The 64624-nt window shown below is 41.2% G+C and overlaps 2 protein-coding genes across 2 annotated transcripts in view; both read left to right on the top strand.

Moving 5' to 3' along the window:
* The first annotated feature begins 4563 nt into the window (after nucleotides 1-4563).
* On the top strand, nucleotides 4564-31527 carry LOC121617869 (sodium-coupled neutral amino acid transporter 3-like). The gene is made up of 17 exons (XM_041953109.1): nucleotides 4564-4852; nucleotides 15019-15193; nucleotides 15438-15458; nucleotides 15655-15736; nucleotides 15822-15937; nucleotides 18243-18316; nucleotides 18872-18964; nucleotides 20135-20216; nucleotides 22750-22832; nucleotides 23750-23808; nucleotides 24182-24355; nucleotides 24519-24598; nucleotides 24680-24780; nucleotides 25747-25871; nucleotides 25962-26106; nucleotides 28290-28393; nucleotides 28534-31527. Exons 2-17 carry the CDS (start codon nucleotides 15090-15092, stop codon nucleotides 28636-28638), a joined length of 1548 nt encoding a protein of 515 aa, XP_041809043.1. The 5' UTR covers nucleotides 4564-4852; nucleotides 15019-15089; the 3' UTR covers nucleotides 28639-31527.
* A 1276-nt stretch (nucleotides 31528-32803) lies between these two features.
* Nucleotides 32804-64624, top strand: part of LOC121622683 (guanine nucleotide-binding protein G(i) subunit alpha-2) — a 40588-nt gene continuing 8767 nt past the window's right edge. The window contains exons 1-3 of the mRNA XM_041959588.1: nucleotides 32804-33400; nucleotides 60022-60064; nucleotides 62084-62225. Of these exons, the coding sequence (XP_041815522.1) occupies nucleotides 33283-33400; nucleotides 60022-60064; nucleotides 62084-62225 (303 nt within the window). The 5' untranslated portion in view covers nucleotides 32804-33282. The remainder of the gene's footprint in view (nucleotides 33401-60021; nucleotides 60065-62083; nucleotides 62226-64624) is intronic.

The following is a 64624-nucleotide window of genomic DNA, read 5'->3' as shown; positions in this document are numbered from 1 at the left end:
AGCACTCATAAAACACAAGCACGTGGCACAGTGCTGTGCTACCGACAACATCTCTGCTGTCTGTGTGTGTGAGCTTCAACAGACGGGCCACTTTAATCTGGCTTGTTTGGCTTGTTGAACCATTGTTATTTGACTGTTCATTTTGATTAGCAGACAGATAAAAGAGCGGTAACACAGGGCAGGGTGTAAATGCAATGAAATGACATTTATTGATGTTGATTTTCAATGTAATTCAATGAAAAATAAATGGAAAAAGAGAGATGTGGTCAAGATATTTTCAGGCCAGTGGCTCGACCTGGACCTGATTGTTGACCCGGTTGTCAGGCAACAACTGTCTCCAAAACCGAAACCGCTTCTTCCTCGTCTCGGCTGGATCCTTCTTCTCCTTCTTCTGGTCATTAAAAAAAAAACAAAAAAAAAAAACAAAAAAGCCAAAACAGCAAACGTCAGTACAGAAATCCAAATACAGATCTACAGTTCAACAGAAACGACTTGTCTGGTCCAGAAAAAGCTTCATCACTTCACAGCTCATGAAACTACGACTCTCAATCAAAGAATGCATCCTTACCTTTGAGAAGATGTTGCGGACGAGATGGAAGAAGCCCCCGCTCTTTCTTGCTCTGGTGTCCTCTGCACTATCTGGGCTGTTAGACACTCGCAGCTCCCCTCTCCCTGGAAGTCATCAGGTGTTATGACCTCATCCAAATCTTTGAGGGGAGCAGGGTGGATTTTGCTCTTCTGCCATCCATTGAAAAGGTGTGATTTCTTTGTCTTGATTTCAGATCCCTGCACCAGTGTCTCCTGTTTGAGATCTCCTCTGTCACTGGACACCAAACAGCTAGCAGCGGTGGTGTTGCTGGAGGACTGACCATCCTCAGACGCTTGTGTGGCCACTAACAGTCTGTCTCAGCCTCAGTGGACTGCAGTGCCCTGACAGGCTCTTCAGTCACTTGTGAGACGAGCTCTTCTGCTGCCTTGATGATGGCTGTGTTGGTGGAGGAAGGAGGCGTGCAGGAGTCCAATTTCTTCTGACGCGGCGGCGTGTCTGGAGGCTGATGCTGTCTTGGTGGTTGACAGTTCCTCTTTATCTCCAAAGTCATCAGCCTCTGTCTCCAGGTTCTCTGAATCCAGGAAGCCGAAGCAGACCTTCTCAATGGCCTCGTCGATGTTCAGAAGTGCCGCGATCATCTCTGAAGTCTCGGAGTCAGAGGTGGAGCACCAAGAAGCAGACTCCAGTGACATGCTGTCCTCTCGCATCATTTTGCAGGTTTGAAGACCCCCGATGTTCTCCCCATTTAGGATGTCATCCCAGTCCAGCAGCTCGTCGTGATCTACACCAGTTTCGTAGACAGAGCTGCAGATGGAGGAAACAGGAGAGCTGGAGATTTCCTCCATGTTCTCTGCCTGTTTTTCCCTCTTTAATCACAACCTAGTGGAGAAGCACAAACATTAGGAAACAGGTGTTAAAACCCTTTACTGAATATAGGAAGAACAAGCACGAGAGCTTCAAATTCTTGTATTTCGACTTTTAGATCTCAGTATTTCTTACAGTGCAATACATAACATACATATATACAGACCTAACTATTTGTACAGTATGTATATCATGTTTTTTGTAGATATTTCTGTGCAGTGTAATACAACTCATCACTGTTTGTATGCTTGTTTTTCTCTATTATTGCCAATTACAACATTTTTTGTGTCCATATGTTGAAGCTGGAAATGATAGTCATAATTTGTTATGGTGATTTCTATCATTATCTGTGTTTTTATATATATGTTCTAATTCATGGCTCTGAAATTGTGTTTAAATATGCTTTATGGAGATCAATTCTTAACATATTGCATTTTTATTGTTCTAGTATTTGCATTATCCCATCAGAAAAAAACATGTGAATTCTCATATATTTGACGTATTAAACAGCACATTTTAGATGTGATAAAGTCACATATGGACACATGAATTTTATCACACTGCTGCTTTAAACAACATTTTCACATGGGGTCAGATTAGAAGTAAATGTAATTTTTGGAACAATGCAGGAAATTTCACATGTGTATGTATGCTGATATTTGCATGTGTGTATTTACTTGTAATGAAATTTGCTACAAATTGTTCAAATGTAAGAAGGTGGAAAATGCTTTTCTCTGAATGTGCACATGAATTGAAAATATTCAGGTCACTGTGTGATAAAACACGGAGCTTTACTCTTGTTCTTTTATATTAAATATGCATCACATCAACTGAAGTTAGCTGGTACATTGTTTGTTCAGACATAATGGCTGTAAAGTTTTCATCTTGTCTCTGTTTAAAACTGGAGACGTGGACAGATGCTACCCGTCCTCCAGCTCACACTGAAACTCACTCACTGCTGCTGGTTCACACATTTTCCTTCATTAAAAACTCCATCATCTGCCTTTCAGATGTTTTTAAATTGTGCAAATGAATTTACAAAGTCAAACCCAACTTAGTCCTTAGCTCCCTCGACAGTGCATTTACTTACCAGTCTCTGTTGTTGCTGATGCTGTTAAGATGTGCTGGGCTAAATTCTTCTCTTGCTCTCCTTCTTCTCTCTCTTCTGATCTTTCTGTATTCAGACTTTCTCTGTCGAAATGATGTGTTTTCCAGGCAAGTGTTTGTGGTGTAATGCAGATATCTCTCTGTGCGGCTGGATTCATAAAGTCAGGATGGAACTCGGAACACTGATCTCATACTTCTAATAGAACTTGTGTGTGTGTGTGTGTGTATGTGTGTGTGTGGCCGTGTATTACTCATGTTGTGGGGACATTAGTTTATACAGTCACATTGTGGGGACTCACCTTACTTATTGGGAAAACACACAACCCCATAATGTAAATCATTCACGATTATGCTTCATGTGAGCCAGGCCAGTTCATAAACAAATACTGCACTTTCGTCCCCATATTTCCTGCCCTGCTCCTCTGTTTAATTAAAAGCATTGTTTTGTCATGCAGCATCTGTCATTACTAAAGTGATACAAACTTGATTAATCGTGACTACAGGGCAGGAAATGAAACAAGTGAAATATTTTTGATGATCTTAGAGAAAAGAAGCAGAGAACAATATAATCTGCTAACACATGAAAACTTTGCAGCATGAACACTTTTTCTACACTGTTAATGCCGTCGTTGCTTGAGTGGTGTAACACTACAAAATAATATCAGCTGTTGCAGCTTTAAACTGTTGCGGTCTCCCAGCCTGGCCCAAGCAAAGAGTGCATGCACAGCTGGTCACCAGGCCTTTAGTGTATCTGCTTATGGTACACTGTTTTGCTACAGGCATTTTCATCCAAGTACCAGGACCTGCTCACTTCATGATGATGTTTATCGTGCTGCACAAGCCCTACAAATATCAGCAACCCTCTAATGTCACATCATTCGTTTTGTCTCCGCCTGTTCATTGGAGGCAGAGTTACCCTTAAAGGTCAGAGGAATAGTGTCACTGTCTATAAATGTCAAGGTTTGTTTTTGTTGTGTTGCCACTCCAGCGCGCACTAAGCCCCTCTTCAGCTATACTGCATGGATCATGAATGCATGTTGATGGGTGCTGAACGTGTAAATGTGCAATAAGATAACTGTTTAACATTGGCGTCCTCTTACTTCACTAAGCCAGTGTGGCCTCTAGAGGTCGCTAGAAGAACCACTTATCCACTCCAGTAAGTTTAGACTATCTTCTGTTTAATGGCTTTTTGGTGAACTTGTACTGGACACTTTGAGCTATAGCGATAACACACATTGTGGATAGTTAAATGTGTGTTAAGGGTTTAAATATCTGATTTAGTCTGAGTTGCAATTGTTAGAATTTTAGTTTGAAGTATTTTATTTACATTTTTACTGCTGGTCAGTGTTTTGTATTTCACTTCATTAAGTTCTGTTCCATTCTGCTTACTTAGTGCTGGCCTTTCAGTTGGTGGACTCACATCAGCACTGTAACCATCATCAGAATAAATTCACACGTTTTTTTTCTCATATTACCAAAAGATGGATTTTGATTCAGCTTGCTGTGCAGCAGTTACAGTCAATTAGTTAAAGAATTTATGATCCGCCAGGATCACCTCCTCACCTCTATGTTTAAGTATCCAGCTCTTGTTCTCTCATGAGTGAGCGGTCTTCACATTTCATACTCTTAACAGGTGCCAAGTGTCAGGCTGCACCGTGTTGGGAGCTGCTGGATCGGATACAACAGGGAAATATACCACAGCGTCACTGGAGGGATTTGCTTATATGGTAGCCCTGTAGTGCGTGTGTGAACGGGAGGAAGGAAGGATGTCTGCAGCACTTGTAAATTGCGTAATTTCATGTTATAATTGTCTGTTTTAATTATTTTAATGCGCACAGCTTATTAGCAGATACATATGTGACCTACAGCCACTTAACAACGATACCTGCGTGATTTACGCACCATTTTCTTGCGCGCGTAACGCATTGCCAGATTGTTGTGCCATTCCATTGTGTTGCGCAATTCCTCCGTGCCCAAGACTGTGACTGTCACGTCCTGTGATTGCCTTTGCATCCCCCTCACCTAGTGGCGAAACATATCGCAGCGCAGCTATAGGGGGGGTTTGCAAAGGAGGCGGACCTAACGCGACCCCCACAGTTGAGCTCCTGAAGGTTTTACAATGCCGAGCGTTCCTCCAACGCGCATTTTATAGCTGCTGGCACAGAGCGACGGTCCGAATGTGCGTAAATACCCACGAATACAGATTTCACCACCTCCACTGAGAGACAGACAGAGAAAACACGCCAGGAGAAGGAGAATCAACAGAGAGCAGCAAATCTAGTGTCGCTCCTCAGAGGAATTAACTGGAAAGCGTCGTGAAAGGAACATTTGGTAAGAAAAAGGAAAAAAAAAATGTGCTTGCAGAGATGACATGTTTGTGTTTCACTGGTTTTACTCGAAGGTTGAGGCGCGTGAAATATAGAAACCTTGGCTGGACTATGTTGTTTTTACAGTCACATAGGAATATAGTAAAACACATCTGAATATTTGTAGCCTATATGATCACATGGCACTCGATAGAGGAACATATGGCTTTGTTTCCTATTGAGGGGGAGTGATCAATAAAGAAAGAACAGCATGTTTGGTCCTCCTGCGGTGAGCGCCAAGTCCAGATGTCATGACCATGTGGCTCAAGCAGTCACTGGCAGGTTTTTGTCCGTCTATTGTCCGTCCGGCTCATGCGGCATTTTCATTCTTTCTCCGGCGCACGCTGGAAGTTAAAAACTCTGCAAATCAACAGCTGGATAAACTCACAAGCAGATGTTGGTGAAAGTAAATGTTTCCTACTTTCAGGTGCTGTGTGGTGGTGATTTTAGCCAACAGTTGTCAAACTTAACTTATCCATAGTCTAATTTATGAAGCCAATTTCTTGGGAAAAGAGATCAGCTCTACATGAAGCATCGGCCTGCAGTTTCCTCAGCAGTACAGCTCAGTGTGCTGGTGGTGTCCAAGCCACATGGCACCGAGTCAACGTGAGGACAGTTTCCTTTTCCTCCTGCCACAAACACCATATCCGACAGAGACTACTAGTTCATCTGGTGCAGATAATTCTCTACCACACAGCGTTAACATAATCACCCTGCGTCAAGACGACTAATGGACACACCAGTCGCTTTAACCACCACCACCAGCAGCCATTTAACGCACTTTGCCTTTGTTATTGTCGGCTAAATATACCCATGTGGAGGAAGAGCGCCCTGTGTGGGACGTTAATGCTGCACATTATCACTCTCAACCGACTGAGCCTGCGTGATATTGTGTTATTATTGTGTGCCTGACAAGACAAGAACAGCTTTGAGCCTCAAGACATGGAAAGTTTCTCTTCTTCATTTTTCCTGTTTGACGCGGTGTTTATATAAAGTGTGTGTGTATATATATATATATATATATATATATATATATATATATATATATATATTCGTTCTTCAAGCAAGAACGTCAAATTTACCACCTTTTAAGTTGTGAGTAGTTGCTCATTTTCTTTCTCTTATATGACATTGAACTGAAAATCTTTGGGTTTTAGACACAATTTCAGAATGTCACACTGAACTTCAGGGAATTATTATAGCCATTCTCACAATTTTGTTGACCAAAAATGAATATATGACTCAAGAAAGTAATGGAGAGACGAATGGATGATGAAAATACGTGTTAGCTGCAGCCCTTTTTATCTTTTTCTTGATCAATACAGATAAATGCAGAGTTTGCAGTGAACTAGCACCTTAAAGTCTATACCGCAATGTTGCTGTACTGCACAATATTCTGCAGTCACTCCAGGTTTCCACAGTTCTGATAATAATGATAATAATAATAAAACAAAGTTTCATTTTGCTGAACATACTTTCCAGGATCAGGGTTCATGCTGCAGTTTTTTGGAGGCTCTGCATGTGTTAATATGTGTGAGGTTTCAAAAGCTTACACACGGTTTGGAAAGCGGTGGGTGTGGAAATGTGGGAATATTCCTGTGCAGCAGCTGCCAAGATAGTGGAAGGCAAGGCACTAAACCCGCAGCGGCTTGAATGCAAGGTGCCGAGTGGTCATCATGGAAATATGTGGTTGCACTGGTGAAAACACCTGAAATTCAAAGTGTTCGTGCAAAGTTCATCTTTAAATTATCTTCAAAAAGATTGAAAGCGCTTAACAGATTAAGGCACACATGGACCAGCCACAGAACTTGGGTCTGTATATTCAAGGCCGTGTAGGTGAGGGGGAATGTTTTTGACTTTGGCCCCCTATCTCAACACCAACACCCTATATGGGTTTTGGCGCTGGGTTCACCTCAGTGTAGAATGGGCAGATAAGCCAGGCTGCGGTCAGTGACCTCAGCGTGTTCAGTGATAAAAGTGGCTGAGAGTTTGAAGAGGAGCGGGACAGGTGTGTGGCTTGTGAGGCCGGTGTTTTATCCATGTGGGAAGCAGCCAGCTGAGGTCTTCCGTCACACAGTGGAGACATGTGAATATCTGCGTTTGAGTCAGTGTTAAGTGTCAGGCTCTCTGGAGGTTGTTATTATTATCTTTGTCATGGGGCTCATAATCTATTGGGTTGAACCTGACCATATCATGTGCTGTTGTCTATTTATATTGAAGTCATTGGAAAGTCACCGTCCTTTGTTTTTATCTCGTATTCAAATGCGTAACTTGCATCTACTGAACTTAAGTAGAGAATGTTCCACTGAGAGCATTTTTAATAAATCCGATGTCCCCTGCTGGCCCGTAGATCTGAACAGTTCCCTGTTTGGAAATTGTCCCGACAGTTTATGTTTAGTTCATCATCTTATGAGAAAGTTCAAGCTACGTTTGTGTTTATCTTATAACTCTCGGTCCGTTCAAAGAGTCTCTTATATGCTTTGTGGTTTTCTGTAGCTAAATGCATAGAAAATGGCACCAGCACTCCCATGAGTTTGTTCCCACTGGAGCGATCAGTGCCAAAATATATGCTCTCAAGTTAATATATGCTGCCGGAAACATCCGCAGAGAGTCATATGTTATTATATTTGAAGACTCACAGGAAATAAATCACAAGACACAAACTCTAGGATGTACTGAATGTCAGCAGTTAACCCATATGTACTATACTCACTATACACTTTGGCTATTTGGGGCCAACATAAACCATTTGAACATTTTACGCTCATATGTCTAACTTGTTCGCTAACTGTTAGCCCCCTTTAACATTCATTTGGAGTCGTGCTTGTGTCCGCCTGTCTCCTCTCCTTATAGCTCTGTTTTTGGGAAATATCTGGCTCTTAAGCAGCGAATGCTCCACTATGTTCACCAGCTAGTTGCTAACTTGCTAACTGCTTGCTGCGGCCGAAAACAATGCGATAAGAGCAGTGAGGGTGAACCAAAACCGCTGCAAGCCAGAAAACCAAAACAATTCGCTAAAAGACATGACAAAGAACATTTTACATGTAGTTATTTGATCCATATAGCCGCTGTAATGTGAATATTACTGTTTCAAAATGTACAGCAAATAAAGGCCTGTGATAACTACTACTACTGGGCAACTACTTGTCGTTTTGCTTTTAGCTCACATTCAGAGCTTCACATTCAACATGTTGTGCAGCCTTAGTAATCTATATGTCTGTATATCAAAATGTGGATCACTTTAAAAAATACATCTGTCATCTGAAGACAGACCTGCTTCGGTGTCAGAGCTGCCACAAATTCTCGCCTGGAGTGTAAACGACCTCCTGCTGCCAGCTGATGGTTACCAGGCTATTTCTTAGAAAAAAAGCCCTGCAGCCTGTCAACATGTACTCAATGAAAGGAAACCGTTGCCTTATGTAACTAACAAGGGCGTATTTTTAGTAAACAAGTACTGATTCAAGCACACTTTCTTTTCATGCTGCCATGTGCTCTTTCCCTTTAGCTTAATTTCAAATAAACGATGGTATTTGTAAATGTGTCGTTGTTACAATGAATCACACCTTAGCTCAGCTGTTCCTCAGAGTCTGCTTACTGTATGTCCATACTTCTGGCTATTTTATGCATGTCATGTGACATGAAAGAAACATATTTTTGTCTTTTTCTTTCCATTTCATGCAAGTCAGCTTTAACATTTTCTCCATCATATTCATTGTTGAAACTGCAGACACCAGCGTACAATTAAGCGTTTTAAGTCCCATTTTAAATTAGTAAATTTAAAGTGGCTGTGGCAAATTTTCCATTGCATACTTCCTCTCTAGTTTTATGTTCAGGGGATGGACAAAATATCTGGAACACTTACAGAATAACTACCAGCCTGCTGATCGGTGTGAAACAAACATTACAAGGGTCACAAAGGCAGGATTTATTACAGTGTCACTGTGTTACGCAGCATTGTACAGGCGTTCCTGTGTTTGTGTCCATGTCCTGTATTCCAACCATGATCCAGGATGTGCCAGTCTTCACAGTCATCTGCAGTCATCTAACGTAATGACGCTGTGCATCTACAAACTTTAAACGCGATCACCTCTTACAGCTGAAGCCTGCTCTGTAGCATTTGAAGGCATGCTCATGGTCAGCTACACGGGCTGAATTTGCTTCTGACCGTTATTTTCTAAAATATGATCGGAAGCTTTTACGCATCGGTCATTCCCTTAGCTGATCAGAAAAGAAAACAATGTGTGCGCTTGCGTCTGCTGTTAGCATTTAATGACAGGCTAATGTTAGGAGGCCAGCAAACGCCACACCTGCAGGGTGCATGTTACCTGGACTGATGATCACATAGGAGGATTATTATTTATTGCTACGCTGCTAATAATCATTTAAATAACAGCTGAGTTTAATATTCTCCGCTACAGTCCTTGTGTAAACACAGGTTGTGCTGGCCTGCGTATTAAATTATATCTTGGCTCCCTGTTTGCACTCTAGTGGTGCTGCTTCCTTTCATGATCCCTGCGACGATCCAATCGGCCTGTGTGTGAGAAGGAGGTGAGAGCCCACAGATAAATCCACGTCATTCCATGGAGAGCTTATATTTTATGAAATGTTCGTTTGACTTTCTTTATGTTGGAAATCACCTGTTTGTCATGTAACGTCTACGACATTCCAATGCATGTAAACTTTAAGACCAAGACCTTCTGCAAGGAGATGAATGACTTTTGCTTTTCACTGTAGCTGGATTTCATTAATCTAATACGTCAGTTCTTGGTCTTCTTCTTAAATTCTACTCTTAATTCTGGTGGTGTAATAGATTGCAGGGGTTTTTCAAACGTGTACTACACTGTGTACAAAGTAGAGACCCAGTTTAGCAACATTTCCAACATAAATCTTTAAATTGTAACATTCATTCACGGTGGTAATAAAGCATTTCTAGATTCAAATGAACATGAGTGGCATTCATGAAACTAATTCTTGTGATTACGTATTTTTTTTCCTTTGTCTCTAAAGCTGAGTTGATGCAGGTTAATTGTGAGTGTGTGAGTTGTGTTATGTGTCATGCTCCCTGGGTATCTGTCAGTAGGAGGTAATGCAGAAAGCTGATGTCCTTGTTAGCATAAATGTCAGTTTTTGTGTTTATTCTTTGAACATTCGCATCGGAGGATGAAGGTAATGTGATCATGCTGGCTGAAGGGTATAGAGAATTTGTGCAATTTGCCAGAATTTATATCTAACATTATTCATATCTTACTCATGTGCAATTCAAAAATTTCCACTGGGAAACTGAACACAAGGCAATTTGTTGTCGTATATAATGTACGTAGCCTCTATAGTTGATTTATTTTGTAGCTTTCTATTGTCTATTTGTTATTTTCTACCTCTCCTTTTATTCTTGCTGTTGTAACAAGTAATTTTCCCACCGAGCAGTCTTATCATCTGATCAACTTTTTGATACAGTATAATTGCTTTTAAAATTAGATATATTATTATTCCAAAAAGAGCAAAATCCTTTCTTATTGCATACATACACCGAGTAGCAACAGAGACAAATCAGTGCCCAAGAATTTTGCTGATTTCAACAACAAAAAAATTAAATTTGGTGCATTTAAATAGGCCGTAGTTCACCAGGAATTTACATTAAACAAAAGCAATCCCCTTCGCCCGCTTTGTACAGACGAGAACGTGTGATTCTGGTGCTGGCTGATATCGCGGGACATGAGCATGTGTTCCTCTGTCCCCAGCAGGCACGTGGCTGAGATGAGCTGGTGCTGCCAGGCGCTGTTGGCCGAACCTCGTGCCTGCTCCTGATACACCACCACATGGGCATCTCCTCATCTACATGTGCTTGCCCACTGCCCCCCGCTTGTCCCGTGCCGGTCCTGTTTTGTGTCCAACTGACACGAGAAGAGATAGGAATTAATTGCGGAGATTACTGCGATGGGTTGTTTTTTTTTTAAGAGTAAAATGTTTCATACAGCGAATAGCCAGACTGGAAAATCAAACAGCTAATCATTATTCACCCTCCCACCTGTTCAAACATTTCAAATGTCATGTAAGTTCAGTAACTCAGAATGGGACTTTTCACGCTCATGCCTCTTCAGGGCCGACTTGTTATGTAACAGAGCTCACTATGGGCTGCAGTAGAGTGTAGGGTGACCCTGCTGGCGCTCAGCAGGATTTGCCATAAGGTGCTTTCTCAGACAGACAGCGTCAGTATTCAGTATCAGTAAATAGCTGAGCAGTTTTTGCCCACAGGAATTTATTTCATGTGTTTTATCGCTGTAGAGACTTCATGTTACTTACTTGTTACCAAAAAAGTATAATTGTGGTCAGGTTTCCAAAAAGTTGATGCGGATGGTCTTGAATAGAACTTTAACCCTCTTTATCGTTCCAAGAAGTCAGCAGGAGAGTCACCCAGGATACAAAGGCGTGTGCAGAGAGGTAGATCAGAAGAAGCAACATCAAGTGTTATTTTTATGCATAATTCAGAAACTGAGCATCACACCAACTCCCAGTTTAATCTGAAATATCAGTATTTATATCCACAATCAAATAATGAAAGTAAGATGACCCAAACAGCCAGAAGATCTGCACCTGAACATTATTCCTTGGGTAAAACATGTTCATTACCTTCAAATAAGGAACTGTCCCCAAGCAGCACAGTAATCGCTTCATAAACCACATCTGTTGAGTCTTAACAAGCCATCTTCCTCATCCTGAGGGACATGTGGCTCAACCGTCCAGCCTGACCTTTGATTCACCAGATACAGTTACACAGCAGAAATAGTACCAGCACCATGTCTGTTTAAAGATCTCATTTTGCAAATACATACTGTAGCTACATGATCTCAGACTTGGCTTGTGCTGAGTTTCAGATCTGTCAGTTGCTTGAATGCTGCTGAAGCTCTGCGGCCTCCTCAAAGGGGGAAGGTGGAACGCTGCGCTAGATCACGAGTGTTTCTGAGTCAGATTGTGGAAAGACTCACGTGGTAGTTGTCCTGGATTTACCTGTGCTTGTGACACCTTTCATTCAGATTCAGGTTTTTATGAGACTACTGAAAAACCTGGTAATGCTTTATTTAATGGGTCTGCAAAGCGGTTTGGTTAGCAATGGTTTGACATCAGCGTTTCCTGGAAAGAACATCGATCATTGGAAACTTTAGACAAAATTCATTTTTTTGCATGTTTAGCTGAGCTATTGTGTAGTGACAAAAAAAACCACCAAACTACAAATTGCCAAATAAAATATTTGTTTCCAGAAAGCTTCTTGAGAATTACTCAGAAAATTATAGACCCTCGCACCTTTTACGTGGCGATTTTTGTGTTTTTGTGCTACAACTGTGTCCTCATCTTTTTGCCTTGGATACTCAGGAGGTCTTCTCTCCCTTCACAACATTTTTATTTGAAATATAAGGACAGCTCAAATGTAATATATTTGAGCTGTCCTCACTGAGCAGCAAACAGATGAGTCAAATGGAAACCCATTTGCACAGGAAATGCACATGAAAGCAGTTTTATCAGCAAAAAAAGAATAAGGTTCAAGTTGATTTTGCTTGTCAAACTGTTTAAAGTGTTTTTTTTTTATGTCGGTTTATCTTTGATTTCCTGTGTTGAACACACGTGCATCACAGTTCAGCTTCTTCCCACCGGTTAGTAGAATTCAGGATATTAAGAGAACACACACTGAGTTCACTAACAACTCAAAAATCTTTCCATGTCAGGGACAATTTAGCTTGTATTAGCAAACATTCACCACCATAGACAGAAATGAAGTGCAACTGACTCCACCACCGGTGATCATATGGGTGGGAAAACATCAACATCACGAGACTCCGTGATGAGCCTCCTGCTGTATTTACTGTAAATGGAGAGTCTCCGGACTCTTCTGCTGTTAATTCGCCAGTTGATTCGACTCTCCGGTGCCACAACAGGCAGATTCTTAAAATGAGTGTTTTTATTCACAGGGAGAGGAGTTGAACAGTTTCTTGATGCGATGCTACTCATTAGCCTGTTTATCGCTGATGATAGAAAACAGTGTGATAAGATTCATTTTAAAATAACATGTGCATCACATTTTTTGTTCTGTCAGTCTGTCTGGAAATGATCACTATCAAAGCCTGCTGTTGCAAAGCACAGTACTGACACTCGGAGCTTTTACGCTTGCAGCTCCGGTACGGGACTTTTTCAGGTTTAAATAAGATTGATTTTTTTGATAAAACTTTATATTAAGGTACATATATTCACCATTAACTAGTTGAATTATTAGCATGTGTATTAGGAGCATATTGCCTCTTAAGAAGTACTTTATAAGGATTAATAAAGAAGAGATATGCTCCTAATATGCATGCTGATATGCACATTAATGGTGAATATGTGCAGCTCAATATAAAATGTTGCCAGTTTTCTTATTATGGGAAATTAGTCATTCATTAAAAGGCCTCTGTACCTGATAATTGTACTTAGAGTGTTGTTTTATTCCTTCTTGTAGTTGCAGTGGAATGGTATCAATGGCTCGCTGTAGCTGTACAGTATGAATAGCAATAGCAACACTCAGCTGAGAGGACACCGTGAGCACAATTGAGCTGCTGTATAGCGGAAGCAGCTAACAACGCACCATTGTCTCTATGAGTTCACACTGTGAAAAAGAGAAGAGGATTCATGTGTGTCACTGCAGTCTAGGGAGGTAATGGCATATTATTGGTACGTCTTACTTTTTAATAATGTGAATTTGAATGTGATTAGCTATGGTGGTACACCTCCTTTCTGTCTTCATGTTTGGAGAAACCCCTGCTCATTAAGGAAAAACACTGCTGAAATGTATAATTATAGCTCACAGTAATGACTGTTTTGCAAACTGCTTTCTTGGTAATTTGGCCTGTTGTTGTGAGTGATTTAGCATTTTGTTTGATGACATTGTGCTTATATTCGTCATAAAGACCGCTGAGCAGTAACGCTGAGAATCTACAGGGTTGTGACATTGACTGCACTAAAGACAAGTGCAAACAAAAGTAACAAAAAACTCAAATAGACCTTGACCTTTGACCGCGTGGCCTGGACTTGTTTGCTTTGCTCTGTACTGAAGTTCTGGTAAAGCATAAGCATTTGCCAGCATTTAACCTCAGCCTTTGATCATTTATAGCTACGTAGCATTCATGTTGGCGTAGGTATGCATTGCAAAAGTTTCGGTGAACAGATTGAATGAGTGAATGAATGAGGTCAGGTCTCGGATGTTGGAAGTCACTGTGTCAACAGTAGAGCTGAGTCATCGCTACCCAGTTGTTGCACAGACAAATATTGAATATAACGATTCATGACGCCTATTGAAACCAGCAAAGCCACTACATTAACACAAAAACTCTCTGAAAGCAATAATTTGCAAATGGACCGTGTTTACTGACAATGGTTTTACAAAGTGTTTCCAAGCCCATGTAACATCCTTTATACATTCATGTGTTCACAAAGTGTTGAACCTCGCTCCGTCTTTGCTTGTGAATGACTGAGCCTTTCCAGGATGCTCCTTTCATACCAAATCATGATACTATCACCTGTTACCAATCAACCTGTTTACCTGTGAAATGTTCCAAACACTTGTTTTTGGATCATTCCACAACTTTTTAAGTCTTTCGTTGCTCCTGTCCCAACTTCAAATTCAGAATAAGCAGATATTTACAAAAATCATTGAAAATGATGAGAAAAAACATTAAATGTATTGACTTTGTACTGTTTTTAATTGAGTATATATCAAAAAAGATCTGTTTTATTTATGTTTTTCACAGCGTCTCAACTGTTTTGGATGTGGGTTGTAATTACAATCAGGCAAAAAAAAATGTAAATTCAATGGCATCAACAAAATAAATATGAAATATGTGACATCAGCGTTTTACAATGCAGTCCCACTCAGTTCAGACCAGCAAGAGGAGCAGAGACAAAAGCAAAAATGGCTTTTTGGTATGAAAAACCAAACTTTCTGATCTTTGGCGGACAGCATCGTATTTGAAAAGACTTGAAAAGACCACAATAAAAATCAAAATGAGAAAATGTTTTCAGGGCCTTTAAACTGCACAAGTTCAGTGACATGTTCATGGAATAGTGTATTTTACATGATTCATGTCCTTTCTCCCTCTTTTGACTCAGATATTCAGACTTCAAAGGATCATCTTCACTGAACTCACACAGGCCAAAAAGAGTCCGTTACGACTTGGACGATGGAAGCCGGTCAGTCAGAGATGAACATCTTATCCAACGGGAAGAGTCACGACCTCGGAGATGACGTGGGTGTGCCAATGAAGACGTTGCTGGAGGAGGATCAGTGAGTATTCTCCCTTTATTTCAAATGGACGAATGGCTGCCTTTTGTCACTTACATTCTGGTTAATGGCATTTTAACACAGCATGCGTCAAGCACTTTGTATACCTTTGTTATACGCGTTCGAAATCCTGGATTATTTAATGTAAATTATATGACTGAAAAGAGCTTAATTCCTGCATAATCTTCACTTTTTTTGCATGTTTACCTTGTGTTTTGCTTGCCTCAACGGGTGGATCCTAATACAGAAATGGCACTCAAACAGTCAGGTATGTCTGGGGCGATAGCTGCACATTTGTTTTTCATACGTACTGTATAAAAAACAAATATGTATGAATACAAATATGTTATTACATGTAATAATGGATTAAGCATGTGACTTTAACTACTGTCTGCAGCTGATAAGTGCTCAGCTTTCAGGGCTAGACAGACAGGTGAATGAACAGTCGTAAATTTGCCCCCTAGATTTGAGGATCCTGATGCAGGACAGGAGAATGAGGAATTTCTGCCCAGTGCAGATGGAAAGAAACCTATTCGCTTCACAGATGTAAGTGTAAAAGTTACAGACATAAAATGACTGAAAGAGCCTTATTTTGGTATTCATTGTATATTATTGTTTCTTTTCCCCTCAGTTTGAAGGAAAGACCTCTTTTGGCATGTCGGTCTTCAACCTGGGCAATGCTATTATGGGCAGTGGAATCCTGGGATTGGCTTATGCCATGGCCAACACTGGCATACTCCTCTTCTTGTAAGTAAATAAATATATTTATCAACTGATGGCCATTTACAAAACTTAAATATAAGATAGAATCTGCCCGCTGCAGCCATGGGCTGAAGTTTCCTAACATACCATACATGTCTGTGGACCTGCACCTATAGCTATACTGCTCCACTGAAGGGTGGAGTCTGTTAAATGGTTGAATGCACTTGAAAGAGACGGAAAATCATTTGTCAAAAGTCCTGCAAAGTCCTGAGACTTCCTAATGTACTTTCTGAGGGATTACCCAGGAATGGGCTCCTTCGTGGTGCGATTAAGGGCCGGGCTAGTTCTGCTGATTTAGTGCCTGTCATGACGTCCTGTAGCATATCGTGTCCCATGATTTGCCCGCCTATATTCATCCCTTTTTTCTCAGGCTCCCGTCCCCACCCTCGTTGACAAGTTCTGACCTCGGAAAGGTCGCAGTCGGAATAACTGAACCTCCAGACCCTGTGTGAGGCTTCTGCATTGCTCACAGTGGTGGAGGAAGTACTCGAAAACTTAACTTTAGTAAAAGCACGAGCGTAATCAGAAAAAGTTACTTCGAGTATTTAAAGTAAAAGTACTCCATGCAGAGAAATGTCCCCTGTGACTGAAAATTAAAATAATTGTAATAATTTAAAGGAAACCACTTGAGAGGATGGAATCATGAAATGTTTTTGAATGAAAAAATTACTAAAGAGTTATCAATGCAGATACCAATTTTCTGTCAGTTGACAAACGGATCAATCGCCGAATCGTTTCAGCTGTACTTGTATAAAGTGTCGAATCTTAGTAGAAAGTTGCATGAAAAGATATTGCAGGTATTGCAGTTTCAATATAGTAGTCAATATTAAAACATATGTTGCTTTTACGTCGTCACTTCTTATTTTCTACTTCATCTTTAGATGAATTTTCATTATATTTTATCTCACTCTATTGCTTTTTTGGTTATGGTCTGTGGTTTAAAACAGCGCCGTTCATGCATATAATGCAATCTGTTTGATCCCCAATTTCTATGGGATGGAAGGCAAGCAGCTCTTTCAACAGGAAAGCTTAATTCCTGGAAAGCAAACAAGCTTTCTAGGCACATGATCCTCATTATTCCCATATTATTTCAAGAGAAACGCTCTCATGGCCTACATATCTCTAAATCAGCACTTATATCTCTAAATTAGCAATTAGCGATGATGCAGATTTCACAGTATACTGCACTGTTGTTTTGACATATGTTTTAATCACAACATGCTCATAGGGCTTTGTTCGTACAAAGTTTTGCTCTGATGTTTGGTCCATGTTGCCTCGGTGGCACCTCTTTGTGGCCTCGGTGGGGACTATAGCCTGAGTGTCAAGAGAACGCTTGATCCACCAGCACAGATACGAACAGACGTTCTCATTCCTCGCCTGCGTGTTTTCAGTGAGACACGGTGAGAAATAGAGCCGGTGTGTAAAGCCCAGCGCCTTGCTGAATTTTTCACCAGGCCGTCAGAATCCAGAGGAGGATATTTCTTCATTTAGACAAGGTGTCACACTGCATGTGATATTTCCAAAAGATACAAAGCAGACCCGTCGAATAAATGCTTGTTCGAGATTTGAGAGAGGTTGCGCATTTTCTGGTGGAATCAGAGGACCTCCAGACGTTCTCACAGACGTGGGCCAGAGGAAAAGACTTCTGTTGTGGCTACAGTGCACAGAATTGTGGGGAAAAGGTCAGAGAAAGGTGATGGCTTTGGGATCAACCTCTGACCCATCAGAAATGCTGACCTGAGAGTCTCATTGCTCAGGGCTCTGCAGCTCTGTAGGAGGACCACTCCAGCTCAAACAAAGGGGTTGTGGGAAATGATGTTTTCCTCCATGTGCAGGAGGAATATCAACAGGAAACATTTCTATTCTGTCATAAAAATGACTTATTATTTGATGAATGCCTCGCCTTGTTTCGTGCTGAATGTTTGTTTCGACTATTGGGGCAATGTTGCAATAATACAATTAGCATTTTAAAGCAAAGAACAGCGTCAGCTTTAAAATTTCATGCAATGGCCGGACAGTGACATAGAAGAAAATCGTCTGCCTGAGCCACCGCTGCAGTTCAGTTTCTCAGGCTTAATGAAAAGGTTTTTTTCCCCTCATTAAACAAACAAGCAATTGAGTAGAATGGTGTATTTATGACGCAAGAACATGCACAATACATCACGCCTTAATGCAAATGGTTGAGCATAACGTATGTGGAAATGGCCAGAAGAGGAATCCCAGAGGGGATGTAGAACTTGGTCATAGAGGAGGTATAACATGTGACTTTCCCCTCTGTATTGTCTCGCAGGTTTCTTCTGACTGCAGTCGCAGCCTTGTCATCTTACTCCATTCATCTGCTGCTCAAATCCTCTGGCATTGTGGGTAAGCCTTTGGTCATGTGTCCACCTTTTGCAAAGAAACCGTGTAGCTTTATATCGTAGCGCACGGTTATGGTATCCAGTATAACTGCGCAACAACAGTTCTGTTACTTTTGACGCAAAATCAAGCCAAAGCGACGGAGACATCTGATACTGTTAAACTGGTTAAAGACCATTTAGTGGAAATAGAAACAATTCTTGACTTGTATGTATTAAATGCTAAAAGGGAATTATAGTCTGAGTGGTGGTAAAGTTCCCTATTACAATTTAATTGTTGTTTAGGTGCCAGACTGAAGTCGGCTGAATTTCTCTCTTGGCCTAAACTGACAATAAGAACAAAAATACATTAATTCGTTTATTCTATAATCTGGTGTGTGTGTGGCAAAGCTCACAATGGTTAGACAAGCATTAAAGGGTGAACTCGTTCTTCACCCACCCACCAGTCTCAGATGTACAATCTTTTTTATTATTTAATTTTTTGAAAGTATTGTGTTGTGTTGCTCAGAGGGACGTCTCAGCAAACACTGAGTGAACGTTATTGTTTGTAATCTGTTTACAGGAATCCGAGCTTATGAGCAGCTGGGGTACAGGGCCTTCGGCACTCCCGGAAAAATGGCCGCCGGTATCGCCATCACCCTGCAGAACATTGGAGGTGAGGTGATTCATGTGTTTCCAAATGTGTCGTCTGTGTACGAAAGCCCTGTCGCAGAAAACGTGAATTAGACACAATTAGATGATTTAGAGTTTATGTCCGCCTTATCCAAGCACACACACAGCTCCATTCACCTGAGCCACGGGTATTACTTTGGCTTTTGTTTTTGGCTATGTGTTTCGAATATGGGGATGTGCTAAGAGCAAAAATTAGGAGACCTGTTGGCACACAGCTGCGTCCCCAGCTTGGGGTTGCTTGGTATTAATAAAAGTTCCTCCCTCTCTCTGGTCAGGATGTATCGCTGGTCGTTTCTCACCACAGCTTTGTTAGACTGATGTTAAGTAAATTCAGCAGCGTGATAGGTTCAGTTTGTATGCTCAAAGATAGATTACAGGGGTTTTCAGAAAGCTTTTTCAGCTCCAAGTTAGTACAATAACTGTACATGAGTCACTGACTGGTGTTATGATTGGCTCACCAGGGCCAGTAACACACCTTTGTCAGGATTGTAGTCCAGTTCATCTTAAAAATGGTTTGATTTCTTTGTATTTTATTTAGACATTTAAATGTTAATTTGTATTTTTTTGTAAGTTTTAGGTCTGCGACTAACAATTGTTTTCATTTCTGATCAATGTGCTTGATTAATCAATGAATTGTTTGGTCTTTAAAATGTTGGAAAATAGTGAAAAATGATTCCTCAAAGCCTCAGAGGATGTGTTCATTAAATTGTTTATCTTGTCCAACAATGCAAAGCAGCATGATTCTCAATTAGAAAGCTGGAACAATATAATGTGTGTTATTTGTGCTTGAAAATGACTGAAATGATAAACAATTAGTCTATAATTTGTCGGTTATTTCGCTGTCGATGGAATGGATTAATTGTTTCAGCTCTAGTTTTTTACCCCAGCATTAAGGTATAAATGTTGTTTCAAAGCAATACAGTTCAGCTGGGGTAGCACCGTCCTTCTTATCAACCTAAGAGCTGTTGAATTGAAATATATCAAGTTTAAAATCTGCTGTTGAAATAGCACCATGTGTTAATCTTTTCAAACTGGAGAACATAGCTTTCCCCACATTGCTAAAACACCAGTTCATTGACGTCAGTGTCCTCAGTAGTAGCTTCTGCTGCGTCACTTATACAAACACATTTTTTCTCTGTCTCGCCTGCTACAGCTATGTCCAGCTACCTGTACATTGTGAAATCCGAGTTACCGCTGGTCATCCAGGCCTTCCTGAACGCAGATCCCAACTCTGAGTGAGTATAATCATTTAAGTGCTTTTGCTGTCCTGGAGCTCAGGCACTACGTGCAGCGGCCGGGGGGCCTGGAAGACTATGTGGGCAGTGAATTTTTCAGTCTGTGCCATTCATTGATTCAGTGAGTGTGGGGGTGTGATGAGAGTCGCAGCTTGTAATTGGCCGAGCAACGGGGGCCCATGGTAGGGTGTTATCTGTCAGTTATGTATACATACAACATAAACCCTCAGCACTGTCTGCAAGCAGTGTTCACGTAAGAGTCACGCCACAGACGCTCTGCTTAAGGCCACGGAGGACTGCCGATCTAAAAACAAACCTCATGCTCAAAATGGATTGCAGCCACTGCAGCAGCCGTCTCTTTAAAACATCTCAGGCCCAAAAAATTTAATGCAACATACAACACAGAGTGCATGTGTGATAAACAGTCTCTACACTAGATATCCATCTAAGCATGTGGCCTGACCTGAGTCTCTATTGTCTTGACTGCCGCCACGTGCAGCGTGTTTTTCCGCTTTCATGCCGTGCCTTTTAAAACCTCTTACATGCTAAGCCTTCCGAAGGGCGTGCTCCCCTTTATCACTGATTAATGTTGGAGTGGGATAAACCAATTCATATATCTGTGTTTGTGTGTATTTATATCGGGGTGGGAGGCTTAGCTGCAATCAAAATTGACAAATGAAGTGTTGTGACTCTCACTATCTCTATGTCACTCACACACACGCACACATGCACACACACAAGTGACAGCAGCAGGTGGTGTAACACGGGTGCCAAATTCCGAGGCCCAGCATACGGACAGGTCAGCTCGGGGCCGCCTCTCAACAGCCGAGACACACACACACTGTCCATTTCCACTCAAAGCGCCCGGCGCTGCTCGGATGCATGGCGTCAGGAGAACAGGGCGGAATGAGTGACGGGCGGGCGGGTGGGGCTGGGGGGGGGGGGGGGGGGGGGGGGTCAGATATTTGGACTTGAGACTTGACCTGGACTTGACCGCTCCATGACGACTTCATGACGACATGCTAGATTATTGATGCAGATGCAAATATTTGACACTACGGGATCCTCTAAATCTAACACTGTAAAGTAAAAAATAAAAATAAAAATAAAATGAGATAAGAATGAATTCGTCAGTGCTCTTGTCAGTGCGAGGCAGGCCTGTCTAACACTGACCTGGACTTGTCCTGTGTGAGTCGAAGGTTGACTTGGATTGGTCTCAACTGGCTTGAGATTTGACTTGGGGCTTGGACCCCACAGTAGCTGCTGGATAGCGGCCACGTTTCATCTCTCATGTGAAAGCTGATCGTCTACGATGACCTACTGACCAAACGTCCAAAGAGGACGTGACCTGTGATTCCTGTGACTTTCCCTGCTTTCAAGGGACACACACACACACACACACACACACAGAGAGAGCTGGTCTCACAGATGTATGCTGCAGCCTGTAGGCAGACAGCTGATCCCGCTGCTTGTGTCTTGTTCATAGGGTTAAGAATAACAGGCTTAGCAGCTTAAAGAGGGGCTGTAGGACACAAAGACGGTTCTATACGCAGGATTTAGGCGACAGTGGTCTTTAATGGTCCGACAGTCATTTCGATAAGCTTCCTGTTGCCGACGCTCCCAATCAGGTCTACAGCTGCTGATGTTTGAGATTTACTTTCTCTGCTCCCGGATTAAATTTGTTTCCCCGAGTCAGACACGCAAGGACAGTTTGTCTTTTCTGCTCCATTAAGCAAACTGGTTTTTGCCCACCTCAAGGACTGAATCAGGTCTCTGTTCACATGACAATAAACAAGCTGTTTAACCAAATACCGTCTATTTACCATAAACACCAGCGCAGGGACTGATTCAAAGCTGGCGAAATATGTCATTTTATCCTCGTATTACAAGACGAGGTCAGGACGACACAGAGCCTGTGAGGCACTTGGCAACAGATCTGCATCGCAGCACCAACGTGGCCACGTGTGTTAAAAACACACATGATGTGCAGGCTTCACTGGATTGAAGGGAAAGCAGGGCTGAGATTGGATGTCATTCCATCCTCATATACAACTATTTTTGGGTGGTCCAGGGTGAGTAATATGCATAGATATGGTGAAGTTGTGTTGGAACAAGCTGACATTGGTAATATTCACTGATTCGGTCAGTGCTGTGTTGTTTAGGCTCCACTATGTCTTCCTTTTCTGCAACTATGAACTGTCACATAAGTCATCAGAGTTATGTAACGGTCTATTCCGGAGCAACATAAGCAGACACGTTTTTTTCCCACCATCACTGAGGCCAGTGATGTTCGCAGCGGGTCGCTGCTGGCACATGAACGCAGCACATGAACCATTTGGACCTGATGATTTTTAACAACCTCAAACGAGTGCTCTGTGATTAAAGAAAAAGCAGCACCAACAGTTTCACTGAACGTTTTCTCACCATCTAACACTGTTTCTATTTCTGTCCCGTCTCTGCGTATTGTGTCTCTGTGCCAGTGTTTGAAATACTGAGCTCACTAAAGTAAACTCGATTCTTTTTCTCCAAACAGTCTGTGGTACTTGAATGGAAACTACCTGGTCATCATGGTCTCTGCCAGCATCATCCTGCCCCTGGCTTTAATGAAGCAGCTCGGTGAGTAGAGCTGGCACAGTTGGACATGTTTCGTGGACTATTAGTCTGCAGTAGCTGGTGTGAAGGAGACATATTATCTGTGTGTCTGACTTGACTTGACATGTGGTCAAGCAGGGGACACGTGAACTTATCCAGGAGCCTTTTTAGGAACTACACCTGCATCTATGGAAGCCCTTTTCTGCCAAGAAAAAAAGAAAAGTTAAAGTTAAAATGATCAAATATTGAGTTCCAAGCTCATTATTTTGAATTACAATGAGTGTATTTTTTTATTTTAATCATGCATAACCTTGTCTATTTTTTTCCTTTTCTGATGGAAATGGACTTCCATAAGTTCCAGTTTTTGCTCTGTGGCCATAGTTCCTGTCTCTGGCTGTTCATTTCTGAGGTCCTTTCACGTCTCTGCCACTCTGGAGCATCGTCTGTTTTTACTCAAGCTTTGCTGTGAACCCTGTTACAACTCTTAGATCCTTAAGCTCCATTAATTTGAAGTAGTTTTGTTCTTTTCCGTTGTATTTCAAAGCTGTTTACATTGAACTGCCAAATTCTTCTGCCAAAACATTTTCCATGTTTAGGATTTGTTAATGAAGATTATGTTTTCTTTTGGCTTTGAGCCAACTTAGATAATGACATTTTGATGGAGTGAGGGCTGACCTTGAAGTCAAGCAATTAGTATAGGTCTTTACTGCTGCTAGTGGGAACAGCAGGTGTCCAATTAGACGTCATTCTCCCTGAGATGATCACAGCCTCTCTTCCAGCCTGAGATTTTCATGGCTGCACAAAGTCAACGTGTTCTTTCTGGTCTCATAGTGCTGCGAGGCCGTTCTGGCGTGTTTTCTCACAGATGCCTCGCTCATAGAACAGTTGTTCAGTTCGGTTTCAGGAGCTGTAACGTTAACTCTCCTTCGCTTTCTTCGCAGGTTACCTCGGCTACACCAGTGGATTTTCTCTCAGCTGCATGGTGTTTTTCCTCAGCGCTGTAAGTTGGTCCAGCTCACTCTGTGGCACATCATCACAGTGGCTCTTCACAAGGGGGCTCATTTGCTCCGGCATGTCATCTTGGCACACACGTTACTCACTTTCCCACCTTCATCTCTTTCCCACCCTCGTCTCTATTTCCAGTGGTATGTGTCTATGTTTGATAAGGCGAATGTAAGAGCTGCTTAGACACATCAAAGGTTGAGAGTAAAACCCAAGTACTTAGAGACTGAGTCACACTAATCTGATGTGAAATGGCTTTGCTAAGCTTGGCGGTGAATATCCAGAGTCCTTGTTTACTGGCTCTGACACATCCCCTCATCATTGTGTCTTTGACTATACTCCAGCTTTTTTTTTTTTTTTTTTTTTTGCAGGTTATCTACAAGAAGTTCCAGATTACCTGCCCATTCGAGGAGTTCTCGGCCAACGGTACTGCCGCTCACCTCAGCCTGAACTCTTCAAGCCACGGCCACGAGTACAGCAATGGCTTGGTTCACGAGGATGACGACTCCCACTGCTCCACGCGCCTGTTCACCATCAACTCACAGGTAGGCGGCCGAGGTGAAGGTAGAGCCTCCTTATCTGGATTATTTTTGAACCACACATGTTGACGTGTGCAAGGGTGCTCTCCAGCCCGAGCTCTCTCTTCTTTTGGAAGGCTCGGCTGCACTGCTAATCATAGAAAGTCATGCTTTTATGTGTTCTCCACAGACTGCATACACCATTCCCATCTTGGCTTTCGCCTTTGTTTGCCACCCCGAGGTCCTCCCCATCTACACCGAGCTCCGCAAGTGAGTCACCCCTCTGCCACCTGCAATATTTGATAACGTGTCGGTGCAGAATGTGGCATTCACACAACTCTCTGATTTCAGTCCAACGAAGAAGAGGATGCAGCAGGTGTCCAACATCTCCATCTTCGTCATGTACACCATGTACTTTCTGGCTGCTCTCTTTGGCTACCTGACCTTTAAAGGTGAGAGCAGTTGTCCCTGGCACCCTTCTGGAGTTTGTGTTTACAGTATCAGCGGAAACATACAAATGTTTATGCAAAAATCAGATGGTCAGTGCAGCGGTAGATATTTCTTGCTGCTGAAGGAATAATGTAAAAGGAGTGCTGCTTTGGCTTAGAGGCAGCAGAACAGAGAGATGCTTTTTTTGGGTGGGGGGAACAAAGGTTGAATAGTTCAATGTATGCAATAAAGATTTGCATTAATGTAACGTAAATCACACCGTCTTTGTCTTGAATCGTTAAAACGTCCAAATTAAACCCATATCATAAGACCAGATAAAAGAAAGACATATTAAAAGACATTTTTATCTAGAAATGACATGAAAAAAGATTTATGTAGCACCACATTCACTCATTGTTGGTAAGTACAGGTTTATATGGATGACGTGCTTCCTCAGAATAATGTTTTTATTTTACTCTTACTTACTTACTTTTTTTACCTCCTGTGCACAGTCTCCTACTGGTTGCCATATTAGAGGAAAAATAATAATTTGGGCCAAATTGAAGAATCTACAGGGTCTGACATTGTGATAAGGGGATGCTGCTTTCTATTGCAGCTCTAATTTGTGATTTAATCAAATGAGACAACTACAGTTTTACATAAAACCTTCCCCTAGTGCAACTTTTCAAAATACCACATGTCACTATTTTCAGAGGAGAAAGTCACCCTGGGTTTTTAAAAAAATGTCTCAATCTATGATCTTAATTCACTGTATGTTGTTTAGTATATAATGATATGGAGTATTCATGTTAATATTTGTTAGTACTGACTAAAACAGAACCTGGAACAGGTTCTCTGCTCACTCTGCTCAGCTCCTCTAACTGCACATGGAGTTCAAGCGCCCACTTGTGGTGATGGGCATTATTACAGCGTGATGTTCACATGAGGAAACTTTATTCATAAGGTATTTTTTCTCTGTATATCTACAGACAATGTGGAGCCTGAACTGCTGCACACTTACAGCCGGATCGACCCTTACGACACTTTGATCCTGTGCGTGCGAGTGGCTGTCCTGACAGCTGTGACGCTGACTGTCCCCATTGTGTTGTTCCCTGTAAGTCTGTCGCTGATTTGTTCCCTCGGCGAATAAGACACCGTGGTGTTATTTCCTTATCGAATCCTGTCTGTCTGTGTCTGTCCACAGGTACGCAGGGCCATCCAGCAGATGTTGTTCCCCACCAAGTCTTTCAACTGGTTGCGTCACATTGCCATCGCTCTCATTTTGCTCACTCTCATCAACATGCTGGTGATATTTGCTCCTAACATTCTGGGCATCTTCGGCATCATTGGTTAGTACAACAGCCATCAGGTCATTAGCTCCTTCTGTTAGCCTTAACAGGGTTCTTAATAAGTCTTGAAAGTTTGGAAAATGCTTAATTTTAACTATTTTGTTGTCATGGTTAGGAGGGTGCTTGAATTGGAACATCCTTGAAAAAGTCTTGATTTTTAACATAATCAAGTAGACCAAAACTGTTTTGATATTTGAATCAAAGCTGATATGAACAGCTGATGAAATAAACACACAGACAATATACACTGATTGCTGTGGGTATGAAGGAATTCTTAGCTTTATTTTTTGCAATTGCATTTATAGTAACAGTTTAGATGTGATGATAAAGGCCTCGAGAGTTTTGGAATTTTTGGTTTAAGTTCTTGAAAAGTGATTAATTTTACTCTTAAAAAGTAGTTTAAGACAAATCATTTTAAGGAGGACTTCCCGAGATGCATCATCACCATGAAACACACAAGTATACAAGGAGCCGACATACTATCATATATGTTACCTCAATAACACTAGAAAAATAATCAAAAACAGCATGGAATGTTTCGTCCAGGCCTTGTTTATCCAGTTGTCTGGATCTTACATTCTACACATGATGTGATCATGGTTTACTTATTCTGTCCCTGTTTACAAACTGAACCCTCTTGTTGAACAGAGTCTGACTCAGGCGTTCTAGTTCCAGCCCCATTAAAAGCAAAACTAAAAAACGTGACCAGTGCATGTTTGCCCTCGGACAAACTGACAACCTCAGTCAATATTATTGTCATGCTCTGTCCTCAGACTGGCGGTCATGTTTCACAGGTTAGAGATGAAAGTCGAAAACATTTAAGTTAAAGGACCTCCGAGGGCATCTTCAAAGCAACAGATTCTGCTCTGACAAACATGTGCATGCATTTAAGTACACATGTGGGAGTATGTACAGAGCTCGCTTGAATAACACACGCATGCACGGAAACAGAAAGACAATCAGATGACGCAACATATCGAGCTGTTTGCAGCAACCTTTCTGTATTTTTAGAGCTCGCAATCTGGGAATCTGAGTTCATTTTGAGTTGAAAAACAGGTGAAAATCAAATAAAACAAGAATACAACAACCTAATAATATAATCTGCACAGCAGCCCTTCTGGAACATTACTCACAGACGACTGCATTAGGCAGCTGTTTCTGAATCAGAAGGAGGTTTATTGGCAGCATAAGAGGAATTTGCCTTCGTATTTTGGTGCATAACGGACACAGTAAACACAGTAAGAGAACAGAAAAAGGAAAAAGTGCTGCGAGGCAAGACTCTTACCTATAAAATAGAAATTTAGAGTAATAATGTGTAAAATATATATGTTTTAATATAAAAAGAGCTGTGCAGTGTTTGAATAGTGCTTGATTAAGGTTTGCGTTAATGTAACACCTCAAGGTAGAAATGGAGATTTTAATCTTCCCTTCACTTTTTATAGCCACAAGACTTTATGAACCTTCGTAGACTGTCCTCTTCATTAAATACAGACTTCAGGCTTCAGACTTCTCTTTATTCCACTAAGACACCTCAAAAAGGAACTATACAGACATAGTTATGCGTAAAAAATCTAAAAGAAACAGAAATAAAGTAAGCGACACTTGTTGCCCATTAATTGGCACATACAAAATAAAATAATACAGAAATGGACAAGTAAGTAAGTACACAAACAAACGCACAAGTGACCCAGAGTTACTGAAAAGCAGTGGTTATTATCTCACCAAAAGATTGCAAGATTATCTCTTTGATGGTCGTAGTATTCAATCATTTTTAATGGATTATGGATTATCTTTAAAATAATCTGTTTAAAATAATCTGTCTCTCATCACCAAACCAGGACAAACTAATATACAGATGGACACTGTTCAGATTGCCCTTGGCACTAAAACGTCACCATTCCAATCCCAAAAATCAATATTCTGAGGTTGACCTGAAATTGAACTCATTCTGTATCAATATCACCACAGTGATATTAGAAATGTATTTTGACTGCTATAAACCGTTACCGTAGCAGGTTAAACACAGTACGTGATGCGTGTGTGAAATATAGCTGAAAACAGATCTTTTAAAGAAATCTGTGTTAATCAGAGAAAAGAAATCAATCCTGAAAATGATCAATAAAACCTTCTATACGCTGCTGCACGCTGTGTGTGTAATCAGCCTTTTCCCTTTCTCTGTTCAGGTGCCACGTCAGCTCCCTGCCTCATCTTCATCTTCCCCGCTGTCTTTTACATCCGCATCGTTCCCAAAGACGACGAACCCATGACCTCCACTCCTAAGATACTGGTGAGGCCTTCAGTCAGTCGTTACGCTGATTTGGTGATTGTCCTGTGCGATACAGGCTTTTGTCACACTATATTCGCACAGCAGAGTTCCTGATAACTAAAGCTTCTGCGCCACTGCTGCGTTTTTGCCTTCGTCCTCAGGCTGCCTGTTTCGCCGCTTTGGGCGTCTCCTTCATGGTGATGAGCCTGAGCTTCATAATCATCGACTGGACAACAGGGGGCGGCCATGCTGCAGGAGGCCACTAGATGCTGCTTCAGGGTGTGTGAGCTTTGGAACGGGGGAAAAAAAGAACTGGTCATTTTGAGGGGGGCACTGTCGCTGCCAGTGGGAACACACTACAGGGCTGCCCAGCACAGAGCCTGGGGGTTTGTAACAGTACACAATATCAAGTATAGTATGTGGGTTGGAATCACTCTGATGTTGATCAAGTTAAATTAGCTTTTTGTAACTTATATCTGAACAAAATCCTTTCATAACAGCCTTCTATAATTAAACTTAATGTATTGCTATAGTAATGCAGTTTTTATGAATAATCAGGACTGAGCAGGGTCTTTTTTTCCCCATTACCATCTGTTAGTGCAACCATGATGGTAAAATGGTCCTTCTACAGCTGGTACTGTACAGAAAAACAAGACATGAGTGTCTGTCAGGTTGAGGACGGGAAGGCACGACGTGAATAACTCGCAAGTTATTTTTACACAAATGAACGAGACACACAAACCGTCAGATGATCTCACCCTGAACCAGCAGCACTCTGACCTGTTCGCCGCGGTGTCACATGAAAACTGCTTTAAGGCCTTAGAGCGCAGGTGGCATTTCACGTCCTGATCTGTCAGCTGCCGCAGATGTTATGCAGTGTAGCCTGTAACACGGTCGAAGCTTTCGTTCCAGGTCAGCTAACCTTCTTCAGAAACCTTTGTGCCTTTTAGCATTTGCAACAGCACACAAACATAAAGAACAGGAGCGTATATTTATTTAGCCACTATATCTATGTTTTTAATTTCAAATGAACTATATTTAACTTACTGTATATTATGAAGTTAATGATCCAAATACATTATGTATGATATCAGTTTCAGCTTTCAGTATATAGATAATGGAAGGTGTTACAGCTGACAGTATTTTAAATACTTGGTAAAATACAGTGCTTGATTTTCAGGATTTCATACCTCCCTTTATATAACTCTCAGCACATATAAGCCAAACTGTGACCTTAAATATAAATACAGCTCAAGCTAACCCCGACAGTTCATCGTTCTTCACTTAAATTATTGATATCCCCTTTTTCAAATTCTCATCCCATTCTTCTAAATTCAGAAATCACTTTTCACTCACACTTAAATTGTTGAATTAACTGATAATGTCGCATATTCTCTATGTACGTGTTTAAACACTTGGTGACAACCACGTCTAGTGAACATTTAAACCCAACACGTCATGTTTTTCAAGGCTTCTCTGGAAGCTTCAGTGAATTTTTGGGAAACACCCTTACTTACTTACTTGAACTATAGCCAGTTAGCTTAGCTTAGCATAAAGACTGGAAGCTGGGGGAACCAGCTAGCTGGGCCCTGTACAAAGGTTAAAAAAAAGCTCACTAATTAACAGTTTATATCTCATTTATTAAAGCTGTGGTCTTACAACCAGCAGAGACTCCACTTTACTGTAGTCAGTGAGAAAATATGGTGTCTAGCCATGCAGAAAGTCTTGCTTGTCCAGGGTTGAAGCTATATGGACAATGAACACCTATAACCTGTGCAAATAAAACCAGAAACAATCCTGGCTAGACACCACTAAGGGTAAGTCGGGTTTATTACTTTTTTTTAAATAATGTGGATGACCCCAAAATTGCTCTTGATTTGAACAATGCCTGGCCAAGCAACATGAATTTGCAAACATGAGCCCACAGGTGGGCTGGCGGCGTTTAACAAGTTTTGATTAATTAATTTGAAGATGTATTATGGTCTTTTGATTCTGTCGTAACGTATTTGCCGTACTGGTTCGTAGTATTTTGATCTGCTTTCACCCTTGTTGAGTATTTAGACTCGAGGTTAATGTTTTGCATGCCGTTGTGTCCAGTCTGTCCTGTAGTCGTATAGTGAACTGCACAGTAACAGATTTTCCTGCTGACGCTGTCATACATGGATGTTGTTGTAATACTGTACACTTGGCATCCTATGGTGACGTGTATTGAAGTCCCATTCTGTGCTCTAGTTATTCTAATGTTATATTAGTATCATAAAGCCCTTCTTAAAAGATGCTACATGAAATAATGTTCCAGACATTACTGTTGTGATGTGCTGTCGATGATGATGTATTCATTTTGAGCTTAACTGAGGGATGTGGATGGATACTGTCAGTAGTTCTTCAGGCAAATTTTGCATCCCATAATAGCACTAACAACCTGCATATAAGTACACTTGCTACAGATTAAAGGAGCATTTTATTCTATAGAACCACAGATCACAAAGGAACAAGCTTAAAAAAAGCACAAACTACACAAACACTAGCTGCTCTTCCCCAATGATGGCTTTATATTGTATCTCAGGCGTCAGAAAGGTCTGGCACAAATCATCACTTCTCTCATTTTATTTATATATTACTCTATTTTGTGTTTGTTTGGCAGTTTTGATTCCTGATTTTTACAGATAAATTATAAACAACAGCAGAGGAAATATTTAGTGCACGCATTCACCTCCGCCCCTTGTTTTCCCACATGTATTTGCAGTGGTTGTTGTGGTGTAAACAAAGGTTTGGTTTTGTCATATTTAGCAAGCAGAGTTTTTCTTCACTTGAAGGGATCATGCCAAAATAACAACCGACTACCTACTGCTTTAAAATGCCTTTAGCTTTTAAACAGCAGACGCAGTATATCAAATATGCATTTTTCATGTACCTAAATAAATCTATGTGATATTTTCTTATAGCTGTTGCTCAAGACATAAATTTATGGAAATGACACAACTATAAATTAATAATAAGGTATATGGATTTTGGTGAATAAGACGTGGCTTTATATAAATTATGTATATAAATGTAAACCTTTTATATTTGTGATGCATATTTACAGTAGCTTGTAAAGTGTATATAGCAGGGACAGTTTTAGTTTGGCAATAAAATAATTGTAGATGTTTTTACATTGTCTCTGTTGTCATCATTTCCCCTTAACTGAAGCTAATTCTTATATATGTGTGTGTATTTCTGGTTATTGTGGTTAAGTGTAAATGGACAAATTACAATTTTGTGTAAGTTGCTTTTAATTGTTCACACACACTTATTGTGCACATGGTTTAAAAGCAGAGTTCATCCAGTCCTCATCGTATCTGTCAAGGCTGAGCTGTGTTTACAAAAAACACTAAACCCAAACCTCAGGTCACCACGATCCCTTGCTGCTGACCTTGTTATGTCAACATACTGCAAGTCTTGACTGTAACACATCAACACAAACTCATTTAGATTTGCTTATGGTCAAAACAACAGACAAGACACATAGGCTGCTCTGTTTCTGACACCTCGGGCACTATGAACTCAATTTTCTGCTACATTTAAGCGTTAAGCATAACTCATATAACATACCCATAGTGTCGCTGAGGATGAACATCACAGCAGCAGTGAGTGAGCAACAGTTACACAGCACCTTGAAGTAGCAATAAAGCCTTTTACATTCAACATGTTCACTAAGTAGATCTTAAATTTTATCAGCACATTCCTGTCTTTCACAAATGACCTTTAAGACCACTGTGAACCAGTGCAGCTCAGTATTAATTTAACTGCATTTGCACATGAATGACTGAAACCAATGGGTGTTTATTTCATTTTATTTTCACCGTTTTATTGTTTGATTATTTTACTTCCCTACTTTTTAAGTTCCTTTTACTATTTGAACTGTTGTTTAATTGTAATGTTGTAGAACACTTTGAGCTGCATCTCTTGTGTGAAAGGTGCTATTGAATGCAGGCTTTCTTCTTCTTCTTCTTCTTCTTCTTATTATTATTATTATTATTATTGCTTTACATTTCATATAGCTCTCTGCTCTCTCAGCTCCCAGCGAAAATGTCTACTTGTGTCCATTTGGGGGCGCTGTCAACCAGCTCTTCTATCAGCTGTGATTTTATGCCAATTTTTAAACATGTGACACAAAGACCCATTAGCCATTTTAACATCTTGCATCCTTGCACAGACAAAGCCGCTCCTGCACAGTTCAGACAGTCACTGGAGCCTGCTGCGTTTGTCGCCTGAGAGCTCGCATCGCGATGCAGCGGAACGAGGCTGGCACAGCGCCCACTGCAGTCTGCGCGCCGCACTCCTGAAATCACGCCTCGCCGCCTTCCGCTTTAATTGGCTCCTCGCAAGCCACAAGCTCACCTGTTTTAATTGGACTATCGCGACAAGTTGTCCACGTGACGTCGATGCCACTTCCAGCTGTGGGAATATCTGGGTATCTGAGCGGCTGAAGTGGGCACAGACGGGGACTGCAGCAGCCGCGCGGCCGAGGGACGCGCTGCTCACCAGGCCGACGACACGAGCAGGCGGTGCGCAGCGGAGCGGCGAGCGCGGGCATCTCAGCCTGTGGATGGATGCAGGACAGCGGGCTCTGAGCGCTCCGGCATGGACCAGCGGTAACAGCCTGAGGTTCATAAACCGAGTGGTTTGGCTGCATCTGCTTCATCTGTGAGCTCCAAGTTGAACGGGAGAGGGACGTTGACTTTTTACGCGTGGAGGAAAAACTCTGGAATCGGCTGATTTTCCTCTCCAGCGCCGGACGCAGGAACAGCTCCGTCGTTATTCTTAGCATCATCTGGCACGCAGATACTTTCAACATTGAAGCGTTCTTGTTTTGTTTGCTTGTTTTTTTGTGTGAAAGTGTTCGGTGCGCCCCTGCGTTTGGAGCCATGGGCTGTACGGTGAGCGCCGAGGATAAGGCTGCAGCGGAGAGGTCAAAGATGATTGACAAAAACCTCCGAGAGGACGGAGAGAAGGCGGCCAGAGAAGTGAAGCTGCTTTTATTAGGTAGGTTTCAGCCGGTGTTTGCTCCTCAGACTCTATTCAGAAAGTAAAACGCACGTTTTTGCTGCAGATGAGAAACATGCCCACAGTTTTAGAGCGAATTTCAATAGACACACAGAGCATAAACTCATGATCTGGTCAATACCCAAGCAGCTCAACATGATGCTCTCGTGGAAATATGAACAAATGTTAGAATTTAACACTGTGGGTGCAATTAGAAATAAAGTTCAGACTTGACCAAGCGTCAGATCATATCATAAACTCGCCCACTGGGGTCATCACACCACCTAGTTCCTCCAAATAGCCAAGACAGGGGCCTGTGCAAATCAGTGTAGGTGCACCACAGAAAAGAGGCCATTTCGCTGCTCACGTTTCCAGCAGCCATCCTGACACACAGCCTCTAACTGTGTTATTAATAAGCCATCACATGTGTCCATATACTCGGAGATAAGTCAGATGTCCTCATGTCAACATGCTGCACAGCTTCTCAGAGCTTGGAGCTGGCATTTTGCCCAGAAAGCTTTATTCAATATATCAAACCTGTTGACTGGCCTACAAGTAAACACGAACAGGGTCACACTTCAGCACAGCTCTGAGATACACATCAGGAAACAAGAACAACTCCTGTCTGACAACAATGAAAAAAACTGTTTTTATCAAATAGACTCTACAGTCGGAGAAACACACCCTCTCATCCTTCCTCCCTCTCTCTCTCTCTCACACACACACACTCACTACCACACTCTCACTTCCCCTCTTATTCAGATCAGCTGTTGTTTGCCCTCATCTTGCTGTTGATTCGTTTTTCTCCTCTTACTGTTCAAACGTGCACACACCTCAGCTGACAAGTCGCTAGGAATACCTTCTAAATCTCAAGGAGGATGTGTGTGTGCGTGTGTGTGTGCACAGGGGGAGTGGGATGGATGTAGTGGGCTGGGTGTGCGTGGAGTTGGATGATGTCCTCTTGCTGTGACAAGCTGTAGCAGTTAAAGGTGCAGTGTTTAGGATTGAGGGGAAACTATTGGCAACAATTGAATCTAATATTCATAATTATGTTTTCACAAGTGTCATCTTCCACAGAGTCCGCCATGTTGCTACGCCATGTTTCTACAGTAGCCCGGAACAGACAAAGCAAACACTGCCTCTAGAGGGCGCCTTTTGCGTAGATTGTCCCACATGCTCGAAAGAGTTGGACACTGGTCCTTAGAGAGCTACAAGGCGGCTACTTGTTAAGCTTTGATAATTTGAAGATCAAAATATTGTTTTGAGTGTTTTGAGTGCACTCAAGATCATTAATTATTATTTTTGTTCTTTTTTGCAGCCTTCAACTAAACTGTGAGAGAAAAAAATTAAAAAGGGCTTCCGGCAGTGTTCTGTATGAGGCCCAAAAGCCACACGTCCTCTCATTAAACACAAGCGTTTTCCACAGCAGCCCTGAAGCATCTGTTGGTTAAACCTGTAATATCTTGACTGCTGAGCTTGTCCCTTTTTCCCTCCGCTGTAAATAGATGAATGCCTTCGCAGTGTTTGATTTCACATCGTCTGTCTGCTCTACTTCACACGCAGACACACACTCCTGAGTGAGATGTGCATCTCTGAAACACCGTGTACAAACGTCAACGCAGTCGAGATGTTACAGAGAGAGACGATAAGGTGACAGCTGACTGACGATCGGCTGAGCTAACGGAGCAAAAATAACAGCGTTGTTTCAAAAATATAGAGAGAGGAGAACTGGAGTCGCAGGTGCGGGGTCTGGAGGTAACAATATTTCTGAAACAAGCCTTTTTCATGGAGGACATTTTGACATGTCACAGCATGAAAAGCACTTGTATAAATAATAAAATGACTGATGGCTTCACTGTCACACGGTCACATTCAGAATGTGGGCAGTGAAAAAGGGCCTGTCATTATTATGCAGAGGCTATCAATAATCTATAAGATAATGGACAACATTTGCAACAGTTTCTTAAAAATAGATTTTTGGAAATGATTTCGAAATGGCCGTATGTTGTTTGAATATTTGAAGCTTTACCTCGCGAGGAAGCTGGGGTTAGCTAAGAAGCTACCAAAGCTACGTCACAACTGGAGACATTTTCTCTGAGAATCTCACACTTGACCAACACCAGATAATCACTGTTTCATGCCTGCACTGCCACGCCAGTATTTACCCTCCATCACAATGTTATTTCAGTGCCTTAGGACCTTAAGAAAGAGATGAACAAAATCAGTAAATGAAGATGATATGACAAACGACTTGTTTGAAGTGGCCATGTACTGAAGGGAACATGCAGGAGGTCTGCTGGCTTTTTCCTTTAAGGTTGAGCTAAGGACATAAAGTAGACGACATAATGGTCGTATTTTTCTGGCTCATCCTGGCAAAGAGAAGATGAATCACTTGATGGTAGCCACTGAGGGATGAAAGGGGTGCATCAGGCTTTTTTAATGGATTTACGGATTCAGAGTATGTTTTTTTTTTTTTTTTTTTTCTCAGGGGAACTAAAAAGCCTGTTCCCTTTTTTCTTGCACAGTAAGTCCTGTCATTGACAATGATGTTGTTCAGGACACAAAAGGCAAAATCAACCAGATTACTTGTGTCTGATTTACGTAACAGCTCATGGTAGGTGTCAGTTTGTGGAGGAGAACAAAGTTGCTGAACATTATGTTTAGCTGTTTCCAGACATAAAGAGCTTTCACATGTCCTCAGCCTGGGTGGGTTGATACTTCAGACCACATTTGTAGCACGGGGCTTAAAAGAAGACTCCTCAAGTCCGTAGAAAGCCCCTCTCTCGCCACTCTCTGTAAGAAAACACTGATTGCACCATGTTGCGCCATACTCGGGAGCTCTCTGTGTGCACGTCTTTATCAGAGCTGGAACCAGGAACAGAAGCTCATGTTGTTCAAATGATGCAACGTCTCAGGAAGACAGTGTCAACAGTCCTTGATATCATGTACATGTTTACATATCAGTATTTCCCAGTTACCTTGTTTTTTTCACTTTCATAGTTTTAGTTGATAGATGGCTCATACTTTATGGCAGATAAATATTGTAGATGCATCTTTGCTGTACACTGGCCTTTACTGCCTTTTCTTTGATTCATGTTTAGTTCACGTATCCTCATGAGGAGCACATTGCTCCTCACCTGAAAGAACCGGAAAGTGTGCAGTTTGCTCAGTAGTTTTTCCAGCCCCGAGTAGCACTTGCAGTATTTCAGCCTCCACCAATGCAGGAATTACCAATCGCTGTAATTCTGCAGCCTCAGAGATTTTAGTGAATACATCAGGCTGAAACTATATAAGCGAAGGGAACAGTGATAGGGACACCCCATTACCAGCGGGAAATTCACCCTTGAGCCTTTTCGATTCTTCAGAGAGATTGGAATTGGGTTTGGGACCAGTAACAGCAAATTAAAGCACATGGTGCTCACCGATACACCGTAATCAGAAAGTTTCAGAGGAGGAGGAATGCTGCTCTGAGTTGTGTATTTTCAGGTCCTGATGTTTGGAACATTACCACTATTATGAACGCAAAGCGATGCAGCCAAAGGTGAAGTACAGTCACTGAAGAAGTTTAAGCCCTCAGAGAGCTACGCAACAATTTTCTGCCCTGAGAAGTGAATTTAGAAATGTTGCAGTTAAGCACGGTGTTGCACTGAACTGCAACCATTAGACTGGTTAACTATTACATTAGTCACTAATTATTGATAATCCATGAATCAGTTTGAGTAAATTTAAAAGAAAAAGTCAAAATTCTCTGATTCCAGCTTCTTAAATGGGAATATTTCTGGTCTCTTTACTCTTTGGGTTGTGGAATAAATAAGACATTTCAGGACGTCTTCTTGGGCTTTAGAAGACATTGATTGGTGTTTTTCACCATTTCTAGCTACAATATGATTGGATGCAAATTTGCAATGACCAGGTTGTTTATTATTGTTGCTTACAATCATAGATAATTGTTATTTCAGCACATATTATTACCTGTCACATTAGTGATATCTAATTTCATGTTGTGACAGCTATCAGAGAGGAATTTCACATCTAAAAGTATCTTAAAGGCCAATATACCGCCCCTTTCTGACGGACAGTTTCAATTTCCCTCTCTCACATTTTCACCCAAAAATGTGAAATGAGGATATTCTTTAATTTCTTCTTGAACCTTAATTCCTTTAAACTCCCCTTAAATCAGCCTCCGCTGCAGCTTATCTCTAATTCCCGCCCCAGGCAGACGATAATAATAGTGCTTCACAGACATGACTCACTTCTCATGACAGAGGGAAGGGCTCAGGGTGAGACTGTCCACCCAGACATGACAACTTCACAGCTACCCACAAACTGACAGAATATACTTATGTTCTGTTAGTCATGTCTCTGCTGAATACCACTAAGTCCTCAATAAATGTGTGTGTGTGTGTGTCCATGTGCTAAATGAGCAGGTGGATGTGGAAATGCAGGAAACTTTAGGGATACAGTTTTTACTTTGATTTAGATTTTGTGCCTCCTCAGATTCCATGACTGAGGGGTTCTGGTGAGGGTTCTGTGTGAAGAAAGCCAATCCTCTGATGAAGGTTATTTTTGGTAGCAGCATAAAAGAGTGGCCTCTACTCAGAGAGTCGCAGAGGCGAGTCAAGGATTTTTCTTAATGAGGCGACTTGGCTCCGGGTCACAGTGGACTAATGAGCAGAGGCACATCTTTCACACTGTGGTGTGTGTGTGTGTGATTTCAGGTCTGTAAATGACATGATGTGTCAGGCAGAGCGTACATGTGTCCGTGCTTGATAAAGCGGGAAGTGAGTTCTTTTAGTGGAAAGGATGCTGACGGCATCGTGAGATGACTCCATTAACATCTCAGAATTTAAAACAAAAGCAAAATTAATTGATTCTTGAAAAACATTTGATTTTAAGTCAGTCAAAAGAATGACAGACACACACTGCTAACATATTACAACCTTACAATGTTTCTCAGGCTTAAATCACCATTGTGTAAGATTTATGGGGATCTATCGGCAGAATATGGCAGAAATGGAATAGAATGGGGCAGGTGTGGGTGGAGTTGGACAGTTGTGCTCTTGCTGTGAGAAGCTGTTGATAGAGGACAGGATCCAGTTAAAGGTCCAGTGTGAAGGATTTAGGGGGATCCATTTCCAGAAATGGAATATAATGTTCATAAGTATGAATTATTCATCAGTGCATAATCACCTGAAAATAAGAATCACTGTGCTTTGGTTACCTTAGAATGAGCTCTTAATATCTTCAGAGGGAACGGGTTCTCTTCCACAGACTCTGCCATGTTGCACCATCATATTTCTACAGCAGCCCAGAAAGGACAAACCGAATGATTGCTCTAGAGAGCGGCATTCACATTTTTAACGACCTTCACAACCACTTTTTTGTTCTTCAGGCTTGGAAAGAGACAGGTGAACTGAGGGGCATTCACTTGGTTGCATTCTGCAGCCTCAGTGTCGATGCCACTAAATCCAACACACTGGTCCTTTAAGTGTGCACAATCAAATGTATAAAGCTGGGTTTATACCCGGTGTGCTGGGGTAACGACAGTACTGCCATTGATATCCAGACTGTACTCTGAGGTTCAGATTTATAGTTCAGCGTTGTTTTTCTCTCTCATAGTAAATTTCTGTATATGGATACAGACACACATACGCTGTGGTTAATATTGTGTATCTTATTTCTGTTTGGGATAATGATTCTCTAAATTTCAGAGCTACACTTCCCATAATGCTTATGGGGATTTAAACAGGAAGTAAAATGTGACCATGGAGTCAGTGAGTTATGCTGTGGGCTACAATTTAAGCAAATTAGTTGGCAAATTAGCAATGTACTCATGGTTGTACAGACAATTATGACTGGATTACTTTGATACTGAAGAAAACTTAAAGACTTGATTTGCAGGTAAATTCAGGAGTCATAAAGAGTCTTTTTTCCTATGATTTTTGAGCGGACTGAGATGTTTATATGCGATGGAAATGAAATGGGACACCAAGGCTTTTAAGCCACTGTTGCAGCACCCATTGTTGACGGTGTTGACATGGAGGCCAAATCAGCGGCTAAACCACAATAACTAACTTCCAGTTGTATTTAGAACACCAGCATACACCTGCATGCAGTATCTTTGCCCTCCACCCTCCAATTGTCCTGTAGCTCCCTGGTGGTTGCTCGGGGCTACAGTTTAGCCATGGCAGCTACTGTATGTGTGCAGGCTCCAAAGCTACACTGTAACTTGTTAATGCACAAATATTAATCCCTCTGTTTGACCGTCTTCACTAGCTAATGGCTAACTTTGTCTGCGATGTGATGCCCAACCCTGCAGTGCAGTGCATGAAACCAAAACAGTGGATATAAAAAGAAGCTGAAAGCTCAGGACAGCTGCAGGGCTTAGTGATAATTCTTGGTGGGTTTGTCACTGGCTCCTTTCGCATCAATCATTTGATGAGTGATTCAGTGTTGATATTATAAATGTTAAGACAAATGGAAAAGTTGGAAGAAAAGGTGTGATAAAGAGTGATGGAAACTGATTTCTCGATAACATGCTATTATAATGCGCCCATCTTGGTTTCTCAGTGGGTTTATGGAACAGGGCACAAAAGAAAGCGTACACGTTGTTTAATAGCATAATAAAACAAAATGCAGATAGGCCTGTGATTTATCACACTATAATCCTTGTACTCGAGCATTGTGCCTCGTCTTTCTCAAATACATTGTGAATTCTTATACATACATCTTTTCTTTAACTCATTTTGAAATGTTGCTTTTGGTAGTTCAAGCAGAGGTGCCAGCTTTCTGCCTGTTCACTGAAACTTCTCCATAGTTTGTCCTCACAGCGCTGGATCGTGTGTATGGCAGAGAGTGAATTAAGATAAAGCCCCCGGGCCTGTGTATGATTTTAAAGTAATTGAGAATATGTTCTGCATTTTCTGGTGCCCCAGTAGGAGAAAATGTATCTGTTGACTTTATGATACCCGCAGTTGTTATCCAGCAGCATTCTGCAGTCTTTGAAGTTATAATGGAAGTTTGAGATGAGAGCTATTTTCAATTAATTGACATATTTATCACAGCTCGCAAATATGAAACTCTCATCTTCTGCATGGTGCGGAAGACAAACCTGATCCTCCCCCATCTTTCATTTTCCAATCACATTTCCATTGTCAGCCCCATTTATAATTTAGGACACTTCTTTCATGTCTTTCCCTCCTCGTACTTTCATATTCCACTCAACCTCTCTCATGCAGTGGGTGCAAGAGTGCCTCAGGAAGCAGAGAAGTCTCGTTAGGTCCAGGACCAATCAAGATGTTACCTGTCTCCCTCTCAACATCAATGCACTCATGTTTGTTAGCCTTGACATCAAAGCCAGTTGATGTAGGAGCACTGACTGCTGCCAACGTGACATCACCCATTTTGACTGTAATTGCCTTGAGTTTAGCATGTTGGCCATTGCCATCTCGTTTTTTTGGAGCCAGAAGTGACCATATTTGGACAAGAGCATGGTCGGCGTGTTCGGCCTTGTATATAACAAGGTAGTCACATTCTAAAGCATTTGCTTTATTGTTTATTTCACTCTAAATGGGAGCATTTACAAAATGTACATCATGTTGTATTGAAGAAGACAAAACCAGCGATGAAGACCATAAACTCATTAGGAATCTGTTTACTGAAGTAATAAAAGAGAGAGTTCGGTCATTTTCTCAGACTTGCATATAAGCGGACTTCATTTTGCAACCGGTGGAGTCGCCCCCTGCTGGCTATTAGAAAGGCTGCAGGTTTAAGGCACTTGTGCACTGGCTTCATTTTTCAGACCTGGAGGCGATGTCCACATCCTTTGTATGTGTCGGAGGTGCTGCATGTAACTTGGTATGACCTTTTAATTGGTTTTGCAAGAACACTCAAAATCAATTAATAATAGATGGTGGAGGCAGAGAAGAGGGGAGAAACATGCCTTTGCTCAAGATATTTATAAATCCGTGCAATTACCAGAGAAAAAAATCAGGCCAAATGAAATGGAAACATGTTTGAGAATTTAGACTCAGAAAATACATTTATTTAAGTTGTTTTCAATTACTTTTCCATCAACTGACTAATTGATCAATGAATGATGATTTCAGTTTGATATTATCAAATTTAAATACTAAAAAAAGAATGATGTTTTGCACAGTGGTGTAGCACTAACTGAACACTTTATCAAGATGATTCTTTGCACTATAAATATGGCTGATATAACAATTGATTTCATTCATTATCTAAATTTGTCCAGTAGTAGAATCACACCTTATGAAAAGGCGAACAGAACTGCTGTCTCTCGGTCCCCTCACATGTCTTTTGGTTGTCTGTGCATGCTTTCCTGCCAGTCAGGTTGGTCCAGAGGGAGACAAGTGGCTGGGCAGGTATATTACAGCCATCTTTCAGTCACTCCTAAATGGGCGAGATGATATCATTAAGGTGGAACCATAATATTTCAAATTCCCATATTCTGCAGAAGTGGTAGACTCAAATGAAATGCTATTGATCATATAGTAGTCTGTACAGTATGTAAATTACCAGCACCCTGAAATCGGCTTACGTAAATGTAATGCAGCCATTATTGATTGTACAAATTCATGGAAATGTTCACAGGAACTCAAAACCAAGCTGGAGAAGCTGCCACTGGAAGTGGAACCACAGATGCACAAACAAAAGATGAAGCATTGTCGACTGTCAACTTTTTTTTTTCACAATGAGTAGATCTTTACAGTTGTTATGTTATACTAATCCTATATAATATTATGAATTTATTGCTGTACAAGTAATGACCAGTCACAGTTTTGCCTCCTCATCACAGAACACCTGCTGTTCGGTGAGGTATTTGGCCTTTGTCTGATTTCATACTCCCAGAAATGTGACAGCTCCTCTGCTGAAGGAGCCAGCACTGTTAACATTTTTGGAGGAGCAATTAGCTTACATCACCTGCATTACCAGCTGCTGAAGGGTTTGAAAATCTACCCAGTGGAGTGCATCAGCGCAGTAGCTTTGCTGTTTGAAGCAATGTGCATTCAGTACATTCAATAGCATTTATTACCAGTGGCCCTGATGCAGGGTGCATGGAGTCGAAGCTTCTAGTTACTCATTGATTTGACTCCCGGTTGATTCCTGGCATAGCTATCAGAAATTCATAAAATATACAATAGTTCGACCACTTAAATATCTTAGCACTGACCAAAAGATACAGCATACATTTGTAATACTGCAGTCATGAGCAGTAGTTCAGGTTATATTGCAGTTCTAGCCAGTTTTAATGTCAGGTTAAATTAGTGTGACTTCACAATCAGAGCTAAACCTCTCAAGTGTGTAAGGAAACTCTCAGAGTGGTTAAAAACCTTTAGAATGGATCACAGGAAAACTCCTTCCAGGGCTTATATGTTCCAATGAAAAGGAAGAGCAATGATACAGTTATATAGAAGCAAAAGAAAGTTAATGAAAAAGGTAAGATGGAAGTCCCAGTAGGAAAAAAGAGCTCCTCTGTCTGTGATGTAGCTCATACATCAGTCCCTGCAAGCCAAGCGAGGCTGTGATTTGTGCCTACATTATGGCAGGAATTGCATTGCACCGTATTGGTAGTTTTTCAGGTTAAAAGGGCTACAAATAATCTGTTAACAGGATTAAACTCATCCTGTAGAAGCTTAATTGCTTTGCCATAAAAACTGTGTGAAATCTAAAGGGTTTTTTTTAAGTTAGTGTATGTGAACTAGAAACAGGAAAAGTGTCATTACAGGTGTTGAATTTTGGTAAATGAAGTAAAAATACTTTGGAAAAGCTCAGTGATTGTAGCACACAAAGATGAACCAGTCTTGTCTCCATACCCCTCTGCCTGGTTGCCATGGTTATATTCATACTGAATGATACCCTTGATACATTTTTTATCCTTTTCATTCTGCAAAAACAGCAGGCACCAAAATGCTTCCAGTCATCATTTTTTTTATCATCATATCTGAATGTGTCTACTGCTCGTTGAGACAGATGAGGTTTATATTTTACCAAGCAAAGGTTTCTGTCAATACAGCTTAAATGAAGGTTCCAGTAGATGCCGTTTCTCCCACTGTGAAAAATACGTTCTAAAAATAATAATCTTGCCAGCAGTCTTTTATACAATCTTACAGAGTTTTCAAAGTCATTAAAAGTTGAATCTTACCGCTGAGAGAGCAATAATCCTACAGCTTTAATACTTCTGATTAGCTGGTGAGCATGTTGGTCTCTTTTAAATTTCTGAAGATAAAAATCTGTAAACACCACCTGATTGTGACCTGAATATTTCTTGCCACCACAGGGCATCATTAGTTTCTTTTGAATACATCCCAGATTTGGTCTTTTCAGAGATTTTTTAGAGGTTCTTTCAACTTTTTTCTCCATTATTAATGAAAGTCATACAATAGCAGAGTGTCCTCTAAATTTCACACAAATTATCAGTTAGTATTAAATGCTGGGGAATGATTATTCCTTTGTTCTATGGCCATAGCTTTGCTGTTTTGGTTCATGCTCACTGGTCTCATTAGTAATCATTATTATTTTTGGCTGCAACAGGCAGCCGTTTTCAGCAAAAAAAAGCTTTGGCGAACCCACTTTAGACCACCTGCTCAGCAGCAGACAGAGGAAGTTAGTGGTGAATATAGTGGAGCATTTAGTAGCTAAAATGAAAGATATTTAACAGTAAGAGCTGGTGGAGACCAGAGTAGAAAAAAAAATGTCTCCGTTCTGCCCTTTCAACTCCATAAGTTTAGCCTACAGGTCCTGCCTCCTATGCAATGAGCCTGCATGTTAGCCATAAAAACTTTCTAAGGTGCTAGTTGTGGTGTCCAAAAAGAAATCAGTTCATTTTTGTTTTTGCTTTACCTTTGACTCAACTTGCATTTAATTCAAATCATCTTGACACTTTAAAAACTGAGACATCAATTGTTCTCTGTCTCAATTTTCTGCTCTTAGCAATGGAAAATGTTTCATGTGTCTGGAAATCTTCTTGGACAGATACTTATGGTAGCTTAAAGCCAGACAAATATGAAAATTAACCAAATTGATGGTACTGTCTCCCAATCTTCAGCCAAGCATCACAGTAAGTTGCAACGGTCACTGGAATAGGATGTAAAACAGTGTGAGGTAAATGAGAACATTTTAAATGTAAATGTAAATTCTGCATCTTGGTATTGCATGTTTGAAATGCATTTGTTTGAAAGTGCAAAACATATTATAATTATGTAAGAACAGCCCCAGCTCTGTCTCTCCAGATAGTATAAAAATAAAATTGTCATGCACATTTTTAATTGCTCTAGTTTGTTTAAAAGTTCTTGTGGGAGACCTAATTTGGTTGGATCCACACTGAATTAATGTGCCATTAATTTGGCAGTAATTCATAACTGTCCAGTGCAGAAGTCAAAGATTTGAATGTCATTAAGAAGACATTGTACCTCTAGATCATGAACTATATTTGGAAATGTAGGTTTAGAAATAGATGTTATTTTAGCAGCAAAAAGGTTGTTTGCTATCATGCACCTATATATCTATAGATTCAGCTTAAAACATGATTTCTGCCTGTTTCCTCTCATCATATTGCCTATAGAGTCAAGTTCCAAAAGCAGCTTTAAAATTAATTGTCCTAGTTTGTGGCTCACTGTCTTATATTTGAAACTTCATCATCAATTATTACAATAAATTAGACCATATTACGGTATAATAGATGACGTCATCAATGCCAAATACTCCAACAGACAGGTAGTGGTTAGATAAGAGGCCCAGACTGAAACTACAACAAGCTGTACGTATGTTGTTGCCACCTAGCTTTTGTTTCCTCCTCAGTTAAAGTGTATTTCTGCACTTTCCTCCACAATCTGCATAGATTTATCTCAATTAAATTAAAATAAAATTCAGTTTTGCCTGAATTTGTATTTGTTGCCATGCAAGTGAACAACCTGACCAGCCAGCATCTCTTCTTGGTGGTTTGGTGGTCGGAGTCCGCTTCTCTTCTTTGTTTTGCAGAGTCTCCTCTGCTCTTTTTAGCTCAGCCTCGAGCTTGGTGTTTTAGTTGTCTTGAGGCTTTAGTTGTCTCCCTGTGGTTCAGGGCCTTTACCTCATTTCATTGTTTAAGTGCCTCACTGATGCACAGTTTGGCTCTAAACTCTTCAATTTCACAGCATTGATTCTTTTAATGGGAGCCTCACTCAGCTAAAATCAGTTAACAGCATAATGCAGTAACAAAATTTAATGGGGCAAATGGGAGAAGAACAGAAAGGAAGATAGTAGTAGTAGTAGAGGCCTGTCTCTAATATAAGCCTGCTTCAAATAAAGGGCTGGTACCCTCTGGTTGAGGTAAATAAAGGACGCTGGCACGATGCTGCCCTTTTTCCTTTGTAGTGCCTTTTTTTCTTTTTCTATTTTTGTAAATCAGAGTTACCTATAAGTGATCCATGCAATAAATAACTTTATTTTACTAAATCCATTTGTTTTATGTTGTTATCCTTTCCCGTACAGAGCTGGGTCATTACAAGAGGAAATAGATGAATAGTGATAGTATTGATAATTAAATTGATAATATAGATAAATGTATTGTAAATTACCACATTAGATTCATTATCAGATAAGTTTATTACAGATCTTCAGAAATGTTTTTTCTTAGTGGTCGCCTTTGAGTTGTGTGGCGTGTTATTGACTTGTCATTGTCTCTTGTTGTTTTGCTGTGAGTTAAGTGGGACTTGAGAGTAATCAGTGACTTGCATCCTTTAGTGATCCCCTCTCAACAAGACAAGTATCCAGTCAATAGTTTATTGATCTCCAGTGTCCCCAGATGCAATTCAAGATGACATTTAATGCACACAAGGCCTGCTCTCCAGATTAATGGATAGGTTAAGCATTTAAGTCAGAGTAATAAACGCATCCCTGAATAAATCAGGCAAGTTTTACTGGCATGTCGATGGCCTGTACCTGTCATATTCTGGCATGTGTCTCTTCATTTTTCCACAGAATGAGAGCGCTTCTTTGTTAGAGTGAGGTGACATTGTATGTTGGGGGAACTAACAGGTAAAATAGATTTGCATAAAGAGAAGGAAATCAGTGAGCAAGGTGATGGTGTCATGTGATGGTAGCAGTTAAAGGAATATTTCCTTTTTTGCCAGGAGGAGACACCACTCTCAAGTCTGTATGGTAAATATTAAGCCAGCTAGCGAGGCTAGCTGTTTTCCCCTGTTTGTGCTAAGATAAGCTAACAGCTGCCGGCTGGAGCTTTATAGTGAAGGGAATCAAGTAAGCGAATAGGTGTATTTCCCAAAATGTCAAACTCTTCCTTGAAAAGATGTACTAATACTTGACAACTGTGCTGTGGTGAGTCGATAATCCTTTATTGCCCAATTTGATGATTTATTTTTAATGGAATGCTTAAGAATAATCATGATTTAAAAATTAGACAGCAAAATGCCAGACTGTTGGTTGTTACAGAATCTCAGATGTGAGGATTTCCTGCTTTTCCTGCTGTGTCATGTCATAATTTTTTACTGCCAGTTAAAGTAAAAAAACAATTGGCTGCAGTGCTTAAGAGGAATACTGTAACAGATACAGATTACAGATGATTTCTTTAATGTAACTTTCAAATAGAGATTCTTGTTCTCCAAAACAATAACAATAGTATTCTTCTAAATTTCCTTCCCGTAAATTTGAGATTTACTAGATGATTAATCCTTTAATCAGAACAAGCATACTAGGTCAATCAGTAATGGAGATAATCATTGCAGTCTCACCGATAGTGACATTATCTTGTGCTGCCTGTATAATGTTCTGCATATACCATTATTCCCTGGTTTTACCGCATAGTTATTAAGCCCACTTGGACAGTCACATTGCATGTCACTGGGAGTCATGCCCATCAGCTTTGTAAGTATATTAAAGTAGATCCCCAGAGGTGAGTGTGACCATCGTGAATAAGGAGTCATCTTAAGTCTTTTCAAAGGCATATACACAGATGATGTGAAAATTCCACTATGGTTCTCTCTCTAATCTTCTTTGGCATTTAACATCGTATAAATGACTGTTTAAGATGAAACAGAAGATAAATATGCTGTTTTCAGTCTCAATCTGTATCCCTTCACTGTTCTTCCATCAGAAGCACAACAATCAGAGGTTAAAAACAGAGAAAAGGCTGTTACTGAATGAGTCTGTGCTTCAAAAGTATTCTAGTTTTTTTTTTTTTACTGTCGGCCCACGCAAACGTGTAAATGTGTTGATGTTCGCAATTTAGTTTTGGTGAGGCAATGTGTTGCCGTTACCATGGCAACTAATCTAGTGCATGCACATGCAAGGCCACCCCTCATTTCACTGTCAGCACTGCCAGGTCCAACCTTCATATACCAACATCCAGACATGCTTTCCAGCTGGGAGTGGAACAATATCCCATTTCTCTCCCAAAATACCAGCTGCTGCAGCGAGCACCCCATGGCCACACAGGAATGATGTGTGTATGGTCATTTTTTCCCATCCTAGACAAAGGATCAAAAGCACATACGTATGCATGCAAAGGTGAGTTTATTGACCATTACCATGGTCTCAAAGATGAAAGCTGGGTGGCAAAGACAAGGGATTTAACGGTCTTACTCGACTAATGTCATTTTCTTTCCTGTGTCCAATCCTGGTTTTTGCAAAGTCTTACCACATTTGGTCAAGGAACAAGATTTGTTGTTCCTTGACCAACCAAAACTATCAAAATTTTGCATATCGAGGCAGTCTGAGCACATACAAACACATGTGAGCACCACTCCAGTGTTTGCCATGTGCCACTGATTCAGCTAAACAGAGCCCTTACTCACCCTGACAATCTGGTGTGCCAACAGAATGCATGATGGTTTCATAGCACTGCAGCAACTGCCCGACGTTCCTGATGTCTCATGTGTTTTCTGATGCGTGTGTGTGAGCGCATAGAGTGTAAACTGACATGAAGTTATCCAGAAACATAGGGAGGTGGGAGAGTAAGCAGTATGACTGCCAGGCAAACACCAGCTGTTATGGTCGGTTATGTGAGGAATCTCTTTCCAGGCACAGTAGATTGATTAGTGGAGAGATTATTAGAGGGTGGGAAAGACATCAGTCTCATACTCTTCGCCATAAAGTCTGTGGTTCATACAGGCTTTAGTTTCCTGGATTTGTTATTTGTGTTTGTTCTTAATGCTTTTCCTGAGTTCCCCCTTGTGTTGCTCAGGAACCAGAGACTAGTTTGTGGGACGCTTCGATCTTAATCTGCCAGAATATTTGCATTTACGCTATATTAGAAATGTATAATTTTGGTTTGACACTGTGCAGAAATATGCATCTTCACATACAGACTATGCTTGTGTTTCACTTGGAGCAACATCACACAAGAGGGACTGTTTTGAGAGCGAGTTTGCTGATGATGCTTGCAGAAGAGGGAAGAATACCTCTGTGGTTTCTTTGAATACTGCTCTCCTATAGTATCCACTGCTGAGGCATGCATATCATTTTCATGCAGCTACCACTGAACAGATGTTGTCTTTTGTTCTAACTTTATTTGATAGTTGTCTCAGCTTTTAGACAGTTGGTGGTGTCGGTGGTGTACTGAATGCATTACTTCAAAGTTTCCTGTGAGTGCAGCTGTATGCTACCTATGGCATGAATAATAAATCTGGCCATACACGAGAGATGCTGGAGAAAGTCTACCTCTCTGTAAGCTACACCATAGACCGATCAATACTTAACTTAGCTTTAAAACAGCAACAATGGCATATTGGCCTATTTTTTAGATTTATATTGTTTATATTATTGATCCTTTCTCAGTGGGGCTGTAGTCTAGACTGACTTTCCTCTGCTTTGTGGTCTAAGTAGGCATATTAATTATCTTTGTGAAACCTGTTCTAGTTAGCTTTCAAACCACCTTAAATGTCTTGAGTTTTCATCTGAAAACAGCAGTGACTTTGATGTGTAAATTATATCGTCTATTTTCTTGCTACAAACCCGACACCATCTTTCATTTTGATTACCTGCTTACTCCTCCACACTATATTGAACTGGGCAAGAGTAATAGTTTTTCGGTTCCAACATGCTTCCGCATGTCAAGTGTTATTGCCATTCAATACGCATTCTCTTGATTAGTGCAATTAATAGGGGCTCTGGGGAGACTGAATACATATTGATTTCATTCTAAACGACTCAGCTGATTGGTGTATGTTCTGCTTGATATCTGAGACTTCCGAGAACATGTCACATACAGCAAAGTGTAGTGGTTGATCTATATTCTGTGCATATAGTCCCGACTTTAAAATTAAGAGAGAATTCTTCCATTTCTGTTCTCTAACCCTTGTATCAAATGAATCAATTAATTACTTTGTGGTGTAACCAGTTTTTATTGTGACATAAATGATTTGGTGGCAATTTGATCTGAATTGGGATGAATTGTAGAGCATCAGTGTGTGGAGCAGCTTCTCTTGAAGAACACATTTTGCTCCCTGCCAGTATGTCTGAGCCAAGGATTTAGATAATGACTAGATCAGTGTCAGAAAGCTGTCCAAGTAGATATCCCTCCAACTGCTTCCATGTCAAATTTTCTGCCTTTTCTTTTCCTCCAGCATATGTAGGGTCTTACCTGAGGGATTTATCTGTGGCTCATCACAGGAAACTGACTCTTGTTCAGGTCTTTGAAAGTAACCTAATGATAATAAGGCATTTTAGCCAACCAATAGCACATTTGTTTTTGGACATGCAAATGAATTTCACCTTCAGTTACAACAACAGGTTACTATTAGTGAAAAACAACAGCCTGTGGCGCTGAGTGGAGCCGGCAGACTGTCAAGTACCGAAAGTTGGCATCAAATGTTTGGTCTCGTTTACTTATTCTTTGATCTGATCAGAGATTTAAATTGTGATTTTGCCAACTTTATACTTTGTCTTATTCCATGACACTTCTTTGTGCTTAGACATTTAACATTTGAGACATTTATTTTTTCAAGTAAGCACTTTACAGAAAAATATGCTTATATTCCTCAAAGCATATATCGAAAAAGTGTTGGGACTGAAACTTATAGGTATCATATTGGCAATCGTACCAATACATTTCAAACAATACCCTGAAATGAGCCTAAAGGTGGGATTTAAAGCTCACCAGTGAAGCTAATGTCTCCATGAGCAGCCATATGTCTAGTGAGCCAGTAAGAGCCAAATATTTTATATTGTAGCTAATGGCCCAAACAAGATCTTGCAGAACTGGCACATAGCGAGAAAGAGGATCCAAAGGGGAGCCGTTTGCTAGCACATGCAAGCACAAGATGTGAAAAAGCTCAAATAGTGTACCAAGGCCCATCCCTGACTGTTTCTGTGGTGCACTTTCTTCCCAAAACATGTGGGTTATACACGGGATCCATTCATCTAAAGACATGTAGCCATGTAGTGCGACATCCCTGGTTCAGTTTGCAGCTGGAGTCTTTCAAAAGTGTCTCCTCATATCACTCTGGAGCTGCCACAAGTGCTGGAGAATATTAGCAGAAATGTTAGGAATTTAGCTAGGCGCCACACCTGCCTATAATCTTAAAATCTAATAGGATCCAGTGCAGCAGACATAAAACCGGGATGATTGGGTGTTTTTCTGTGCTCCTTCCAGATACAAGCTGAAAATGTGAAATATGAAAGAATTAACATTACAAAGTTGGCTGAGAAGAAAAACTACTTTTTGATATATTCCCAAATGTAAGAATTAGGACAATGTTACATTCATAACCTCATCCTGAGAAGTCAGATCGCTGCGAACAGCCACCCAGGAGTGTTGGCAGGCCTCTTTGCTTGAAAAGGCAAAGCATTACTTCAGGCCTTATATCGCTGAGAGGTAATCAATTTTGAGACACTCAGCACTTGACATCATGAAGTCACTTTCTTAAAATGTCAAGCGTGGTGGGATCATTGGTTTTTAAGAGGAAACACAGTCGGGCATCACTGGCGCAGCAATGAAATGATGCTTTTCGCATTTTAGGCCGCCGTGGGGGAGCATGTGGAAAGGAATGGATTAGACAAATAATGGCGCCTGGTGGCACAACGCATGTGGTGTTTGCTGAGGAGGAGGGTGAGTTGCCAGTGGTGACTGTGAAGGTTGTATTGGACAGGTAAGAAGCAGTCAATAGCAGGGCTGTTGACTGCTGCCACTGCTTAGAAGCATTCATTTAAAACAGGACCCCTTAGAAGCTCAGTGTCCTCCCTCAGACAGCAGTGACTGATTGCGCCGCGTACATATCTGCATGTCATGCCGCTGCCACACTGCTCTCGGGGTGCTGTTGTTATTTTTTCATGCATCAGAATGAGCTTCCACTTGTCTTTTTGTTGTTCCTCTCTGATCCTCTTGTTCCCTAGACTGCACTAGACAAACCTTAAAACCTGTTTCTTTTTCATCTGCTCTGCTTTCACTGGTACATGCTGTAGCTGCAGAAGCGAATCCAACGATTTAGATGATGTATAAAATGGTGTTTGCTTACAGTGTGCTAAACTACTGTCACCCGGCATCTTCAGCGTCTGATACATAATGTTCTGCTCGATGTGCTGCATTGATTTTTTTTTTTAAAGCATACTGCAGTAGCTTTGAGATGCTTGTTGGGAATTTCACATGTAGAATGGTGGAGTATATAAGTATATATAGGCAACCAGGTGTGTCAATACCGCTTGTGAGCACACACAGCAGAGGATTGAGCACTGTTAACATGCACTGGCTGTACGTTCAGAGTGCAGCAAGCATCCTACTCTTTAGAGCGAAGCAGTGAAGCTTCACTGCTCCCTGTGAGGCTGATGACCTACTTTTCCACTCCAGGCGATAACGTACTGTATTGTATCCAGCCATGTAAAATTCCTCTATAGCTTCCTATTCTGCATGTGAACAGGGTTTGGGGGAGTTGGTGCGGGGGAGCTGGCTGCCTGAAACACCTGTGCATAACGTGCATGTAGCCATACAATAAGCTGATATAGGTTTTTATTCCTCCTGGGAGCCTGAAGTTGAGGAGTAGCTGCATGAATTAATTCAAACACTGCCGCTATCTGCAGGTCAATAAAAGGAGGATGGAGAACGGTTGATTTCAGGCTGCTAATAACAGCCTGCTGACAGAGGGCAATGTACCAGAACCAAGTGAGTTGTTTAAAAAAAAAAGCTCCACTAATAAATGAGTGTCTTTCACAGATCAACACAAACAAGCATAGAGGCTGATCAACGTGGCCTTCCTACTAGTGCCACCCTCTGGCAAAATGTTGCATTTTTTTTGCGCCAGCAGTGGTAATAATCTAAGAATAGCAAAGTTAGCCCTCCATCTAACATGTTCTCTGGTGTATAATGAGCATTACATCCTCACAGGGCTGGCAGAGTGGCGATAGACTTGTAGTCTTGTCAAATTGAGATCACGAGTCCTGTTCAAATGTTCAACATATACAATGTATATGTGTGGCCACCTAAAGAAGGTATTTCTAACACTCACACTCATTTTAGGTCTGTTTTGGTCACTAACAAAGGAAATATCTGGCTCTTTTGCTGCTAAATGCTATATATATAAGTTTTTAGAGCTCTTCTGCTCAAAACAGTTGCCCTTAATGAGCAGTGAGAATAAATCACTTAAAACAGAAAACAGAAACAACGAGATGAAAGACAGTAAAATGCGCCGTAGATCTGAGGGCTTATTTTTGTGAAGATGAACTCTGAGGCTCAGAAAATGCACATATTTAGGGTTTTGTAAATAGAAAATAATGTGAAAAACCCTTGAATTCCAACCTTTGTTCTTAAATATGAAATTATTTATGCAGTTTGTGGTACTTAGGTTCGGCACTGGATTCAGATTTCATAAAACACTATTGAACATCGATCCCATTCTTTCATTTCAGTAGTAAGACTTTGTTTTCCTGCTACAACAGCTCTCTGTACATCAGATGCTGTATGTCCAGATTAACTTTCTTATGGGTCAGCAAGAACTGTACTTACAACCGTATTTACTCGTAAAGTAACGTCACGTCTGCATCGTCAGTAAGCTCCCTGCGCACTGCGACAGGCCTTTAAATAGCGCCAGCATCATTGTAGTGCATTCTGCTCAGTGTCATCAACGCCCAGAGGAGGTTAACCTTTAAGTGGCTGTAAAAGCTAGTTGGATGTGAGCAGTCGTGACACCAACGGGTGGGGGCAGTTGAGCCGGGATGAGAGCGAAGGAGGAATCGTGTCACAGCCAGGCCAGTGAGTCATTCTCCCAAGGCAGTCACTTAGACAATAGCTGGCCTATGATGCTGGCATATGCTGAGATGTGTTAAATGTCTCCACAGAAGAAATGCCATGGCAGTGGGCTGCACGACACGAAGCAAACACAAATGTGAAACAAAGTGCTTGTGACTATTGGCCTCACAAGGATGCTGTGATACTGTGTTGAAATAGCAGATTGGATTTGTGACGTTGCCTTCTTCTAGAAAATTAGTGCGTGTTTGTCACTTCCTCTGCTCATGCCAGCAGCAGTGTTGATGGCAATGTTGCTCAGTCAGTCCACCAGTATATCAATCATTAGATCAACTACAATGAAAGCGTGAGTGTGAAACATTTGGTAATTCCCCCATGTTATGTTTACTAAATGGAATGACACATCATTTGGTGGAAACAAAGTATCCATTACTTTTCCTCTAGTGCCACCATGAGGTTGGAACAGCCATTCACCATCACAGGGTCAGTTTTATAGCCACATATCCAACAAAAAGCTAACAGCATTCCCCTATCTGCCTCAGCTGAGCTTTGTCTGAAGTGAGCTAGCATGCTAACATTCTGAAACATTATGCTGGTTTAACATCAACATATTGCTGATGTTAGCATTTAGCTCAAAGCTCCACCCATCAGTACAGCAGACTCACAGACCTAACATGCCTGCAGTAGACTAAATCTGCAGCAGTTTGGCTTCACACTGCTGCTGATCTAGCACTTTGAGTGAGTGTGTGTTTGTGTGTCTTGTGTCCTTGTGCACACAGGCGTACAACAGTTAAATTGCAAGTTGTTTAGTGCCCCCCCAAACTAATTTGTCACACACTCTTATTCATAGCAATTTTCAGTGCTGCACAGTATTGATCCTTACGACAACATCATCAGAAGAAGCCAAATATCACATTTGGCAACAATCGAAGCATCCCAGTGATTCTATCAATGCACAAGATGCTCCGGAGTAAACTTGTGTGTGAATGCAAACTAATTATGTTGTACAGAAGATTGTACATGAGAGCTTGTCATCACTTCCACGTTGTCAAATATTTTCTTTCTTGTAGAAAATGCAGGAGTTCAGTGGTAACCACTTCAGATTAGGAAGCTTTTACAGTCACTCCACAGTTTCCCATTCATAACCAGTCTTTATGTTTTCTAACAGTAGGATCAAACTGGTGTTTATTTAAGCTTAAAGTTAAAATGGGACCAATTAACTTATAGTATGAATTAATAGCCTGTAAAAGTGACACACTCATTTTGGGTTTTAGTGCCATAATTAGAGAAGGTTCTTGGGAAATACGAAGGAATATGAAAAATAAATCTATACTGCTTGAATCATTTAGTGGCGAGGTTTGTAGGCGCAGTCTGCACTGGCATGTGGAGTGTCAGGGTTCTCCATAAAACACAGTTCGGTGACTACCTCATATTTGCGTTTGCTTGCATTAAAACAAACCTCTGTGAGTGACGCATAAAGAACAAAACAGCTGTTTGCCTCCTGTTGTTCACTGAGTGCGTTACACCTTGTGCCTGGATGTTACTCATTTGAACACATACGCTATTAATATTCAGCCTCCCTCACCAGTCTCGCTTTCCATGTTGCTCGCAGTTGCCGAACTCTGTTGTATCTGCAGACTGGCAGATGTCCTGGTGTGAATATTCATGAGTTTATGGTGCACTCTTCCCACTACTTTTTCTCTCTTAACCGGTGCCCTCCGTGCTCAACCCTCTCACACACTCCCAGTTTCTCTGCGTCGTCATCCTCCCCCTCCGTCTCCTGCTCACTTGTCACTATGCTGTCCACCTTCAGTCGCCTCCTGTTTGTCCTCTCCTTTCACTGCCTTTTAATGGCAGTGCTTTCTCTTCTCAAGCTTTCCTCCATGTTGTCCTCCATCTCATTCAATTTTAAATAACGATTAATTGCATGTCGGGTCTTTGTAGTGAAGCTGGTTTGCCTCTGCTCAGTATCTCCAGTTTTGTAGGGTTAAGATGGCTGGCTACTGTGTCAGCTTTTCCAAAGGGAATCTGTGCCCTGTGAGCTCCACCAGAGCAGTTTTTACCTCCTCCCTGTTGTACGCAGCTATTCTTAGCAATTTGACTTACCTTGGCCTCAAGCTCATAATTAAAGCATATGGATCAAATACAGACCAAGAACAGTCAGGTGTCACTGATGCTTTTTGACAGTTTTAACTACACTATGTATTTTCTACATTCCTTTACTTTGGACAGACCCTCTCCCCTCTCCCTGCTGGTCTGAGAAGGATGTAGACAACCACTCTGAGACATGGAGTCATGCCACCGCTTCTTTTACCAGAAGACAAGTAGCCTCACAAGGAGAATGTAACACGTTTGGATGCTCACGCTGTCTCCCACGCCTCCAACACTTCTTCTTGTGGGTGTCCGAGACACAGTTTAGAAGTCGCTAGCGCAGCAACAAAGACGTGATCCCTCTCTGGCTTCCCACTCACAAACACTGCCAAATTGAATGAAGTCAGAAGTGTTGCTGCAGTCGATGAACATTTCATATTTTTGTGCTTCAGTAAGTTTTTTTTTTGTTAACAGAATAATGTGGTCAGAACACTGCAATTTCTAACTTTGATGCCTTGAAAAATCTCAATTTTCTGTACCATTTTTGATACCGGGGGGAAAAATTGACACATAAACTTTTATTAAAGTAGATGCACTACTGTAGATTAAACTACCCAACAGTATATAAAGTAGGTAACGTTAGCTCAACCTGAAACATCTACGGCAATTAAAGTATCAGTAACAGTATCTGTTCTGTGGTGCTTTGCTAAATTAGTTGTGTTAGCACCTTTCCTTAGCACTGCTGTGTAGCATTGCTTGCATGTGATCTTGCTTGTATCCTTTCCTCCTCAAAGAAAATTCTCATTTCAATTTTTATCATTTTTTGCTTGATAAATAACTTTTTAACAATTACTCAATTATCAAAATTCTGGCAATGATTTTCTTTCAATCTAGTTATCAATTAATGACATAATTAACTCTATAATAGGGAAACCAGCAACCCGATTTGCTATCTCTGTTCGTAGCTCAGACGTAGATTGATAAGGGTGGGCTGGATGGCAGGTGATTGGCCGTGTCTGCTGTGAGATTATGTGTGTCTGCCAAGATCGGGACATCTCGTTAGGGTATGAATGGAGACTTTGTGTCATCAGCAGCGGGTAACCGAGACCGTGGCCAGGTTGTCATGGATGTGAGTGGGCCTTTGAGAGCACTGACTGCGTTCAGAGAGATGGCTCTGTTTTCTTCGGGTCTGGGCACTTGTGATCCTCATGCCCCAAATCATGTTATCTTTGTTGTGTGTTCAGCCGTCTCACAGAAAACCAGTTCAGGAACAACTATGAATAGTTGGGGTTGAAGGAGCAGAAAGAGGCCCGCGCCGTCTTCTCGTTGTAGAAAGTGATTCTGGGTGTGTTGTAAGGACGCTGAAAAGAAAGAGCTTGTCCCCTCTGCCAGCGCAGCACACAGAGGGATCTTTGTAATCCTAATCAGTCCTCATTGCTGCTCCAACTCTGTGGAAGCAAAGGGCTTCGTGTACGGTGGATGCATCAGCTCAGTTCAGAATATTCTGCACATTATCCGTAATAGCAGAACTAAAGGTTTTAGCAATAGTGCTTGATGTTCTCTGCTGGGTGGATAAAACTGCGTTAATATCTTGCTCAGTTGCAATTGATTAATCCTGCACTGCAGCGCTTTGTCCCCTGACGATTAGCGTTGTTTTGACTGTCAGCGATGTCTGTACCTGAATTAACGATGAGATGGTAGTTTGGTGGTGTCCCATCGGGATAAATTAGAGTCCTGCCTGTTTGTTATCATGAATAATGTGATAAGTAACACTGTTTACTGCCTTTAAGACTATTGCTCCTTCAGAGCCAATTTGTGCCGCAGTCCTGTAGTGCGTCTGTATAGTACGCACACACCCAAAAAATCCTCTTCAATCAATGGATCAGCTCCTGCAAAGTACATGCACGCTCCGCTCAGGATGAATTCTGATAACTTTGGATATCCCATAGCTTTCCATCTAGCGCCATCATCAGGTCTGCATTTAATTGTGCCCATTGTTTTGGCTCATGAGCAAACTAGAGTTCGTTCAACAACATGCAATAATGTTGACAACAAAAGACGAGACTAAAATGTAGTTTAAAGTCTCTCTCTTTTTTTGGTGACAACAAAAGAGGAGACAAAATATTATAGACTGTTTTTTTCAATGCAGCAGCTCTGCTTCCTGTTCTGCATCTACCCCAAACGTCGGATAGGCTGAACTATGTGCTTTTGTATTTGTCATCATAGCACAGAGGAAGAGGGGTAATTCATGCTGCTTATTTGGTCATTTCTGCCCTGAGGATGAATAAAGGGAGGAATATTTACAGAACAACACTGTTCACTCCTCTCTGGCTGCTGCGATAAGATGACCTGATACTGTGAAATCAAAAGTCAAACCAAAAGTTTTCCCCTGAAGCAGCACAACAACTCTCCTGGTTTCCCCTAAAACACCTTGAGACTCCTTGTCTTAGCCTCATACTGTACTTGTTTGTATTCGGTTTTATGGGGTTCACATGGAACATGAAAAACCTTGTTATTCGTATCCCTGCATACGATTTAATATCAAAACAGTGTCCAGATTTCTGATCATCTGCTTGCAGGTGTGTCTTGTCTGGTTCAAAAACCTGGATAAGGTGCCATGGTATACTGGGTTCTGCACAACCTAACTGGGATACTCCAAAAACCTGATCATAATCAGGAAACTAGTATGCATGTGAACACACCGCTGCTAACTAGTGTTCACCTCCCTTTGGGGAACCTGAAACATTAACGGATGAGTTTTATTCTGGAGTCAGGAACGTGACCTTCATGCATGTGTGGGTCCGCATAGAGACTGCTCAACTACCCACCTTTCATCCTTCAACAGGATGACACGGTATGTGCATTGTTTGTTCACATTTATCTCATAAAAGGAGACTTTAATGTTCAAGGTGGAAGCAGATCACAATCTAACATAAGGGTCTTAATAAGCCGTGTGATAAGACATGGTGCTGAAAAGGAGCAGCAGCCGAGTTACATAATTTCATCTTGATCAGCTTTAGGTTAGATTAAAAAGTTTCTACTTCAGGATTCACTCAGGTGTAAGTTTGAAAGACAAAATGAAATGTTAGCGGAAATAAAAAAAAACCCCAACCACATATTATTCTGTTATTTGTATTCCATTAAATATTGTTTTGGGTGTGCACATAGAGACACAAATAACCTAAGATCCGTTCATCTGCCTCTCTGCCTTCAAGCCTGTCTAGCAGCATATCATGGCTGACACCTCGGATGATGGCGAACACAGCCCCAGACATTGCTTTTAGACCCCTCCCGCTGCCCTGCGTTCCTCCCTCTCTGTCCCAAAAGTGCTGGATGTGTGTGAATATGATGAGTGTTGACAGCATGAGGGGGCAGCACTGCTGGTCCCGCTGCTGCTCCTTCATCCTCGGGCCAGCCTAATGTCGGTTGGCAGGGTGGGGTCAAGTGGCATGAAGGGACGGCGCATGGTGGCATGGTCCTGACAGCACAAGGGAGGTGCCAAAGACTCAAACGTTATACGCCCAGAAACCAAAAAACTGCTTTTGCGATGACATCTCAGCTCGCCTATCTCAACCCTGATGCTCTTAATTTTTCATTTTTAATGCAGCTTTAATTCTTCATTTTTAATCCACAGAACTAGACTTTTCTTGCCCTTTAGGTCTTAAGTGGTACACAAACAAACTTCAGTTTTCATGTGGTGTGTATACTTGAGGTCAAATAAACTTGTTGAATGCATTTCGTTACAAATAAGAAAAATGCAGAATGATTTTTAGAATGATTGCGCTCTTCTTCTTCCTTTCCTTGAGCAGGGATTTAAGACTAGCGTCAAGCCTGCAGATGCATTGCCACGAGGTGACAACGTTTATGAGCTGTAAGTTGCAAATAGTTTGCAGTGATTGGTTTCCTACCTTAAGTGTCTGCAAGTTGGTTTTCATAAAGAAGTAAACGGAAATCAGTGTCTGCCTAGAGAGTGTAAAATCAACATATAAATCTATGGTATGGTTTAAAAAATATGTGCAATTTAGATTAAAACTTGCAAAAGCCACTGTTAAATCTCCTTTCCCTGCGCCCGTCATCTATTGGAGTGAAAAACAAGCATGTCAATGAATGTCGGAATTCTTCATCCATATCTGTACATCATGTCCTCAGAAATGGAAACATAAATAAACCAGACAACCCAGAGGAAAAAATGTGATGTTACCGGCGGGTCATCGTCGGGTCGCTAATGCTTTCAAAGCAGAAACAGCTGTCGCCAAAGTTCAGCTTTATTCCGCTCACAAAGACAGCAGCTTGAATTTCCTTTGCAACTCTAATCGTTTAATGTTCCCGACAGGTGCAGGGGAGTCTGGGAAGAGCACCATCGTCAAGCAGATGAAGTAAGTTACAAAAGCACTCTTTTAATATTCAGTCTAACCCTAACCCGATTCTCCACCTGACAATGAGAGGTTTCACTGTGAACATTGGCTAGTGTGTTGGATGAGCCATTATTTGCTATACACTAGCCAAACTTGACCAAATCTGATTAACAGCATTAATACTTGTTTCACATAAGAAGCCAAAGGGAGAAAAATAATAAATCTGTCAACTTGTGTTTCTGTGTTCAGCTATAGATGATTTGCTCATTTTTAAATGCTAAGGTGTTTTTAGGAAGCCAGCTAAGAAGAGCGTATACTACCGCACTTACAGCTGACGATCCTCTGCTCACCGTTAAGGTGTCCATGCTCTGTTGGTCTTTGCATTTGGCTCAGACATTAAGGCACTGACCATGAGGGACATTCAATCCGTAGTTATAGCTCAGTGGTTTGCAGAAACCATTGTTTGGTCAAATAAATTTGTGGTGTCAAGGCGAGAGTGTGGCCTCTCCTGTTTGTTATTGTTTTTACAGTTCCTGAGGAATGAGCAATAAAAGGGAATGTTATAATACCTCTGCACCAGTCAGAACACACAAACACACGCACACACACACATACAGTACCTACTCAGGACCCTAAATGGCTTAATTATTCACATTCCTCGGGGCTAGCCAGGAATTGAATCCATTTTTTATGAGCTTGAAGAAGGAACAGTCTGTCGCTTTTTGAAGCCAGGTTATTAACACGTACGAGCATACAGATAAATCAGCCTACAAGACAGAAACACTCACAACATTAACCTATTATGTAACATTACACATTGATGTGTCCTGTGTAAACACGACATTACAGCAGAGGAAGTTAGGGAAACACAGCTGGTTTCATAAAACAGCATAAAAATTAGGCCAGTCTTTATCTGCTAAGTTGCTGCTGCTCATTCTCTTTTGCAACAAGCCACTGTTAAAAGGAGGAGGCAGTTACTGTACTTTAGAATGGACAAAGTCTGGACGGTTGCACCTCATGATAAGATGCACACTCGTGCATGCACAGACACTTAGTTCCCTCACCCCAGGTTCAAGAGTAAGAACATTGCAAGAGGTGAACTCAGGATACTGCATCAGCTGGATGCTGCAGAGCTGAGGCGGTTTCACTGTGTGTTAACCGCACTGCTACGCATCATCCTACGCAGCATGCTGACATGATAAATGTGACGCGGCGTACAGTGTACGCTTTTGAGGGGACACGGTGGCAATTGAACAAAGACAAAAAAGCTGCTTTTCAAAATGTTTCACCTTTCGACGTTCAAGTGTGTTTCACTCCAGCTTTATTGTTTTGATTCAGTCTCGCCTCTTTCATCTGCAGCATTTTTTTCTTTCTGGCACAAAAACTGTAAAAACCAGAATGAAATGGCAGACAGACAAAGCTATTGACTACTTGGTGAACACAGTGGAGCATTTGAAGTCTATATTAAAACAATAATTGAGTGTCCATATGAACAATGAAACAGGTTTTGCTAATAATTCGTCCTGTGTGTACTGGATTCGAAGTGATTCCCTCCCTAATATGCCTCCAATGTAACTGATGGGGGACAAAAGCCACAGTCCTTGTTCTGTGCAAAAATATATCAGACAAAGTTAGTTAGACAAATCAAGCGGGTACCTTAAAAAGTTATTTTGAATTCCCTTCATGCATTTCTGCAGACAGTGTTTCCTTGCTTAGCTGCTGCAGAAGGATGGTATTGGGAATTTTGTTCTAAAAGGTAAAAGTTTTGAAGGTACACATGTGCTTTATCTAATTCAGACTGCTAAAGCCTCATATTAACTTCACATAATCTTTTAAATCCATTTTTGTATTTTGTACAGTACGTAGACTGTAAATTTTGTCCCCATCAGTTACATTGGAACCACTATAAGAATGACCTGTATAAACCAGAGGGATGACTACAGCAAGCACAGATTGGTTTAAGTGTCATTGGCCACCTGACTGTTTTAAAATCCCGCAAGGCACGCTATAATATATGTTGCATATGTTTGGCATTCTCAGGATCATCCATGAAGATGGCTACTCAGAAGATGAGTGTAAGCAGTACCGAGCAGTGGTTTACAGTAATACCATCCAGTCCATTATGGCCATCGTTAAAGCCATGGCCAGTCTCAAGATAGACTACAGCAACACTTCTAGAGTGGTAAGACACACAAGCACACAAACACTCATAAACATAATGTGTTTGTTATGACATTTCGTCCTTCATCACTACATCAAAATTCATTATTTTCATCCTCCAAAAATCATCTGGTGGCATAAGCAGTCATTTCATGCTCAAGAGCAGTCCCTCGCTTTAAAAGTCCAGAGCAGAGCAGTGACCAGAGCCTCAGCTTGACTGTGGGATACAGATATAAGCAGGCATCATGTGCATACTTGAAAATAACAAAACTGCAAATATGCAGAAATGATTGTTGAAAATCAGTGGTTTTATATGTAAGCGTGAGAGGTGAAATCTGACCGGGCTCAACGTTGCCATCATCGTGTGAGAATGCAGAATTCAGTTGGCCTTACTAACTGTGGACGGATCAGATCAGATCAGGATCTCCCTCAGGCCACAACAAAACAAAGCCCATTTTCGCAACAGCATCTTGTTGTTTTGTATCTGCTGTAGTCCTGAAGACTTATACTTCCCCAGAACTGAAATCACAGGAGTTTGCCTTTGTTTTTCCAGTTATTCCAGTATAACCCAGTGAATAAAGATTATTTCAATGCTATAATGCTTTTGGGTAAACAGGCTTTTTCTCTAATCATGCCTCTTCTCAGCAATTCTTGTTCAGTCAATAACACTGATCATCTGTGCCAGTGTTTTAATCAAATTTGGGATCATGTGATTTCCAGCGTCCACCTGTTCACAGCAGCCCTTTATCGGCTGTAAAATCGTTGCTTGTCCTAGAAACAAGAACACAGTACAGTTCTTCTCTGATCCATCTTTGTAACCTGCAGAGAAACGGTCCTTGACTTCACCTCCTCCATCTTTGATCTGCTCTCGCCTCAAAGTTGTAATAGACAGAGAAGAGGCAGCAGCTGCTGCAGCAGCAGACAGGCCACTGAGGGCTGTTGCAGGAATTGGATTTATTCGAAAGTGCTGGCAGGACACATTTTAACCGTGTGTTTCATTTGCTTGGTGCTTTCTGCAGCCTCAGCAATGACACAAATGAATTCCTTGTTTTGAAGGCTTCCACCTGTACAAGGAAGACCTTACAGGTGGTCCTGCATTGTCTGGTTCCTGTTTTTTAATTGCAATTCATCACTTACTTTCATTTACATCATCTATTTTGTATGCTTGTTTCGCCTTTCTCTATCGGCTAAAACTACATCCTGAACCTCAATAGACCAGACTCGACTTGGCGGCTTTTCCTCTAGCTTCTCATTTCAGCCGACAAAATCCACGAGAGAAGCCTGCTTTTATGCACCAATGTCGGAAATCAGGGACGCACTGTTCCAAAAACTATCAAGAATTTTCAGCGGTAAATCCCTCATCATTGTAAAGTGTGTTGCTGTATTAGAACGGAAAGCTTGAATAGAAGATAGAAGATGGGGTCAAGGCTTAGTGACTGGTCAATTTGCATCAGTAGCTTTACTGGTGTCAGCTTCTCTTTTCATATTGAATATCTTTGGGAATATGGACTGTTGGTTAGAACCCAATGTGACTATTTTTTACATTCTGTAGATTAAATGCGTAATCAATTGATCAAAAACTCAGTTCGATTAATCAAAAATTAAAATAATCATTAGCGCAGCCCTAATCACCACACATTCACAGAACCTCATCAGCAAATTAATTAAACTCATACAGAAAAAACGTGCAGACAGACACGCCCTGCACACACAGGCACGCCATCAACATCAATGACAAGTCAGAACTGCAGGCGTAGATCCAGTCAGCTGAGCCCTGTGAACACTTATCAGCTGATGAACAAGCTGTCAGTCAGGTTAACAGTGGCTGAACTCGGTTCTGTGGAGGAGTGTGTGTGATTTTACAGTCAAGGCGGCGTGTGTGTGCTGTAACTGAAGCTGTAATGGAAGGATTGAGGACTGCTGCGGTCATTAGAGCGGGATGGATGGACTTTTTTCCCCCCCTGACTGATCTGTCAAATGGCTGTACGTGACGATACTCTCACAGACTCCCACACTACCAATTAGTGTGCTGGCCTGCCCGTACTTGCACGCAGCAACACTGCAGAAATGCATGTGTTCACACATGCATCCATACAAACTCACACATTGTCCAAGCTACTTGCTGTTTAATTTGCTTGAGGGGACAGAAAGAGTTCAAACAAACATATTACATTACCAGAAATTCATAGCCACCACAACAAAATATCACTAGAATAAAACAAATTATAAAACAATCAGATGATTTGTCTGTTTCAGGCTTTGGAATACAGACACAAAATCTTAGTAAACTGAGCTGTTCTGAGAATAAATGATTGATGCTCACAGAGAACAAGGTAAATAAACATCAATCAGCTGAAGAAAATCCATTGAAAATATAAAAACATGTCTACCCACAAAAGCAGTGGAGATGTAGCTGCTGCC

This window comes from Chelmon rostratus, chromosome 2 (genome assembly GCF_017976325.1).
Source record: "Chelmon rostratus isolate fCheRos1 chromosome 2, fCheRos1.pri, whole genome shotgun sequence".
Classification (NCBI taxonomy): Eukaryota; Metazoa; Chordata; class Actinopteri; order Chaetodontiformes; family Chaetodontidae; genus Chelmon; species Chelmon rostratus.
This window is presented reverse-complemented; position numbering and strand designations above follow the sequence as displayed.

Bases quoted from the DNA above. Each gene is read 5' to 3' on its own strand.
- LOC121617869 (XM_041953109.1), top strand. From the start codon at position 15,090: ATGGAAGCCGGTCAGTCAGAGATGAACATCTTATCCAACGGGAAGAGT. The intron at 15,938-18,242 runs GTAAGTAAATAA...ATTGTCTCGCAG, and splicing joins ACTGGCATACTCCTCTTCTT to GTTTCTTCTGACTGCAGTCG. The intron at 24,356-24,518 runs GTAGGCGGCCGA...TGTTCTCCACAG, and splicing joins TGTTCACCATCAACTCACAG to ACTGCATACACCATTCCCAT.